Genomic DNA, 72089 nt, shown 5'->3' on the forward strand with positions numbered 1-72089 from the left:
CTTTCTGTCGGGTTTATATCTGAGACTATTACACTGAATGTTTGAGAAGGAAACAGAAATATAGTCTGCTTTATTTGGATGAAGAAGCTTGATCATTTGTGAGTAAGGTAAGTGACTCACCATAACACAGTGACACCAACAATCCTCCAGATGTGTGTGATGTCTATTCCCAGTGATGGAAGAAGCAGAGGTGGAAGAAGTACTCAGTTCTGGTACTTGAGTAAAAGTAGAAGTACCAGAGTGTAGGAATACTCTGTTACAGTAAAAGTCCTGCATTCAAAATGTTACTCAAGTAAAAGTAGAAAAGTAGTCGTTGTGCAGATTGGTCCATTTCAGAATAATATATATGATATGTTTTATAAAGATTGATCATGAAAGTGTTCTCAATGCTGTTAAAGGTGCAGCTAGTTTGAATGACTTTGTATACTGCAGGGTAGCTTGTGAATTTACTCCAGGAGGAACTAAAGTCTGATTTAAGACTTGATTATATTCCATTAATCCAGATCTGCAAAGTAACTAAAGGTTTTAAATAAATGTAGTGGAGTAAAAGTACATGATTTACCTCTGAATTGTACATTTGAAATAGCTATACACATCTCACAATGTAAAAATGAAACGGAACTAAGAAGTGAAACATATACAAGTTAACCGTGAAAGATGCAAATCTGTAGACTATTTGTTAATAATTTAAAAGTCGGATATTATTAGCATTAATGTGTGAAGAATGGCATAATAATTCAATATAAATAGTTATCACCGCAATAAACCGTATTTAATTTGGTCTTAATGTCAATTATGTAATTTCATATTCTGTTTTTGTACATATCATATTATATTGACAGGTATACAGACTTTGTGCACTATTTTTTTTTTTTTGTATTATATATGTTGCATTGTTGGAGGAGCTCAGGTCAGAAGAATTTCATTGCCATTTCTACACTGTAGCTTTGTGCATATGACAATAAAACCTTTGAATTTGAATTGAATTTGAATATAAGTCCAGTTAAAGGTCCCCTTATTCTATTTTTCATCAATATATTACAGATCATTGCAGCATTACCCATAATCCCCTCTGTTTCAGCCCTGTTTCCAAAGTGCTGATTCTCTGTCTGTTACTTCAGATGAAAATAAGGAGCCCCTCCCCACGCCCCTCTGAGAGAGATTTGGTTACAAAGAACTCAATGGTGCTCTAGGAGGAGATTCAGGTGATAAGGGGGGGGGGGGTTACCTTGGTTGCTGATTGGCTAATGGTTACACAAGACAACACATCGTTGTGACATCATAAAGTGGCCAACATCTGATCAGCTCATTTTCAGACAGGTTTTTATAGAAATGGATCAAAAAGAGAGAGAATCTTTGTTCCTGAAACTTTCAGAGTCTCTTTCCACAGAGGGGACACATGTTGATGTAGAAGAGACATGGAGAAGAGGGGACACATGTTGATGTAGAAGAGACATGAAGAAGAGGGGACACATGTTGATGTAGAAGAGACATGAAGAAGAGGGGACACATGTTGATGTAGAAGAGACATGAAGAAGAGAGGACACATGTTGATGTAGAAGAGACATGAAGAAGAGGGGACACGTGTTGATGTAGAAGAGACATGAAGAAGAGGGGACACATGTTGATGTAGAAGAGACATGAAGAAGAGGGGACACATGTTGATGTAGAAGAGACATGAAGAAGAGGGGACACATGTTGATGTAGAAGAGACATGAAGAAGAGGGGACACATGTCGATGTAGAAGAGACATGGAGAAGAGGGGACACATGTTGATGTAGAAGAGACATGAAGAAGAGGGGACACATGTTGATGTAGAAGAGACATGAAGAAGAGGGGACACATGTTGATGTAGAAGAGACATGAAGAAGAGGGGACACATGTTGATGTAGAAGAGACATGAAGAAGTGGATTTTGCATAATAGGTGACCTTTAAGAGCAGAGATGTTAAACACACACTGTGCTTCCTCTTCAGCTCTGAGTGGAGATGAAACCGGAGCACCAGGATCTGGTCCTGCAGGCCTGCGGGGCCTCCTCCCTGTGTGTGGGGGCAAAGATCCAGACGCTGTGGAGCGGGTACGGGGAGATCGTGCGGCTGCAGCTGCAGGGCTCTGATTGGCCGTCTGTGGTCGTCAAACACGTCAAGTTTCCAGAGGAGGCGGAGCATCCCGGCGGCTGGAACACAGATCGCTCACACACACGTAAAGTGAGATCCTACCAGGTGGAGACTCACTGGTACCAGAACTTCTCCACCAATCAGAGCTGCAGGACCCCCGCCTGCCTGGCTGCTCGTTCCTATGGAGACGAGATGCTGATCGTGCTCGAGGACCTGGATGTGGCCGGGTATGATCAGAGGAGGTATGAGATTTTGTAAGAAATACTGGTCGGTCTGTAGCTCTGCAATGTATATCAAAGTCACATTTATTGTCAAACTTTCAGTTTGTGTGTACATACAGAGAGATCGAAATACCGTTTCCCACAATCCCGAGTACAAAAACAAATATATATATAAAAAACGTGTGCAAATATTTATACATATGCACAAATTAAATAAACACTAAATAAAAGCACAACAATCAATATATACAAAATAACAGTCACTTCAATATCTAATGAATCATCATGTTTTAAATTTCTTATTTCCTAGAAAAGATACAGAAAATACATTTGTTCAAATACTTTCCTTTATAAATACACCCACGTAAATAGCCAGGATTAAATAAATCAATATTGAGGTCATAGATCAAAATTCTCACATTGCATCTTACTTTTCAGAAAATATAATCCATCACACGGGAAGGAATAAGGTTTCATGAAATACAAACAAAATAAAAATACAGGCGTTTTGGTGGCTCGTCATGCATGTTATACGTGGGTGGAAATATACTGTTAGAAATGTTTTTCACACTGGCAAGACATATTAAGGTGAAGAAATACAAAACCCCTTTATCCTATTTAGTTATTGCTTAAAAACAATACAAATTAGACTAAAATATGATACAAATAAGCACTAAAAACTCACCAAAATGTGTAATGCGTGGTATCTCATCTCTTCTTCATGATGTTAAAAAGAAAACTCATATTTACAAATACAATACAGAGGACATGCCTTTTGAAAAGTGTGAGAATCAAAGTGTTTTCAAGCTTTGGGTGCATGATGTGTGCATGCAAATACTTCTCACAGCTCATCAAATAAGATGAAAATACCCGAACAAGGCATTTTAACATTTTAAACCATTATCCATTTTCAAAGAACCAAAATAAAACCAAAACAACATCTGGCAGTTCTTCTGAGCACTCTGTTTTTGACCATTCCTCTTCATCATCCTATATATTACATGCTTGTCAGGTTGTACCACGGCATGGAGAAGTGTGAGACATTATGAGAGAATACAAATGTTTCATGCTGTATAAATACGGATGTTTTCTCTGTAGGACCAGCGTGAAGGACAGAGAAATAAAGGCTTGTCTCAGCTGGCTGGCCCACTTCCACGCTCTCTTCCTGGGCGTGGAACCTGAGGGTCTGTGGCCCGTCGGCACATACTGGCACCTGGAGACCCGGCCCGACGAGCTGGAGGCCATGGGCCATCCCGAGCTGAAAGCAGCAGCCGGGGACATCGACAAGATCCTCAACGAATGTCGCTTCAAGGCGATCGTTCACGGAGACGCCAAGTTAGCCAACTTCTGTTTCTCAGAAGGTGGGCGGGACGTGGCGGCGGTAGACTTTCAGTATGTGGGAGGAGGCTGTGGGATGAAGGACGTTGTGTATTTTTTAGGAAGCTGCATGGAGGAGAAGCAGTGTGAAAAGAGGGTACCAGGCCTGCTGGACTACTATTTTAGTGAACTGAAGCAATCTGTGAAAAAAGATGTGGACTTTGCTGCCCTGGAGACGGAGTGGAGGGAGATGTTTGTTTATGCCTGGACAGATTTTCATCGCTTTCTGCTGGGATGGCAGCCTGGACACTGGAAGATCAACCGCTACAGTAAACAGCTGACCAAGGAGGTGCTCCGAAAACTGAAGCTGTAACCAAAAACATTTAGGAGAAGGAAGGCTACCTGAAAATCTGTAAATGGAAAAATGTATTCCTTAAAAAAACCTGTGTACAGTTAAGCATGCTTTTTGAAACACTTCTGGATACATTGAAGTGTGTGTAAAATGCTCTGTCCCTTCACTCAACCGCCGTTCTTTTGACAAGGAAAACATTGTAACATCTCAATAAAGCAAAAAAACAAAACAAGTAAGCACTGGTTCTAGCTTGTCTTATACGAAGATTGTATTTTTTCCCTTTTTTCAGTGCCTTTAGGTTTTTTCCTATATTATTGGGTTTTTTCTCTCTTAAAAAAATGTCCGACTACGATGTTGAAAATATTATCCTATTGAAAGTAAAGTCATGACGTTATCGAAATCAGGTTTTGTGACAATTTAGAACGCATTAAATAAAAACATAAAATGGAATCAAATGTTGAAAAAAGATAGGAAGTTAAGTCAAAGGATTCAACTCAATTTATAACAATCAATCAATCAATGTTTATTTATATAGCCCAATATCACAAATGTTACATTTGTCTCAGTGGTCTTCACAGTGTGTACAGAATATCAGTATGACAATACGACACCCTCTGTCCTTAGACCCTCACATCGTGCAAGGAAAAACTTCCAAAGAAAACCCACAGTTTAAAGGAACATGGGAGTAACCTCAGGGAGAGCAACAGAGGAGGGATCCCTCTCCCAGGACGGACAGACGTGCAATAGATGCCGTGTGTAAATTGAAAAGATAATACATTTGCAACATAGGTAGTCCAAATGTTTGGAAATGCATGTGTGTATAATAGGAAGATGAATCCACGAGGATATCCATCAGGACCGATGATCCAGGACCACAGCCACGACTCAAGATCCAGCGCTCGCGATCCAGGACACAGGACCGCAGGATCATCCATGACTCCGGATCCCGGCGTATATAGATACCAAAAAGAAAGACATTTGGGGAAGCTGGGTTAATCGGAACATGAGAGTACACAGGTACAGACAGAGAGAAGGAAGAAGTAAGATGTCCCCCGACAAACTAAGCCTATATCAGCAAAACTAGGGGCTGAATCTAATCAGCCCTAACTATAAGCTTTATCAAAAAGGAAGGTCTTAAGCGCACTCTTAAAAACGGATAGGGTGTCTGCCGCCCGAACACAAACTGGAAGCTAACAACAACAAATATGTAAACAAAATGTATTACAACAAATACAGTGATGTCATAATAAAGGTATTAATGCTTAAAACAAGGATATTGATCGAAATGATCAGCCTAATAACTTGAATTGTTTTAATGTCTCGTTGCAATTTTTTATTCTACAATATGAAGATAAAAAAAGGCAGGACTTTGACTTTGTTGTTGCAGAGGATTTCTACATACTTTCTCCACCTCTAGCGGTGTAAAGTAACTAAGTACGTTTAATCAAGTAGCCTTCTGTACTTAAGTACAGTTTTGAGGTTCTTGTACTTCCCCTTGAGTATTGTCATGTTATACTTTATAGTTTTACTTTACTTAATTTTTGGAGGCAATTTTGCACATTTTATTCCACTCGATTTTTAAACAAATGTAGTTACTTGCAACTCTGCGGTAATGCATTAAAATACAGACGAATACATCAACCAGTACGGACCCAACGTGACAAGGGTGTCACATGGACTTTACATTTTCTGGAAAGTTCCTTATACAGCTTTAGCTTTTATTTTATCTCATGAAGTCCGACACACACTGAACAGTCTGGTGGGTCATGGTCCAGGTCATGTGACTTTGTGTTCCCATAACAACATGTCCAACATGTCTATGTGCCAGGCTAACAAGTGTGACCGAACTAGCTACATTTCAGAAGCTTTGTTGTTTGTTGCTAAAGGTAAAATTCAAGCCATTTAAGAATGAAAATAAATGTCCTTTATTACATTTAACCTGTTGTGGAAACATTTATTGATCACATGTATATGAAACAAATGAGACAAACATCGCGGTGACACTGGTGGTGTCACATCGGGACTTTAACCCTACACTTTCACAGTAAACCCATAGTGACTTATACAAACAATTAAAATGTGCTCAGTTAATTTAGCTGATTCAATTATATTGAGTTAATATATTCTTTATTCTAAACTTCAAAGAATGTTCAAACTAATTTAAACCAAACAAATCATCCTCATTAAGTTATAAATAAGAGTTGTTTTACCATTAAAGCCCAATGTCACATATCTGTCACATTTCAGATATTTGACACTAGGGGGGTTTCTTCTATTTAGTCTAAATTATGTTCCTCTTAATTTTCCCAAAAGTAGAAATGGGTCCGGGTTCTTATGGGTTAAACCAGGACTTGTACTTGTAACAGAGTATTTTTACAGTGTAGTATTGCTACTTTTACTTAAAGATCTTCGTACTTCCTTTACCTCTGGATTGTTTTCCCTGATCAGCTGTTGTGAGGAAGATGATGTCGTGGCTTCCGGTCTCACACCCGACATTACAACAACAAGGGAGCTGGGACGAAGAGACGACGGTAACACAGCCAGAGTAAAAAACAGGTACGATAATAAACCTCTTCGAATACTTATAGACCGTCTTCATGTCGTTAAACTAATACCGTTAAATGTGTTTTCACCGCGGCCAACGGTTAGCAACGCCAACCGAATATTCTACCTAGCAACACCTAAGCTAACGTGTTAGCCAACAAGCTAACACTTTCTCCTGCTTTCACGAAGGGTCAAACACCTAAGCAGGAGTGACTACTTGGCTTTTAAAGCTAGGAATGACTGTTTGTTGCTTTGTGAACACTAGAGTAGTATTGGTTAAAAGTGCATTGTGATATTAATCCCCGGATTCAGCTTGGCTCGGGATGATTTATAGTTAGTTCATTGTTTTGACAGTGTTCTGTAAAGATGACGCAACATGTCAGGTGTCAGGAAGTCAAAATTAAATTCCAACTTTATCCGCGTTTTTTATGCTTCAATGTTTTTGCCACTAGTCTAGTGTAAATTAACTAACTATATGTACTCAAGTACTTTACTTAAGTAAAATGTTGAGGTACTTTACTTGAGTATTTTCCATGTTTTGATACTTTGTACTTCTACCCCACTACAGTTCAGAGGTAAATCGTGTACTTTTACTCCTTAAATTACTTTGTAGATTTGGATTAATGAAGTTTGATATAATCAACACTTAAATCAGACTTTAGTTCCTCCTGGAGTAAATTCACAAGCTACCCTGCAGTATACAAACTTGTCATTCAAACTAGCTGCACCTTTACCAGCTTTGAGAACACTTTAATGATCAATTATTATAAAACATATCATATATATTATTCTGAAATGGACCAATCTGCACAACGACTACTTTCACTTTTCATACTTTATGTCATTTCTGATGATAATACTTTTCTACTTTTACTTGAGAAACACTTTGAATGCAGGACTTTTACTGTAACAGAGTATTTCTACACTCAGGTACTTCTACTTTTACTCAAGTACCAGATCTGAGTACTTTTTCCACCTCTAGTTTTTGCCTACAAACTACAGAAGTGCATCATATTATGAACTAAACTAGAATCTTCTGAGCCGCATCCTCCATGCTCGTCTTAACTAGTTACCGCTTGTTCTGTCAGGTTAATATGTAAAGGTGAGACTCTTTGGAATCCTCCTATTTGTATCATAACACTATGTCGATATGTTTTTGCCAAGGTAAAAACACACACATGTATAAGAGGCCAAGTTATAACTTGAATATAACTTGAATAACCACTTTTTAAAATTGCATGTCTTCATTAAAATATTTTTTAGTGCCACAGACATGATGTGCCAACTGGAGGGTATTCAGAGACAGACGGACGCTTTATTGGACAACAACATTGTGGTTTTTTTCCATATAGAAACAACCCTGCAATAAGTTATGCCGTCATTTACTCGGTTTAAAGAGGTGTTGATTCAAACTACAGCCTCTTAAGTTATTTATACGAGTGTATTCCTTTATGTCGTTGAATTCATAAAAAAACATAGCTGAAATAAGATTTAGTTTCTAATGGACCAGGGTATAACAACTGACAGAACATTAGACATAACTTAAATAAAACGTATTATGTGTATGAGAAAAACTAGCGATGCTCCGATCGATCGCCCGCCGATCGATATCGGTCGACACTCACTCTCTGCCGATCGATCGGTGCTCTCTAAAAATGCCGATTGCGAGAGCCGATCGCATGACGTAAAATACATGACACTTTTCTCTGTGTGCGGCAAAACAAGCTCGCCAAAATGGCTTCACCGGTCTGGCATTATTTCAAGGTGTCCGAAAATAGCGGAATGCAACGCGTGTGTGAAGCAGAAATCCTGCAGCTCCGCCCGCTGAGACGGAGCGGAGAGCGGAACACACAAGAGTTAGACCTAACACACTTAGCTATTTGATCTACCTCTGGAACAAGCTCAACTAGTTATACATATGTTTATTCTTCACTGAGACGATACTGACAGGCTGTCAGGAAAGGGAGAGAGAGGGGGGGGGGGAGAGAGAGAGAGGGGGGGGGGGGGGGGGGAGAGAGAGCACTTCCGCTCATCTCTCCCGTGTTATTCTCCAAAGTTAATGTAAACTTATGTTGGTTGTTGTTTGTGGAAGCGCCAGTGAATGAGCATTAACTGAGTTTTAAACATCACTTTAAATGGAAGATCCCCATAGGCCCCGCCCACTCGATCGGATCGGCGATCGGTATCGGCCGATACTGATTCCGGCGATCGGAGCATCCCTAAAAAAAACTATATTAGATTTAAATACATGTTGTATTAATGTGATCATTGTACCCTGTATGAAATACCTCCTCCACAGCTCAGGGACTCTTCCTCTTTTCTTTTTACCAGAAATCAACGAACTAACACCACGGAAGAATTCCCATCGATTAACTTGGAAACCACCAACTTCTCATACGGAGATGTTGTAGATGGAAACCCCCCCACCTCTGTTTGCAGGGACAGTTTGAGACGTGATTTAGCTGAGTCCAGCATGGAGAGGATTTGAAGTCCCTTCCTCCTCAGGTCAGTCCTGAGTTGAAACACTAAGCTCAGGTTCTTCAGAGCCTGCTAGTAATATGAGCCATGGACTCCTGGGCAGTTGATAGTCCTGTGACCCTGGTCCTCAAGGCCCCCAACCAGAAGTATGAAGACCAGACCATAAACTGCTTCCTCAACTGGACCGTGGAGAGGCTGAAGACTCACATCTCCAACGTGTACCCCAGCAAGCCGGTGAGTAGCTCTCCACCTTCTCTGGTTTCCTTTCGTGTACTTCTACCTCCAATCCAACTTTATTTATATAGCACATTTAAAAACCACAGAGTTGACCAAAGTGCTGTATATCAATACATCTATAAATAGCAGAATAAATACATTTAGACAAAACCGATAGGACAAGAAAACAAATGTAAAAGCACGAGACAATAAAACCGTACTTCGAGCCACAGACTGAAAAACTCCCACACACGAACATTTTAATAGAAAACCCCAATTGCTCCGTGTTTGTGGTTTCTTCTTAGAAATGGTTTTAGTAAGGTCTTCGTGTCTTAAGAACAGTTTAATCCGGCTCATGTACCCAGAGTGGCCCCTTAGAATTATTTTATTGATTATGTTTAGGTGGACATAAAACTAGATGGCTCTGACTAAAATGTCCCAAATAGCGTCAATAGCATTGATACGATTTTAATAATACCGATTGCCTTATTGATTCTTTAGGTTGAAAAAGGGTTCATTCACGCTTATTAGCATGAACCTACTTTTATTATCAGCACTGGCTGCATCTTCAGATCAGTCTAACTCATCTTAAATGAAATGGTAGAATATTCGTAGCGTGAATGTGTTTGTTTTTCATTACGGTTTCCTTAGTCAAAAAGACAAAATGCCCGGATATCATTTTAATAAACAAGTTGGAGGAATTAAAGCTACAGGGTTTTTTCAAGAAAAAGATAGTACGAGAGCAATACTGTGGCGCTGATCTTGTATATAAGATATATCATAATGACGCCCGAATACAAGAAACAACAACGCGACGTACAAGCTCCGTAAAAACAAAGCCGTCTGACGGTCTATTTGACATATTGTAATGTTTTTGACGAACAGAAATATTGTTTTCTGGCATCACTCAAACTTTGGAAATTGGCACTGTGGTATGAGGGTGCGTGTCGAATGTAAGAGGGTGCATGTGATTTGAAGTAAATGGACAACTAGGAACAGGTTCTCTTAACAACTTATTCTGGATACCCGTTACTGACTAATAATTATGTTTTATTAATACATTTTCTATTCTATTATGCTGGGGGGGTGGTGGCGAAGTCGATTGGGACTTGGCTTGGTCACCAGTTCAAGTCCCGGCAAGACCAAGTACTACCGAGGTGTCCCTGAGCAAGGCACCGTTCCCCACACTGCTCCCCGGGCGCCGTTCAAAATGGCAGCCCACTGCTCCTAACACAGAATGGGTCAAATGCAGAGAAACAATTCCCCCACGGGGGTTTAATAAAGAATATCAAAATCAATTCAGTTTCTCAAGTGATTGATTAAACGGCTATTCTCCAAAAACAGTTAAACCAATGCAACACATTTCCTAGAGTTCTTCAAATGTATTGTTTTGCCGTCAGTCCAGCAGTCCAAAACCAACTGATATTTTATTCAAAATGATGTTAGACAAGGAAAAACATAAATTTCTCAAATTTTTTAACGCTGGAACCAAACAGATGTCGTATTTTCTGTTAGCATGCTGTTAATGTTCTGTTCGATGTACTCCCCACTTCAGCTCTAAGCTCAGCTGTTGTTTTACTGTGAGGAAAAATACTTTTCAAACCAGTCCTGCAGCATAATCCACTTCCTGTACGCTCAGAAGGTTCCAAACAATCAGTAACACTCAACACAATGCTGCGGTCTTTATTCTCTGTGTCGAGGTCGTTCACAGGTGCTTTGTGTTGCTTTGTCGGGCCTCCTGCTCACACATCATTTAAAAACAATATCCTCTTTAGGTAATTATTCATCAACTGCACACCTTAGTTTACATATACAGTTTCTTTCTACACCTTAAACACCGCTGCAGAATCTTCAAAATGTGTGTATCTGTATTGCAACAGTCTGGAAAAACCCCACCCTTTAAAGGTGTTTCTGTTTCGTTTTGTCATCATAACAAGAAGACACAGCCTAGCAACAAGTAACAGGTATTCAAATGTCAGTGAAGGTTTGAGCCCCAACTAGTTTGTTTGTGTAACAATAATCAGATGGTGCTGCAAAGGAGAAAGGAGCTTATTAATGATAAAAGCCAACGCACCATAATACAATCATTCATTTGTATTTGTCTGCTATCGTGGGAAAGTGTCCCTTGGAAAGTGACTTGCCGCACAGAGCCTTGTGAAGCACAGAGATGATGATTGTGTAAACTGGGTGTGCTTTTGTCAAATTTGAAATCTAATCTCTTTCCCAGCTAATGTCATTCAAACGTGCCTCATATCGTGTTACAACCTCCACACAGCAACAACCTCTCCCGCACACAGCTGCAAACAGAACGGCCCGTCCACACAGCTGCAAACAGAACGGCCCGTCCACACAGCTGCAAACAGAACGGCCCGTCCACACAGCTGCAAACAGAACGGCCCGTCCACACAGCGGCGTGCGTTGAAAGCTTCACCATTCACTTTTCGCCGAACTGCATTGTGGGAAGTGACGCGGAGCTTTGCTGGCGTGGCTCACGGCAAAAGCTGAGCAATGTTCAACTTTTGAAGCGTCAGCCAATCGAATCATATGCCAGTACAAGCTCTAGCAAATCGAACCGCTGCTTGTGTGTCAGGGGCGGGAGATTCATGTGATTGGTTGTTGGTCGAGTTTCAGACACGCCCGCCGGCAAGCTTCAACGCACGCCGCTGTGCGGACGGGCCGTGAGAGATGAACATGTTTTGGTTTAAAAGGGCTGATGTTTCTGTTCTCCATCAGCGATGACACAGAGACATTTTGGACCTCACAAAACCCTCCGTGTTGAAGCAGTTCTGATGCTTATGATCATATAACTTGATATTCATCGGCGCATGGAGTTTGTCCTGCTTCTTATGAAATTGTCACCTTCAAATGTATTATCTGCAGAGCACAGAGCAGGGTTTTACTCGAGGCTTTATTATGACCTTGGAGACACTTTGAACATTTGTTGTATTTGAGGTTTTTACTCTCAGGCCTTTTTTCTACACGGCAGAACCACCCTTATCTGGTGACACGGTGAAGAAAGGATTGTTATGTGGAAATGATAGAAGGACCAACGAGCGGCCTAAATGCACTTCTTATTCCTTAGTCTCACCTCCATGTTGTTTGTGTTGCAGCTGTCCAAAGACCAGCGGCTGGTTTACTCGGGAAGACTCCTGCAAGACCACCTGCAGCTCAAAGACGTGCTCAGAAAGGTAAGAGCTGCTGAGATCTGATGTGTTTCCTGCAGGTCAACTTATGGAAGGGAGAAACATCAATTCAATAGTTTTGCAGCTCACCCAAATATATTTTCCCAATATCCCCCCAAAAGGTTTTTAGTTCTTTAAATGTTTTATTTTTGACGGAGAACACGCAGCTCTTCTGGATCACAGCTCCCCCGCTGTGACGGACCGTTGAGCGGAGCAAAATACACTAAGAGTTTGACCTAACACACTTGGCTTGTTTATCTACTCTGGAACTAGTTATAAATATATGTATTCTTTACTGTCGGGTCACTCATTACAGGTTCAGCGAGCTGCACGAGACTGACGGGCTGTCAGGAGAGGGAGAGGAAAAGAGAGCACCCTGTTTATTGTTCCCATTTTATTATCCAGAGTTTCTGTAAACCTTTGAATAAAGTAGTTCATCTACTATTAGCAGTTTGTTTAAATGCATCACTTATGTTTTTTTTTTCATTAACTTAAAAAGAAATCTCACGTACCCCCTGCAGTACTCCAACGTACCGCTAGGGGTCCGCGTACCCCCATTTCAGAGCCGCTGCCCTAAAGAATCAAATAGCTTGTCCAAAATATACATTTAAAAATCATGTCTGACAGAATAGCTGACACATCAGAGGAGCTTGGAACAGGAGTCACGTGTCTGCGTCTGTGGGGGAAATGAAACCATCTGCCAAGGAAACGAAAGCTGTTCTGATGTGTTGGACCAACAAAGGAGGAGTGTTGTGTCGTGTCCATACTAATCCTTTCTCTCTCCTCCTCCTCCTCCTCCTCCTCCTCCTCCTCCTCCTCCTCCTCCTCCTCCTCCCCTGACCGCGTCGACCTGCAGCAGGATGAATACCACATGATGCACCTGGTGTGTGCCTCTCACACCCCCCCCGCCTCGCCCTCCCCCCGCAGCCCCTCCACGGCCAACTCTTCTGCTCCTGACTCCACCGTGAGTGTGTACACACACACACACACACACACACACACACACACACACACACACACACACAACACACACCACACACACACACCACACACACACACACACACACACACACACACACACACACGCACGCTGCTCTGTGTTTACCTTTATTATAGGGCTCAAACAATGTGTGTGTGACAGTCGAGGCTTGTTAGCAGAGTTGTTTATCCTTGGACAAACATCCATGAAGTTGATTCGGAGCTCTGTGTCGTGTTGAACTCAGATAAACCCTATCTTCAAAATCCTGTTTGTTTTAAACCTTAAGAAAATGTATACGTCACCTTTTTTTTCTCAACTGTTTTTATGATTTTGCATTTATACTGAGCAGAGCAGATGCATAGATACAAAGAATCGTACGTACATCGATAGCAATACATTTATACTACAATTAATAATTATATACCAATTACGGTACATTTAATATGCACATATACACCCAGCCAAATCAATAAATAATACTGAACTATCTGTGCTGTTGTATTTGCTGTAAAGTGTCTCTACTGTAGGCTGTTTAATTAAACTTGATTTGATTTGATTTGAACATAACTACTGCAGAAGTGATATTTGTAGGGATGTAATAAAATGTCATCAGAATCAGATTATCTGTGCCGATACCGACCTTACTATGTGTTTGCAGTGACACTACCTTGTTCAAACTGGCTTCACGTTCTATTTGAACACGCCTTTATCACACATTGTATTGTCTGTGTATTGATTATTTAATTGTGCAGCAATGTGCCCTTCCCGGCTCCTAATGGCTGTTACATTTCTTATCTCCAGAGTTCAGACGGTGCCAGCTCTGCCTCCGCTGCCAGTTCCTCCTCTTCCTCTTCTGTCCCAGGAAGTTATGATGGCCTGAGGTATCGCGGCGGCGGCGGCTTCCCCCAGTCCAACCCTCAGGGCCCCGCTGGAGTCCCTCAGTGGTGAGCAAGCCTCTGACAGCAGCTCCATGTGTAACATCAACAGACACACATCAAGACACGATACATGAAAAACAAACAACACACATTTAACACAACAGCACGATCACTGAGAGAAAACATGCTCAAAGAGCCTTTGTGCATTTGATCTGGATTCAGCTCTGGGTCTACTGAGAGGATTGACTAATGGGAGATACCGGATCCCTCGATTCAATAAGGTCACTCTGAAGCATCCTTTGATGGTAGCAGTATAAACTATACAATATAAACAGAAAATAATATGTTTAACCCTTGGATGCCCTGAGAGTGGCTGGACCCTACACTCTTCCATAAGTGGGTCAAAAAGGACCCGTATTAGAATAATATGTGTTTTTATGCCATCTTTGTCATTTTGGTTAAGAAAAATCACTTCTATAATATTTAGTATTATATTTTGGTTCACACTAGAAATATTTTATTTAATTTTTCACTATTTATCGTTTTAGATTTTTTTTTTTTACACGTTTTGAACATAACGATGCAAAGATCTCCGCTATTCTGAGACCCTCACAGTATCCCAGTCCCTTTTCAAGACTCTTCTCCTCTTGTCTACTCATAGCCCCCCCCCATCATCCATGCCGGTTGATCAAGTTTGATAGTCCTATACCCCCCACCCTAACGTTCCCTTATATTGTAAAGCGATTTTGAGTCCTTGAAAAGCCCTATACAAATATAATGTATTATTATTATTATTATTATTATTATTATTATTATTATAATACTGACAGGTTTTAGATCTTGCTGTGTGAAATAATCTTCCTGAGAGGTGTCCCTTGTGATGTAGTCAGTGTGGTCCACAGTGAATGTATTCCTGACAGCAACAGGTGATAAGAATCAAAGGTTCCCATAGAAAATGCATGCGGGTCATTTTTGACCCACGTATGGAAGCTTGGGGTAGAAATAAAAAACTACAATTTCTTAAAATGTGCATTTAAAATTTGAATGGCACGATATCCAAAACATGTTTTTGAGGAATAGCTGGAATATGAAATGATAAAAAAAAGATACTTAAAAAAAAACAACCTCACCGGGTCAAAAAAGACCCACTTATGCATCTAAGGGTTAAGTATTTTGGAAGCAGGGAATAGTGTTTAACTTCAATTCAAACCTTGTTTATTTTACATTATGAGGGTATGATGAATTTGTGTCATATTTTGAATCTCCTTCTTACATACCCAAGTTTTTATTTGTTGTCAGTGTTTTAGTTGAATTCATAATAAACACCTAAAGAAAAATGAATTCTTGATATAGAGGTGAAGATCAAACACCAACGTATGGTTTGCATTTTGTAATACCTTGCCGTTTGCATTGCAATTGCCTTCGTCATTTCAAGTCTGTTTAATTGTTTGAATGTTTGTGTGGATAATCAGGAGCGCAAACTAACAAGGCAGACAGAATATGTTGTTGTTGTCATTCGACTGTGTGTTTTGTTTTGACACATTTAATAACAGACCTGTTATTCCTCCCCAGGCCTGACGGAGCGCAGGTCCCGTTGCAGGGCGACCTCCCCGCCAACATGCCCCCCCACCCCATGTACATGCCCATGCAGATGCTGTGGTGGCAGCAGATGTACGCACGCCACTACTACATGCAGTAGTAAGTGATTCAAGATTCAAGGGTTTTGTTGTCATGTGTGCATAGCTACAGTGTAGTTATGTCTCTCTCTCTTACTTTTAAAGTGCTGAATAATTTGAAATGAAACCGAATCTGTATATTTGAAGGAATACAGCCTCAGATTGATCTTTCGAACGTACATTTTTTCCACTGCGTTATCTTGAATTTGCGATGTAACGTTTTTTCTTTCCGTCATGCCTCCACGGTGAACAAAAAACCTGCAAACATTAAAAGAAATGCTATGAATTGATGTAAATAGACCGTGTTTAATAATCGCAAATCTATATTTCAAATCTATATCAAGTCTCATTTATCCAGGCCAATTCCTAAAAACACACTTTTACTAAAACCCTACTATTTTAAACACTTCCGGGTAAACAGTTTCACACTTTAGCAGCCGTTCTGCCGTCTCAGTCACAAGTACTGTTTCAGTCTTTTTAAATAGTAATGTAATAATTTGAAGGTAACACGGGGTGATGAACTGAAACCTCTTTTGTAGATCAGTCCTTCTTTAAGTTGAGTTATTGATACTTTTATTTGCTTCTAATTACTTGACTCCTCTTTCCAGAGATGGCAAAAGTACACACATCCTTTACTCAAGTAGAAGTTCAGATACTCGTGTTTAAAAATACTCTGGTGAAAGTAGAAGTACTGACTAAACTTCTTAACTCAAGTGAAAGTAAAGAGGCTTTGAAGTGTACTTCAGTAAAAAGTACCCATAACTAGCAGCTGTTTTAACGAGTACCTGACCTCCCTTTATATTAACAGAACAATAATGTCATTGTTAGCTAATGAATGTTTCCATGCTGAACAACGGCAACATGACAACGTTTCCATTGGTCCCTCTTCTTTAGAGAAGACCAGGAAGTGATGGATACACGGATCGTGATCCAACCAATAGGCACGCTGTGACTCTAAAGAATAATGATCACGCACCAAACACACATTCAGACTAAAGGAACCAGCTGTTTGGAAAATGAGAGAAGTAGAAAGTACAGGTATTTGTGTTCAACATGTAAGAAGTAGAAAGTACAGGTATTTGAGTTCAACATGTAAGAAGTAGAAAGTACAGGTATTTGTGTTCAACATGTGAGAAGTAGAAAGTACAGGTATTTGGGTTCAACATGTAAGAAGTAGAAAGTACAGGTATTTGTGTTCAACATGTGAGAAGTAGAAAGTACAGGTATTTGAGTTCAACATGTGAGAAGTAGAAAGTACAGGTATTTGAGTTCAACATGTGAGAAGTAGAAAGTACAGGTATTTGAGTTCAACATGTAAGAAGTAGAAAGTACAGGTATTTGAGTTCAACATGTGAGAAGTAGAAAGTACAGGTATTTGAGTTCAACATGTAAGAAGTAGAAAGTACAGGTATTTGAGTTCAACATGTGAGAAGTAGAAAGTACAGGTATTTGAGTTCAACATGTGAGAAGTAGAAAGTACAGGTATTTGAGTTCAACATGTGAGAAGTAGAAAGTACAGGTATTTGAGTTCAACATGTAAGAAGTAGAAAGTACAGGTATTTGAGTTCAACATGTGAGAAGTAGAAAGTACAGGTATTTGAGTTCAACATGTGAGAAGTAGAAAGTACAGGTATTTGGGTTCAACATGTAAGAAGTAGAAAGTACAGGTATTTGAGTTCAACATATAAGAAGTAGAAAGTACAGGTATTTGGGTTCAACATGTAAGAAGTAGAAAGTACAGGTATTTGTGTTCAACATGTGAGAAGTAGAAAGTACAGGTATTTGGGTTCAACATGTAAGAAGTAGAAAGTACAGGTATTTGGGTTCAACATGTAAGAAGTAGAAAGTACAGGTATTTGTGTTCAACATGTAAGAAGTAGAAAGTACAGGTATTTGTGTTCAACATGTAAGAAGTAGAAAGTACAGGTATTTGAGTTCAACATGTAAGAAGTAGAAAGTACAGGTATTTGAGTTCAACATGTAAGAAGTAGAAAGTAAAAAGTGGTCAGAAAAATAAGTAGTGGAGTAAAGTACTGATACCAGAACGATGTACTTAAATACAGTAATGAAGTATTTGTACTCCACTACTTCCCCCCTGACTCCTCTTTCCCTCTCCTCCTCTCTCTCCAGTCAAGCAGCAGTAGCTGCCTCCCAGCCTCCCAGCGACCCCCCTCCCTCCCCCCCTTCCTCCTCACCCCATCAGCCAGCCCAGCCTAATGAAGCCGTGCAGCCCAACCCCCCGCTGGGACCCAACCCGGCCCCCAACCCGCTGCCCGAGAACCAGCCGGCCAACCCCAACATCCAGATGAACGCGCAGGGCGGCGCGGTGATGAACGACGACGAGCTGAACCGTGATTGGCTGGACTGGCTTTACACGGTGTCACGCGCCGGAGTGCTGCTCAGCATCGTCTACTTCTACTCCTCCTTCAGCCGCTTCGCCATGGTGGTGGGGGCCATGCTGCTCGTATACCTGTGAGTCACCTGGGTTTAAAGAGGAATATGTGTCTTAATGTACATTATTTGATTTCATATTCTGTCCTTGTACAGTGAGTTCAACTTGTTCATGTGTGGAAGGGTTTTTAAAGAGCATTGAAGTCAAGTCTGAGAGTTTGCTGACGTTTGTATTTCTCCTCCAGGCATCAGGCCGGTTGGTTTCCCTTCAGGCCGGATCAGCAGAACGTCGGAGGAGGAGGAGGAGGAGGAGGAGCAGCAGCCGCGCCTCGAGAGGAAGCAGAGAGACACCAAGACATACAGGAAATGGTGAGCTGAAGAATGTCCCTTAACCTGCTTAAGTTCATTTAGAATTGTTTTGGTAATGTTCAAAGTTACTAGGAACTCCTACCCCCCACTCTGCTTTCTGTCCTGTAGTTTCTTTGTCCGAACCAATTGAGGGGTTTTTATGCGACTGCTTTTGTAAAGTGCGCTCGTAGTGTCCATTTGAGTGACGCCAAATATATATATATGTTCATTTGAATTCATTTCTTATTGTTACTGTAACTGTATATCATTTTATTTGTGTCTTTAATTGTATGAATCTGTGCTGTCCTGTTTTTCAATCTTACCCTGTTGCTGTTAAACTACTTAATTTCCCCACGGGGATTAATAAACGTCCATCTTATCTTATCTCGTAAAGTGCTGTATAAATTAAATGACACACTCAAAACACCGACAAACGTTATAATAATAATACATTTTATTTAAGGCGCCTTTCACACCCAAGGACACCGTACAGTTTGTTAAATATTCTAAGGTAAAAGCAACAGAACATGATAAAACACAAACATGCCATCATGGAGAAGACAATTGAAGTGGACACACATGATAGGGACAGGTTATTCAGGGGAGACAGACGATAGGGAGCACGACAGTGAGTAGGCTGATCTGAACAGGTGGGTTTTGAGGAGGGTCTTGAATGTGGTGATTGTGTCAGACTGTGGGATGTGAAGGGGGGGGGGGAGTTCCAGAGTTTGGGAGCCCCCATATATGTTATGATCACGTCGTATAGCATCTCATCTTCACTGTTGTGTGTGTCTCAGGAGCGTCTGATGGACGAGGGTCTGGAGGAGGAGGACAGCGTGGAGGGGGGGGGGGGAGTCGCAGAGGACCAGGCTGCTGCTGCCCCCCCCGAGCCTCCCTTCCTCTCCACTGCCTGGTCCTTCATCAGAACCTTCTTCACCTCGCTCATCCCGGACGGACGACCCCAACCCGCCAACTAGGCAGAGCCGCCCCCTGCCTCCCTCCTTCTGAAAGCAGGCACCTCTCTACAGAAGTATCTCCAGAAACGCCCCCAAAATCCCCCCCCAAAACCCTCAGATACACTTTTATCAGAGACTGCCCAGCCTGTCGGATACCATGCTCCGACATGCTGCCAACTAATGGACCGATGTGTAAGATAAAGCTCCTCTGAAATGTGAGAGCAGTGTGTAAAGAATAAAGGAATATATATTGGACGTGAATCTCACGTTGTGTTGGTGGAGTCAGTGCTGCAGCAGAGAAAGTGTTTTCATTGAGATGTCGTGATGAACCCCCGAAAGGAGCTGTCTTCCATTTTAAGCTTCGTGCTTCGGAAACTTTTTAAAAAGGGATGTGACACCCCCCCCCCCCCCCCCCCACAAAAAAAGAAATCTCCCCTCCATTTCAGGGAGATTCATGAGACCATAACATCCCTGCAGGCGTAACGACATTGCAGCTGCTGAAGCACATTGTTTTCCAACTGTGTGTATTTGAACATTATTTACACATGTAAGTATATGCATCTTTAACTCCTCAATATATGCTTTTTTTGAATAAAAATGTTGCTGCGGTTACCACGGTCTGATGTGTTTCACTTCCTGTTATTCAACCCTGATGTCCTGCAGGTGGCGCTGCTCACACACTTATGGTGAAGTGTCTGAAGTAGTTGCTGATTTAAATTCCTTATACGGGACATTAAATAGTTTTCATGCAAACTATTATTATTCACACTTTGGTGAGTCTTTAAGTTTAGTGCGTCTATACTTTTGACTTACATACACTTTTTAACATTTCCATATTTCCGTCATATTGTTTCCACCACTCAGAGACTTTGAAACTGACTTTGAAACTGACTTCTTAAAAATGATAAATGGCATATAATTATTATCAGTGTCAATAATAACAATCTCCTTTAATTTACAATAAGCAGTTTCTAAAATGCAGGCAACACAAGAAAGGAAATATTAAAACACAAAGTTTCGTCTGGACAAATGAAAATAAAAATACTTACTGCTATAGTTAACCACATGTATGCATATATTTATATTATTTGTGGATGTCTTACAGTCTCCAGAGATGTAATATTGTTTGAATTGAAGGATTCAACAGTGCAGTATATGAACACAGGCTTAATGCTGCTCACTAGGAAGTTGCACTTGAACACACGACAATACTCCATACAAGCATGTGGTGATAGGTCATCCCCATTCAAACGAGGAAAGCGTTTATTTTAGCTGTCACTGTTATTCAAAGCAACTTACAACATGTACCATGAGGATAGAAACTTGGTATAGCAAAAATCTTGCAAATATATTCAAATAGTCCAAATATTTGTAATCATTCCATACTGGAATGGAAATTTCACTTTTTTAGCCTAGAACGTCGACAAAAGATTCTACCAGGTCCCAAAAATAGGTTTTCGTGAATTGTGTAGTGTGTGCGCGTGCGAAGTGCGCAGCGCCAATTTGTTTCTATGTGTCTGCCAGCACAAGAAAGGCTCTTGAGGCCTAGTACCAGGGCAGGTTCCCCCACATCCCCCACTTTCATCACTTACAGCGCCCATCGTACAGGGCAAATGAAAAGTGTAACCGGGGTGAAAAGGGTGTTACATTTACTTAATTATGAATGTTGTTACATCAAGGCCGAAAATTAGGATGAGCGCCAACGGTCAAAAATGTTTTTTCCCCTCCCAGAGCTGCCAGCGCCCCCCTGATCTGGCGCCCTAGGCGACCGCCTGGCGCCTATATGCCAAAATTCGGCCCTGTCACATACAGTGGCAATGTCTCAAGATTTAGCAAAAATACACCTCTATTGAACATACAGTAACACAAATACTACAAATCCACATAACAAACAATCAAATATATATTCTTTGGGTACCTGGCTGGCGCCCCCTAGCTGCACCGCCACTATTTGTATAGAGGGGAAACACTGGTGTATACTAAGCAACTTTCTGAGAGTGTAGAAAAAGGAAGTATGGGGGTGTTTCATTGACTTCTTATTCTTATCCAGCTTAATGGTGCTTTACCGGCTTTTTCTGTTCCAAGTGTGGATCAGACAATACGCGTTGGTTCACAATCTAAATCCCTTTACAATAATAATAATAAAATAAATAAATAACACCTCAAATCCTATGAAACCCCCCGTAGCCTGAAGAAATATCACAGTGCCCTAACCTCCCTCACTCATACTCCTTTTAATTGAGATCCTTTACTCCTTAAAATGATTCCTAAATATCTCTTTGTGTTACATATTACATCCCAGTAATGCTACAGACTCCTCCTCCTGACATTTCCTATCATGTTTTATTTAGTGCACAGTGCCTTCATCTCCACCTCGTCAACACTGTTTCTTGTCTCCTTGTATTGACTTCACCTGCAGAGAACTGTCTTGTAACATTTTCTTTTCTGTGTTGACCTTCATCAAAACAGTCACACATTGTGTACAGAATTTGAGAAGTAGTAGTATTATACCCTTGGGTTTTAAAGGAGCCTTAATGAGAGTTAGAGTTTAGTCTCTGTTGCATCAGTGCAACATGCTCAGGCTGACACTCCCACAGAGGTGAGTGGAGGAGCATCTCAGACAGCGATGCACTTCAGAGTCCTCCAAACCCCCTAATCAAATGACCATGGATTTTTGTGTAGTTGGTCGTAGAAGGCCCAATTAATTATGCATGACAGCGGCTTGACGGCCATTTGATTTCGTTACGCTCGCCCCCTCCGAGCCGCCGATCCAATCAGGTTAGGACTCCCCTCTCTCTCTTTTTTTCCCTTATCGGTAGGGGGAGATTTCTTTAAGAGGGTGTTTGGGACCTTGTAGGACATTTCATCATCTTAATAACTCCTTGTTATGCAGACTGTTTCCCTGCTATCAGGCCTCGTTGTCTTTGGAGAGGCAGCAGTTGGGCTGGACACATGCCACGGAGATACACTGACATTATTAAATGAATTGGGGGAGGAAAGGAGGGGGGGGGGGGGAGAGAGTGTGACACCTGTAAGGACGAGATGCTGATGCACTGGAGCACCTGCTTTCAGTAAGGCTCCCCTCACTGAGCAGACACACCGTCATGTTCAGATGAAAACAAGATGCTCTCGCAGATATATTTGGCTATTTCTCACAATATCTGAGCTGAAAGGATGTAGATAAATACAGAAATTGTGCCCCAGTGGCCCAATGGATAAGGCACTGGCCTCCTAAGCCAGGGATTGTGGGTTCGAGTCCCATCTGGGGTGACTGCTCTGTGGCTCAGGGGGGAAATCACTGTCTACCAATCAGAGGGTCAGCGGTGTGTTGTAGGTGTTTCTGTCGAGCAGCACTCTCTCCATAAGAAGAGCTCTATGCAAGTATTTCCACCTGTAGAGTTGAATTATTGTTTTATTCAAGTTTGTTTCCATTTCACTTTGTTTTTGTTGACGTTTCTGTGATATTTTTGTTTCTCTACTATTTTCTCAACCCTCATAAAATACTTCATTATAGAAAATAAGAGACGTTTTTACTCTTCAAAATAAACTACCAGATAAGGTTTAGTGTCATCTAGTGGTGATGTTACAGATTGCGACCCACTGAACACCCCTCCACTCACTTCTTCTCTAACTGTGTTGAAGATGCTACTGGGCCACCGGTAACGTAAACGTGAAAAGCCCTCTCTAGATTTGTGTCCCTTCTGAGCTACTGTAGAAACGTGGCCGTGCAACATGGCTAACTTTGTAGAAGACTCTGTGTAGATATATAGGGCTCATTCAAGCTAAAGAAAACACATCTATTCTAAAAATCCAGTGTAGCTTGTAGGCAGGGGCGGACTGGTCATTGGGAATACCGGGAGTTTTCCCGGTGGGCCGGTACCGAAGTGGGCCGGTCGGACAATTCACTAGCACCCCCCCACCCCCCGTTGACAATTGACTAGCGGTACCGAGTTGGGCCGGTCGGACGGTCGAGTTTCCCGGGCTGATTTTTAGTCCCAGCCCGCCCCTGCTTGTAGGTGATATTTAAAAACTTGTAAAGTGGAGTTTCTTGGCTGGATCTGACACTAAAAGGAAAAATACTTCTCTGATCTTTTGGTCGACGTGATCCTCCGACTGACTACTGTCGAAAACGTAGAAAATGTTTGAGAAACCTAGAAATGTAACGTAATTATCTTGTTATTCAAATGATTACCAAACGTAACTGCTTCCGTATCAAAACAGCTTGGGTTTCCTTCATTAGCTTAACCTTGAATTAGACTTGTTTGCAGTGCAGAGAGTTGTACACGGTGTCTGTCTCTCTGAGTATTTGAGAAGAGGAGGAAGAGGATTATTTATCTCTACATTTATTAAAATATACATCTGTGAACACTTCTCTATGCCAAGATAAGCCGGTCACCTGACACAGGTGCGGCACATGAAGATGCTGATAAACAGCACCATTACACAGGTGGGCCTTGGGCTCTTCAAAAATAAAATCCCACTCAGTGTAAATGTGTGAATAGCAGAAGTTATTTAACTTGTGAAAAATAGGAGCAAATCATATTTGTGTTGTATAAATTGTAAATACACAACCGAAGTAAAGTACCTCAACATTTTAAAATATTGTGCAATGCTACAATGCTCTGATTTTGGGTTATTTCTTAAAGTCATAACATAAAGAAATACTTTAGAGTCCCATAAGCGTCAGAAGTAATCTGACAGCAGCCTTAATATCAGACTCAGTTGAAACCTGGGGTAAAAGGATTTGTTCTCCAGCGGAATCCCAAATGGTTTGTGGGCAGGAAGTGAATTTAGTTGGATCTCCATCAGGAAGTCCTGTCGTCTCTCTTTGTCCTCGGGCAACTTTGCTTTCAAGGTGTATTTCCTCTAAAACGATATTCCATTGTTTGCCAACAGGTTTCACATTTCAGCACAAACCCTCCCGTGTGTTTGTGTCCTTTGTCTTCCCTGAAGCACTCTGTTTGTTAAAAACGCTTTATCGCTAAATTTGACTTGGCACATCTTGTCAGGACAGACCGCGGCTGATGAGACTCTCAACCTGCAGATAAAACATCCATTAAGTGGCTTGTCTGGGCCGATTCTGGGCTCTTACCCTATTAGCATATTGTTAGCCATTAGCTGGATGGTCTGCAGCAATGGATGCACTTGCTGCCATTGTGCAGCAGTCACCACGCCATAAAGAACCACCTCTCACTCTGCTGCCGTGCTAAATTACGTCCAAGACATCGTAATGCTCGCTGGCTGTCCTCCGCCAGACCATTCAAACGACCGCTAAAAGCCCGGTGAGGGAGGGGGGAGAGGCAAAAAAGGGCCAAAATGCAAAATGAATGGAAATTACATTAGATTCAGCTCATGCTCCTCACTGTGTAAATTATGCCCCAAAATGGACTCTCTGGCCCGACTGTTGGCTCCAATTTGTGAGGCCATACCTCACGGTGGCTCGTCTTGTCCTTCCCCTCTCTCTTTAATCCAATCACGGCCACACTGGATGTTATTTATTTGTTTATTTATTTATTTTCGAAGGATGTAACCGATTCTTATCAGGGCAGAAGTGGGGCCTACTTCCTGGTGAAACGGTGACTAACGTCCAGCCATCGATCCGTCAGTTCGTCTGCGGTGGAGGGTGATGCTTCTGGTGATAGACGTGTTTGAGTGTGTGTGTGTGTGTGTGTGTGTGTGTGTGTGTAGGCTACAGATAAGAGTGTTTAGTTTATGGAGCCTACTGGAGTCAATAGTGCAAATATGGTTGTGTTTTTAAGTCCATGGATAGTGATTTAATGTGTACACATGCGGCCTTTTAACATTAGTTTGAGCTGATTTGATGTTTTATTGTTTTTATTGCATTCGCATTAAACATTTTTGGAGCCTTTCAAACCTTCACATTAAGTGCCACTGCTTGAATGTAGCCTAATGTCTATGATCGTAAAAGCATTCGGCAAAATGCCTAAAATGTAAATCCGCAACATCTCATTGGAAGATATTGTTATGCATTTCAGTTCCAGGTCTTTTAGCTCTGCGGTACATTATGATTTAAGATCTCGGAAATTGCTTAAATGATTTAACTCCTCAGAGTTTCTGAGTGGATGTTGTTGGTCTCATTTGGTCCATCATTCATTTGGTTTTTGGCAGGGTAACACACCCTCTAACTTAACCTTCTTAAACTTTTTGTGCAGGAGACATCTTCAGACACAGACACTGCGTACTTTAGAATTTGAAAGTACGCAGCCGAAAAAAATCTGCCCTTCCTTCAGACTTCCTTACAGAGCCCCTCCTCCAACACAGACAAACGCGCACATGACCAATGAGGGCACGAGATAAGTTTGTGCCCCGATGGAAGGCTGACAGGCAGGTAGGCTCCACTACCTATATTGCAAATGTATTATCTTTTCAATTTACACACGGCATCTATTGCACGTCTGTCCGTCCTGGGAGAGGGATCCCTCCTCTGTTGCTCTCCCTGAGGTTTCTCCCATTTTCCCCTTTAAACTGGGTTTTCTTCGGAAGTTTTTTCCTTGTACGATGTGAGGGTCTAAGGACAGAGGGTGTCGTATTGTCATACTGATATTCTGTACACACTGTGAAGACCACTGAGACAAATGTAACATTTGTGATATTGGGCTATATAAATAAACATTGATTGATTGATTGATTGATCAAGTTACATTAGCCGGGCCGGCTCAGATGATTGGTCGTGCTTTTTACAGCGCCACGGCTTCCACAGATGACATTTTTTTATGTATTTAATGTCAAAGCATTTAATATATTCATGGCTATCGGGATGTTCAGAGCATTCCATGGAATATAACAAAAAGTGTTTCTGAAGTGAATGACCTACCCCACCTTTAAAGCTAGTGTAAGTGTATGAAATTAAACATTTTAATTATTGCCAACAAGAAAGGACTCAAACAAACTACTGAAATAAATTCTTTTGACGTGAAGGGTTACGTTTCTGATGTAAGCGATGAGGAGACATCTTCAGACACACACGGCAGGACGGAGGTGAAAAAGGCAGACAATCCAACCTGGTCTGAGGACTTTAATGAAACACAAAGATTTAAGAGTTGCTGTGTAAACCTGATCGACACAATGTGAGGTCGTAGTTATTTTAGATCCTTTTAGAAAAGTTGGACTGAACATATGAACATGGTGAACTAGTGTTTTTTATTATAATGAAATATAAATGTACATTATAGTCAACAAGAGAAGACTCAAACCAACTACTGAAATAATTGGTCATTGTTGCAATCATTTAAAGAAGTAATTATCTCATCATCTTAACAGCTGGTCATTTTCTTGACATGATGGGTTACATTTAAATGAAAGAGATAAGGGTGGCTGTGGCTCAGCTGGTCTTCACATCTGGAGGTCAGTCAACATGTCGAAGTGTCCTTGGGGGAGATTGTGAGTGTGTGTGAATTGTAGTCTTCCTGATCAAGTGTGTGTCAGCTCCTATATGCATATCACTTGTATATGCAAAGCTCTTTGAGGGGTCGCAAAGACAATCTAGTTCATTGAAACATAAAGTCTAACCACGGTCGCTCTCTGCGTCTAACATACGGCCCCATTCCAATCAGGCCTCTCCAACCTCCATCGTTGGGGTGTTACGTTATATAGCAGACCCTCCATGTGAACAAAGTGAAAGTGGGAAGTGAGAAGAAACAGATTGGATTGGATTTAGGCCTTTCCTGTCTGTAGCTCTTTATTCAAAGAAATTAGGAGAGTAGCTCTCACCAAAAGGCGTTTAACTTCGAACTATCTGTTTGATGGAGGCATCATTAGACTCAGTGGAGAGTGTGTGTGTGTGTGTGTGTGTGTGTGTGTGTGCGTGTGTGTGTTCATGCAGGTGGTTCTTAGAACAGGTTACACATTGCCTAAGCTAGCTGGTCACTAGTTTTGAGAAAATGTTACTCTAAAGGAGAATAAGTTGGGGACTATTTTCTACGGCAGATTGGTCCAAATTTGGTCTGCAAGTGAGTATTTCTGGGAGCAGGATGGGGTGTGTTCTGGGTTGAGGCTAAGACCCCCTACTGTCTACATACAACCTATCTCTTGAGTTTTACCTCCTTCATTTAAAAAAATACAATAAGCAAATGTTTTCTTCAATACTGATGTTAAGTTTCATAAAGTATGAGAAAGCTGCAGCCTGTCCTCCTACAAAAAACGACCATATAGGTCGATTGTTCAGCAGCTAAATACGACCCAGAGACACGTTTTAAAGTGTAGCCCCTCTAGTGGTCGTGTAAGAAACAACATGCTCCTGTCGATTGCAAACGCTCCGGAGGGTCGTTTATTCACAAATAACCCTCTCTGGAAAATCCTAAATTGTGGAATAGTTTGGCCATTAAAATGCTTTTTTATTAGATTTCTAGCGAGAAGTGTATATTGTACTTTTATAATCCACGTCCAGTGGATGTGTAGGATCTACAGTTTGATAGATATACGAAGATGATTTGAGGTCTCGCCAGGAGAACGTGTACTGTATATGGGGAAACTTCCATGTAAAGTTAGCGTGGGTGAAAACAGTATTTCCGGTCTCGAAGTTTTCATAATAAAACCGGAAGTATTCCCCACACTGTCAAATGATTACGCAGTGATATCTCCATTACTCATCCACTAAAAAACATCAGTTTATCCTTGTTAATTACACAATATTGATTGGTTTAAATTGTGTACAATGCTTTTGTGTTTTTAACCTTCGATTCGGAGAAACAAATTGTTTTTTCGGAGTTTAGACACTACAGAGTTTCCGAAGACACTACACTACCCAGAATCCCCAGCTATCGTTTGGGACTACAACATCCGCCTTGCTTTACAAACCCCGTGATTAGCCCTCAAGCTCTGTGATTGGATATTGGAGTGGCAGTGCGACAAGGTTACGCTGAGCGTCAAAGCTCTTTGAAATGGAATGGAACCACGCCAGACTATCCAAAACTGGACTTGGACGGGTCCAGCCCGGCCCCCCCCCCCCCCCCCCCCCAGAATTACACTTGCTGGCTATTGTGTGTTTCGCAACATGTTCTATGGCACGTCTCTACTGGGAAATTTAGTTTTAAAAGACGTTTTCGTATTTCCCACAATTAGAAGTTGCCAGTATTAAACTGTATACATCCCTGGAGGTTTAGGGGACACGAAACACATTGGTGTTATCAAATTAAAACATATAATTAATACATGGGTGAAAATTGCTTGTGTCCATAATGGGCAGCATTAATACCACATGACAGCTGGTCTTATGTCTGTGACCCCTCCTGTTGTTCATTGATAAGCCTGAAACATGCACTTGTCAAGGTTCAGATGCACATTTAGCAAATATGGCAGTAGCCATCGATCATCTTAAGATAAGATACTTTATTGATCCCAAGTTGGGAAATGTTTTTGTTACAGCAGCATGTACTACTTTGTTCTACTCCACTACAATTCAGAGGTTAACCTGGTATTTTTACTCTACTACATTTATGTGTGTTACTTTGCAGATTCTGATTAATGATGTGAAATATAAACAACCCTTAAAGCAGACTTTAGTTACACCTGAGTAAAATTCAGCCTTATCAGTTTGTCTGTTTTGCACATCCTCCTGTTAATATCTTTGGACGTTCTGCACTAAACTGTTTTATTGTAGAGATCACTACAGTATCTTCTAGATATTTTCCATTCTATATTTCTATCATTGACCCCTATTTTGTATGTAGGCTACTCTTAATATTTAAATGTTTTCATCAATAACTAAATAAATATAACTTATTCAACAACTACATTCAATAACGTGCTTTAACCACTAGGAGGTGCGGTTTAGACCAGTGGTCTAGTTAATAAAACATAATAATATCGTACATAATATGACTATTCACTTTATTGTGAGTTTAAAACAGAACGGTAAAGGAAAATACAGTTTCAGTCTCTCGATGTGAAGCTTATGCATTGTACCATGAACCTGTATAGACCTGTAACAGTCAACTGCATGAGGAGTTGGAAAGGTAGTTCAGAAAATAAGTAATATCTTTAAAAACTACAACTCAGCTGTGCACCGTTATGGTGTAAATACAGACTATCTACTAATTGGATCAAATATAAAAGTCAGCCGAATTAGTGTTGATACTGCAAGGAGACGTATTGTGTGAAAAGAAATGGAAGATGTTGTTTAATTGTTGATATATTTATGGTTCACGTCACGTATTCAGTTTTGGCGGCATCTCTTCCAGTTTGTCAAAAGGTCTTCAGATCAGGGCTCTATAAATACATATCTAGGGCAGATATGTAATATTTAATGCAGCCGAACCGTGTATTGCAATGCCGTTATGTGATGACTTTCAAAGAGAAAAGCAAGAACACTCGGAATAAAGTATTATTATTATTATTTTTAATGTTTTCCGATTTCATATCACATAAACACCATATCCCGACGTGCATTGCGGCGTGATTTTAGCCTATCAAAACCTCTGAAAAAGAAATGTGTCTCTCAGAATCGAAAGAGAAAAACCTATGGGAAAAACACAAAAGCATTGTACACAATTTAAACCAATTAATGTCGTATAATTAACTAGGATAAACTGATGTTTTTTAGTGGATGAGTAGTGCAGATATCACTGTTAAATCATTTGATCATTGGTTTTATTATGAAAACGGCGAGACCGGAAATACTGTTTTCAACCCGTAACTTTACATGGAAGCTTGCCGCATAAACAGGTTCTCCTGACGAAACCTCAAATCATCTTCGTAATATCTATCAAACTATAGATCCTACATATCGACTGGACGTGGATTCTAAAAGTACAATATATACTTCTCGCTAGAAATCTAATCATAAAGCGTTTTAATGGCCAAACTATCCTACAATTTAGGATTTTACAGAGAGGGTTATTTGTGAATAAACAACCCTCTGTAACGTTTGCATTCAACGGGAGCACTCGAGGCCGACAACTTTAAAACGTAATTATAGGTCGTATTAAGCGCTTGAACAAACGACATATTTGGTCGTAATAAGGGCTTAAAACAATCGACCCATTTGGTCGTATGAGTTGGAGGACTTGTTGGAAAGCTGATGTTTTCATCACTTTGCGAGTCATGTTCTGTGTACTGATTCTTCACTTTGATGGCTTTGTTACTCGTCCCCCCCTCAATCAATCAATCAATCAATCAATCAATCAATCAATCAATCAATCAATCTTTATTTATATAGCCCAATATCACACATTTTACATTTGTCTCAGTGGACTTTACAGTTAGATTATGAATACGACACCCCCTTTTGTTCTCCTTCTCCTCACTGCTCAGGATCAGCTCCTGGCTCCGCCTCTGCTGAGCGTGATCAGGTGGTCCTGATTCAAGATTCAAGGCTTTATTGTCATTCGTACATTAGCTACAGTGTAGATATGTCAATGAAACACAGGTCACAGGCTCCTCCAACAGTTCAACATATGATCTCCACTAATCAAGTGACTGCAGCAGTCATGATCTTTGGTAAGGATTTAACTCTCATGGCGTCATGTATTTTTGTTTATTCTTGATAAGGATGTGAACCGGCAACCCTTCAGTTCAAAGACCAAGTCCCTGCAGACTGAGCCCTGACTGCGAGGTTATCTGCAGCTAGTATTTTTTCATGAATACGTCTGTTGAAGTATTATTCTGACTTGTTTTTCATCAGATGGGCCATTTTAAATAAGTTTAGATCACTCCTGCTAATGTGATAGAGGCATGAACACATTGAACCTGTTGAGGAACAAGGCAATACAACAGCTGACCACTAGGTGGCGGTGTAGGATCGGTTAGAGATACTCATATCAGTTTATGTTGTTTTTCTCTGGGATGTAAAAGTTCTAGATAACTAATGTTACCTTCTTAATGTTTTATATGTAATCCCAACTTCAAACTGGATAATATAACATTCTTTAAATGGCTTAGAAATATAACAAAGGAGAAATATTTCAATATTTGCCCTAAAAATGTAATCATCAAGAGCTGTTTGTGTCTTTATATCATGGTGAAGTTCAAGAAAGAAGATTTGTTGTAGTTTCTCTCAGTGGAGCATAACGTGGCTACTGCTGTCCAATCTGGCATCTCAGCGTTTAATATTTTGCATACAAACTGAAAGATACAAAATAATTAAAATGGGTAAGTAGCTGGAAAAACAGAAAGAAATCCCCAAAAATACTGCCTTTTCTAAATAAAAATCATCCCTGAACCCTTAATAAATACCTTTTGCAGTTTTTAAATGATCTCATAATTTAATTTATTAATGACTGTGATTCATGGAGAGAGAGAGAAGTGGACAAGTGAAAACAAAAACTCAGATTTTTTGGGTGGTGATATATATTTCTCAATGTTTACAAATAACTATTTTTTTTTTAAATGCGGCATAGTACATTACACATTTCTTTTCCAGAGAGCAAAATAAATATATTGCACTTAAAAATCATCAAAACACAATCTCGTTCGGTGTCATATCATGGCATACAAAATAAAACGTTTTCATGTTAAAAAAAAGGGAGATTATTCTCAGTGGTGAAGGGGGAGGGGCTTATGGTTACGCTGATGATATTAACACTCGGTTCATGTACACACCTGTCACACAAAGCTCAGGTAAAAGGTAAATTAGGAGACGTCCTCAATTAACAGATGAGATAAAACGAGCTGCTTTCACATGAGTGATTATGCAAGGGGTCAGAAGAGCATATATGTCCATATTCAACTTCAACTGGCTTCATATGATGTGAGAAATGTGGCAAACTGTGACATTAACAGTGTTTGTGAAACCCAAATGTATACATTAGTTATAACCCTGCACAGAGAAAAGTCTTAATCGTCCATAAAGCAGTCATACATCAACACGACGTCCCATGTCTGATGCTTCCAGGATGCAACAAGCCCACATATTTATAGATTTGTGGGCGCGTAAATCATGACAGCCTCACGGCAAAACATCTGCACCAGAGTTTTGTCCGTCAAAGTGAGATTTTCCCCTATAGGAACATTATTGGAAGCTGTTTTGAAATCTATATTGCATCAGTCATTTTCTAGCAATTAGTCTTGGAATAAAACTTGATGTCTGTCAGAAAACTGATATTGTGGGGGTTTAGACAGATGATCACATTCAATTTAATTTGTCACCTTAAAGGTGGGGTAGGTCATGTTGGAGAAACCAGCTCGAGTGCGCTAGAATTTGAAAATACACAGCTGGAAAAAATCTGCCACTTCCTCACAGAGCCCCTCCTCCAACACACACGAACGCGCACATGACCAATGAGGGCACGAGATAAGGGTGTGCCCCGATGGAAGGCTGACAGGCAGGTAGGCCATCCAGTTACTTTAGCCGGGCCGGCTCAGCTGATTGGTCGTGCTTTTCACAGCGCCACGGCTTCTACAGATGACATTTTTAATGGATTTGTTGTCAAAGCACTTCAGATATTCATTGCTATCGGGATGTTAAGAGCATTCCATGGAATATAATAAAAAGTGTATCTCGAGCCGGTTTCTCAAACTTACCCCACCCTTAACTTCTTGGATGTTATCATTTGGACATGCTATTTTCTGATATGTGATAGACTTTAATCAGAAAAGCACCCGAGGAATAATAAGTGAAGTGGGACAAAAGTGGCAAAATGGACAGTGTTTTTATGAATAACATCTCTGCAAATTGTTGTTATTTATCAGCCGACAAACACAGATATATCCGTCTCTAGTTTTTAGGATTCATTTATAGACAGTGACACGAAGAGATGGAGTTTTTGATCATGAGCTACTTGATGTAAAATATGGTGCTTCAGGTACTTAAATAAACGACTTCCACCCCAGTGAGCTGCCGTGTGCATGCACCTGCACCGCTAATGAGTGTCACCACTTGCCTTTAGTGGCCTGCATGTTTTAAATGAGAGCAGAGAGCCATTACTTCCAGGTGCAGACGCTCTGTCCTCGCGGTGCTGCAGCCATGAATCAGAGCGCTCACACCGAGCGCTTAGGCTGCAGGCCACACACTGGGATGTTTCACACTCATGCTGCGTCTGTTTGCAATAAAAACATCAAGTCACGCTGCTGTTACCCTTCAAATGTTTTTGGACATTAAAAGACATGTCAATGCATGATTAATGAGGTTAAATTAAAGCCCGTGTGTTCCCCTAAAGCCCAAACACATGTATGGCCACTGAAGTCAAATCGGACTTCTAGAAACCTGATGATTTAAACACATCGTGTCGTTGACTCCATCTTAATTAAGGCCCAGTCACACCAGTAACTCCCACAGCAAACGCATTGTGGACTGAGGGTCGTTAGAACATTTTGACGGGGGAAAATAATATAAATACATGATTTTATGGAAGTTGTTTGACATATCAGAGCCACTTTTTGAACCGTTTGTTTTTCATGTAAATAAATAACAAGTTATACTATAGTCCAACATTTTTGATTTATCCGTCTCTTGTAACTTCAGTAACATCGGCACTGTGGGGACAGTTTGCCGTCGGTCACTGTCAACGTGTTCTGAGGAATAACTGCAGGAAAATCTTTCTGAATCATCCACAGATTTGATATAAATTAATAGATTTTGTTGTTGTTTTTTTTTTTTTTTTTTTAAATTGTGGTGTGACCGAGCCTTTAAAGCACACAAAGAGCCTTCACCCTGTTGCAGGTTAGCGCTTATTCATCCCATAATATTCAATATAAAGTTCCCCAGCGTGTTTCTACTGCGGTCAGCATGCGTCCTTTGAATATTTTCTTTTAGCAATCTACAGAGAGGATTTCCCTACGAGTAAATGTTGCATTAATGCAGTTGAACAGACATTATTTCGAACGGAGCGAGGAGCTGTACATATGGCTGGCTTTCTATAAAAACAGAGAAAAGCTGAGAGTCTGCGACGCTGAAATGTCCTCAGTGTCCACCAAACTGCTGCGTGGGATGAGTCTCTCAAAGTCCTCTTCTTAGGTTGCTTTATTACAGGATCACACAGCTTAATACATCAAGTGTGTCTTCTCCTTTTCGTCTGTAAAGCCTCGTAGACCCTGCAGAGGGTCTTCTAAATATTGTTCAGTTGAGTTTTAAGGTGAGCATCGACTTTCTGTTCTTCAAGGGCCAAAACCAAACACGCCCCACTGCACAGTCTTAGGTTGTTTTGAGGTCGTTTGTACAATGTCAGTAAAGCGTTCGTAGAAACACGAGGCGCCACAGTCCTTTTTTTTCATCATCAGAACGCCAAATCCCCTTCTTCTCGCTCGCTAAACTATTTACACAGACCAGGGGGAAAGGTACAAACAGGACGAAGAGTGGTGAGTGGAGGGGTAACTGCTTTCTCTGGGGCGTTGAGGTGAAGATGGGCCGTCTCCTCCCCCAGGACGGAGTCATACGAAGGGCGTCATGACGGTGGAGGGGTGCCGCAGCCCCTGGATGGCGGCGTACGGCCCCTGCTGGAAGTAGTGGTGGTAGCGGGGCATGTGGAAGGAGGGGAAGGAGGGCCCGCTGCCCTGCAGAGCGCCGGGGGTCAGGGGCATGCCCAGCCGGCTGTAGGAGGGGAGGGAGCCCTGGATGGGGTGAGGCAGGGAGCCGGAGCCCATGGCTGACAGAGACTGTGGGTGCTGGAAGCCGGAGAAACCCGAGGCGGAGGTGACCCAGGAGCTCAGGGAGAGGTTGTCTGAGGCGGAGAACGCTGAGCCTGCAGGAGGACACACAGGGATTAGGGTGGAAGTGGCTAACTGTAGGCTTTTAAAGATATTGAAGTGACTGTTATTTTGTATATATTGATTGTTGTGCTTTTATTTAGGTCTTAATGTGTGCATGTATAAATGTGTCTTTGATTGTGTGTATATAGGATATACATATTTTTGTGTCTCTACTTTAAAGAGTCCTCTCTTGCTGTTGTTCAGGTGTATATCAGTATGTAGTGTCTCTACTTTAAAGAGTCCTCTCCTGCTGATGTTCAGGTGTATATCAGTATGTAGTGTCTCTACTTTAAAGAGTCCTCTCCTGCTGATGTTCAGGTGTATATCAGTATGTAGTGTCTCTACTTTAAAGAGTCCTCTCCTGCTGTTGTTCAGGTGTATATCAGTATGTAGTGTCTCTACTTTAAAGAGTCCTCTCCTGCTGTTGTTCAGGTGTATATCAGTATGTAGTGTCTCTACTTTAAAGAGTCCTCTCCTGCTGATGTTCAGGTGTATATCAGTATCAGGGAACATAGGCACACAAACCTATAACACTACAGGAAAGGGAAAACCCCAAAAAGCACAATAGGGTCTCTTTAAATAAAAACTGAATTTAACTCAAAATCAATCTGGTTAATATTCGAATCATTAATCAAAAGTTCCAACAAGGTGTGTGTGTGTGTGTGTGTGTGTGTGTGTGTGTGTGTGTGTGTGTGTGTGTGTGTTCTCACCTCTGTTGTGTATGCTCAGTCCGTCCTCACTCATGTTCTCCTCGTCTCCGGCGTAGGTCCTGATCGGCGACCGGGCGTACGAGTGCTTGTGGATCAGATTCTCAACACTTTCCCTGCAGCAAAAGCCGAAGAGAGAGCCCCAAAATAAATCTCTTTGCTTCCATTGTAGGGACGCCCCCAAAACACAGAACACATGTTCTTGTTCATGAGGATTCTCACAGCAGATAATTGTGGAATATGAATTCGACAGGAGCACCTGCATTTTACCTCTAAAATGTGTATACAAAATATTTGCTACGAGCATTAAACTTGAATACAAATATTGGCTTGCAGTTCCAGCATTCCAATAAAATCTATGACTTTTTCTTCATTATTTTTAACTTTAATTATAAATTAGCTTAAAATAAAATCCTAGCCACAATACAAATAATGTTTACCAAACTTCGTCTGTGTTTGCACATTATTAGTTGTCTGATATGTGTGTGTCCATGCTGTGTGTAGTTGTTGTCATGTTTGTACAGACTGTGTGTGTGTGTGTGTGTGTGTGTGTGTGTGTGTGTGTGTGTGTGTGTGTGTGTGTGTGTGTGTACTATCCCACAAAGTCCATTAGCTCATTTGAGTCTTGTCAGATAGCACTTCTCAAACACAGTGACACAAATTGTTGGGGGAGGCAGTGGGCACGTGTGTGTGTGTGGTGTGTGTGACAGGCAAGTGGTCTGCGTCATAAGAGCCATGCGTCCACATTAGCAGCCCCCCCTCCCTCTGCAGCTCCAATTAGGTTAGGAAAGTGCAATATCTGTCAGCAGAGGAGTACAAATGTGTGTGTTTTTATCAGCGTCGGGCCCCTCCGGCACAGAGGCCACAGCGAACTCCCACAATGCACGAGGGGCGAGGGGAGGGGGAAGAGGGGGGGGCTGCATGCTGGTTTCTATCAGTCACTGCAGCCAATTGAATTACAGTGTGTTTTAGTGCAGTGGCCGACTCCAGACTAATGTGATTTCTGCAGCTCCCCGAAGATCAATTGATCAGGTCTAATTCACAGCCCTCAAAAAGAGAAAGACACAGAAGAAGAAGAGGAGGAGGAGGGGGGGTGGGAGGAAGAGGAGGGGGGGGTGTCTGGATCTCAGATTTGGACGTCTCTGCTTCAGATTGTTCAATTGAGGGAAATGAGCAGATGGTTTGATTTTGTCAGCTGATTTTGGCCGTAGTGCCGGAATCAGGAATTACGAGAAGTGTGTGTTTTGGCAGCGTCAATAAAAATCCTTTGGACGGGGATTTGTAACTGTGTGTGTGTGTGTGTGTGTGTGGCATCGATTTGTTATGCACAATACGGTACAGTACGTAAAACAGAATGAACTTAATAGAGAATAAATGGAGAGGCAAAGAAAAGACAAAGATGATTCAATTAAATAAAGTAGAAGAGATATACAAGATGGAGAGCTGACGTGGAGGAAAGATAAGAAAGGAAGGAAAGAAAGAGAAGGGAAAGACATCATATATGATTTAGGAGGATGGGATGAAGATGAGGAAAAAACACAAAGAAATGTAAGAATGAAAAGGTTGAAGACCGGAAGAGAGGACAAATAAAAAAGATATCGAAGAAGGCAAGTAAACGTTTGTATAAAACGAGAGAGAAACAAAACACTCAACAAGACAAGAAAAATGCAAAGGACAAAAGAATAAATAAAAAAGGAAGAATGAGGGAGACGGAGTCAAAGACAGAGGGAGGGAGGAAGGACAGGCCGGGGAAAAGAGAAGAAAGGAAAGCAGGAACAGAAATAATAAAGGAAAGAAACAAGATACAATACAAAAGAAAGAAAAGATGGAAAGAGGTAAAAAAAAGGAAGAATGTAAAAGAAAAAACGACTGTTGAGGAAAGAAGGAAAGACATATAAACAGGGTAGCTTCTGAAAAGCAGCAGTCTCACACACACACACACACTCTTGTATCTTATCGTGAGTAAACACACGGCGCAGGACCCAGAATCCCCTGTACCTCTCCATGTCCGTCAGCCGCGAGGAGTCCCGGAAACCTTTGGCGAACGGGTTGCTGTCGATCTTCAGTTTGGTGATCTGGGAAACACCGGAGCTTAAATGCGTCTCCTTTATTTTAAAAACATTTCTCCTTCCGTCCCCCGCCCCAACAAACAAACACAACGGAGCTCAGGACTTAAAGATATGTATTAACTTTGATACTTAGCCAGGCAGGTACTGTCCTTCTGTATTTCCATTGATACTTTTCAATACTCTACATTACGACATTTTCAAAGCTTATATTGAACTTTTTAAATACTTGACCAATTACTTTGATATAATTAAAAGCTACTCTATGTGTCTTGAAGCTTCTCCTTTTAATGGGAAGCAAGAGCAGTGTTTACAAGTTGATCCAAAGAAGAGAAGACATTGCCCTTTAATTCCCATCACTCACCAGCTGGTTCTGATAGGCCGTGACGGCGGTGAAGACGGTCTCCGTGAAGACGAAGGTGCGAAACTCCTCCGACTTGAGGTTGAGCAGCGAGGCGGTGTGGTCCTTCTTCTTGATGATGTGGACCCGAGGCTGGTACTTGTGCATGGAGTTCAGGATGATCTGCAGGAGGACAAGCGGGGCAAGAATGGATGACGGTCAATGGGAAACGTGAAGGGTCAACAGTGAAGACAGACGGTCACGGTGTGGAAAAAGGTGGCAGGAATCCTGTGTTCATCACTTTTTGGTTATGACACATGTATCGTTGCTACGTAGTTAGCTTGAAGGCATCCCACTGGGCTTTGGGGGAAAAGGAACGTTGTTTTCACTGCCGTTTGACGTTTTATAGACTAAACACTGGAAAACATGTTGAGAAAATACATGAGAATTCATCCTGTTGACATACAAAAAAATTGAAGGCTTTACTCCAGAATTTTTCACACATTATCCAACAACATTAAAATGATAAAGTGCATATTTTTAATTATTTCAACACTTTTAAAAGCCATCCTTTAGTTTAATAAGTCTTTAAAGTGCTGCGTAATATTGTTGATTTGAATGCCAACCTTTTAATGAAAACTGGGCGAACTCAGGCTGCTGATGAAGATCATGTGATGTGATCAGAAGCACCAGAATGACCCTTGCACCCATCTTAATTAACGTTAAAAAAATGTTTTATTTTTATTTTTACATTTCGTTTATTAGAAGCAGCATAGTTGTGTTTGGCGTCTAGGCTCGGGCCTCGTCACTCCACAGATATACACGATGTGTGATGATTAAATAACTAACCCCCCGAGCCTACAGGTGGAAGCTGGGTGGTGGCGGGGCAGCGACGTGGAAGTAGCTGCAGCAATAGCAGCAGCAAGCAAAGCATGGAGAGCGGCGTAGAGACTTGGTTGTAGAGTGGCACGGGGCGTTATGTATGAATGCAGCATGAGTGCTCGAGTTGACTGCCTGAACCAGCTCGCAGGCTTCGCCCCATTTTATGAATTTATTTTTGGTATAAATGTGTTAAAACAAGCAGCTTAAGTAAACATATTCACTATCTGGATAAGGGGTTTACAGTAACGCCTGTTTTTGTTCGATGTGCTCTTTGTTTATTTTGGTTTCTTCCGTGTGAACATCAGGAGCTATTTTTGGACTGGTTATAAAACGCTTTAAGATAATAACCACCTTGTTCTTCAGGCTGTGTCTAACGGCAAATGCATGGATACACTTCAGATGTTTTTGGTTCTGAAATGTGTTCCTGCTCCCTGCGTGTGCTTGGCGTGGTGCCTTCAGGGAGAGGAGGATTAGAGGAGCGACTTGGTCTTGACAGGCGAGTAATTATAAAGTCCCAGCAGCCTTTGAACCTGACACAGAGACAAAGCTTTGCAATGGAAACTCTATTTCTGTAAGATCCTTTAAAAAAATGTTTTCACATGCAATTTGGTCGATATCCAGAGTTCAACTGACATTTAGTAAGTCAGAAATTAAAACAAAAACATTTGAACAGAAGTCCTAAACACAAATATAACTAATAGTCATTTAAAATACATTTGTATCCAAAGCTCAAATATAAGCAGGCACAAGGTATTGCCTTTCTGGTAAAATGCAGCCATCTTAATGTATTTTCACAATGTTTCCAGAGGTGGGAAATAGTACTGTAGTACCCAATTTTGAGCTACTTGTATTTGAGTATTTCCATTTAATGCTACTTTATACTTCTACATTAATATGGGAAATATTGTAATTTTACTCCACTACATTTATTAAACAGCTTTAGCTAAATGCATCTATAAAAAACTAGTGGACTAACTCCACAAAATAGTCAAATTATTTAAATATTTTACAAAAATGAAATCAGAACTTTGTTAATAAAAAGCTTATTGATGCAACATTAGCTATACATGTCACCTATAGTATGAATGTAATTATACATCAAAGCAATTTTCTGCATAATGATTACTTTTTATACTTTAAGAACTATTTGCTTATTTTGTACTTGTACTGAGGTAAGATTTTGAATTCAGGACTTAAAGCATTGGAATAATTACAGACAGTAATATAGGCCTATTGTAAAACCTATGCATTTGTTTTACGGCCTACGTGCCGCGGATGTATTACTTGAATGGCGACTGACTGGCTGATTTGGATCGTGTGCGTTAGTGTGTTAACAAAGACAGAGTAAAGAGTAACACGCGCTCACATGTCCGTGTTGGTCCAGCTCGTTGTTCGTCAGTTTCACTTTCTCGAAGGAAACCATTTGCTTCACGAGCTGCTCTCCGGTGAACGGGGAGTCCGGGTGCACGTACAACCTGAGGAAGAAGAAGAAAAAATACAAAAAAAATCCGTCACATTCTCAACTGTGATTGGTTATCGAACACCGCTCAGCCAATCAACGCACAGCTGTGAAAAAAGGCTACTAAGAAAAGTATAATTCACCCAGCAACCGCGTTCCATATGATCGTTAAATATTGGAGAAATATTTAATTTATAGTTTTAAATTATTTTCGAGGTTATTGGTTACATTGCATGGCTGCAGGACAAATCAAAATCTATTTAATTAAATACAAATATTTTTTTATGATTTACAAATTAAAGAATTAGCGTATATAAATGTAAATTCAAAAATAAGCATTAGACTGTAATTATTAGTCTACACTCAATCATAAATCCGCTTTTCCCCATAAATGTATTAAATAATGTATTAAAAATAACCCTTTTAATAGTTGCCTAATTTAATAATTTCTTAGTCTTATATATTTGGACATCACGTCCCTCAATATAACCCAAGACAGAAAACTGGAATCATTTCAAATCTCAAATGTATATAGTAACTTATTTTTGCTTAAAATGGTCAAATTTGAGAATCCTATTGACTCTAAAACCTGCAAATGATCCGAAGAAAATACCGAGGACATGACCTCACTGTCATTGCATGGATTAATAGCAAATACGACTTCATCTGGCCTATTGTTGAATTGACATCTTCATGACATCAATCAGCATAGCATGAATGTTCCCAGATGCTTCCTGGTAAACAATTACATTATTTCATCGGTCTCCATTAGCTCTTTGCTCTCCAGTTTTCTATATGGCCCACATGTTGTTCAATAAAAACGATGAGCGTGTCTGTCTGTCAGGTACATAAACTAAATTAAAAGATTATAGCCTTGACACTTTAAAAACAGTCATTGATTTCCACAGTCTGTATTTGACAGGCCATGACAGGTGTCCCGGTGAGAGGGTGTACCTGGCGGGCAGAGGAGGGTCGGCCTTGCCGGCCACCAGCCAGGAGGACCGGTGGTAAGCGTATCGGTACCGCTTGTTGTCCACCGGGACGATGTCCATCAACACGATGTACTTGGAGTCCTGGTCCACCCCGGAGAAAGAGACCCGGATGGTGGGGAACATCCTCCTGATGGAGAGGAGACAGGTGTTTTTTATTATTATTATTGTGGTATGTATATGGTCATGTTGCTTACTTGAAACTACTGAAAAACATCGATTTCTTCTCCCGGAGAATACAATAGCCACAAAGAATATTTTTGGTTTCTTTGACTTTCATTTATTTCTTATTCAATATTTTGTATTTCCAAAATGTTATTTCCAAGCCCTAATAAAAGCGGTGGAAGAATAAGTCTCTTCTAAAATCGTTGTCTATTTTTGTTATGTTGTTGCCTTGAAATTAATTAGAAATGTAAAATTAATTAACACAGTGAGGATGCAATAAATCAACTATCATGTGTATTTCTTCTAACTGAATGCACACCCCCCTTTTCGTTGCTAAAACTGCATGACATTATTTATAACAAAACACTCTCTTGCTTTTACACGTGGAGAAATACAGGCCTAATGTTATACTTTTTGAAAAGAATACAAATTTACATCTGGCTTCGGCTTTCTATTACGAATTCACTTGTAAGGGCACACCCAGTGGTGGTTGAATAAGGCTTGATATGGTCCCATAGCTCGTTGTTTCTCTCAGGGCGTTAGGGGTGTTTATCAGCACGTGAACTCTGCAGTGTGTCAACTGTTCACAGATCTGCTGTCAGAGGGCTGCAGGATTCTTCTAATTTAATATATTTCCAAAGCTGAGGATTGCGACAAAGAACCTGCACACCTCAAGAAGAGAGCAGGCTACATATTTGTGTGCGTTGTTTTCGCATTAAAGCATTCATTCATTCCCCATTTTACGAAAACATCTGCATAAAGGTTTCGGCCCTTTAAGTAACAGGAACAATTATATTGTATAAGACTGCATCATACAATAAAGATGTATTTGTAAAGCACTTTAAAACCTCTAGACTAAAGTGCTGTAAATAAAATACAAAAAGCACACAGCTCAGCGCACAAGCCATAAAATAAGTAAACATACAAATCAAAAAGGGGGGGCAATTATTATTATTATTATATTATATATTGCATGAGACTCTTGGATATATAATAAAGTAACAAAATATTCATAAAAGTCAGTCAAGTAAAATGAAAATGACCTTTTATGAGAATGAATCACATCTTTACACAGACATTGATTATACCTTCCGGACTTGGTGATGATCATCTCGGTGCCGAGGTCGTGGAATTTGTCCCACAGCTCTTTGGTCTCGAGGCAGCACGAGATCTTCGCCATCTCCTCGCTCGGGACCCCGGGGTTGGTTGGGATGAGCGGCTCCGTGCACACCGCGGGCGCGCTCCCGCTGTAGTCCCCGTGCCCCTCCAGCGAGGACAGGTCCGCGAGGGACTGCTGCGTGCAGGAAGACTTCTCCACAAATTGTTCTTTTTTTTTTTAGAAAAAGAAAACAAGCAGAAGTGTGAGGAGGATTTTGGGGCATTTATTGCCAACATGAAGCTCTGACACTTGATGCAATTTCTATTTTGTGTGTGAGAGTTGTTGTCTTTTGTAAACTGAGTGTTATTTTATTTTATTTGCCAGTGCCGAAGACACATTTTCACTATATGTTAATTTAATATTGAGTATTCTGAATCTGAAGCTCTGTTTAATCAGATACAAGAGAGTATATCTAATAAAGAGTCTATAATCTCATGTATTTAGCACTTTTCAATTATTGTTATTTCTAGATTATCCATACTGTTCTGTGCCCTGGTTAATGGGAAATAAAAGGGAACAACATTTTATATTTGGTATTTAGGCTACAGCTTTAATGTTCGTCATTAAGGGGAATGAACCACGTGATGCAAATAATAAATGTTTTATTCATCTATAAAACATTTTGCGCATCCCTTACGTTACTTTGATGAAATCCGGCACACTTTGCAGCTTCAATAACACACATTGTTTCATATAAGACATCAATTAATATGAAAAGACATTCACATTGTATTTAATGTTTGCCGAGATCTGCTCCAAAACCCAGTGAGGTATGGGCCTAAAATATCACTATTTATTTTTTGTAAACATTCTAAATAACCACACAATTCAAATCACATTCCACCTCCGTGTTTCAAATCATAACTAATGACTGGAAGAATAGAAAAAAATGCAATTTTTTCTATCGAAATAATGAAAAACAGACTCCCTTGTAAATATAACTAATAACGTAATATTTATTTACTTGTCTGAAGCCTTGACTGTTCCCTTTTTGCACCGTTTTTTTTAGCACAATGCATTACTTTATTCGCTTATAGTATATATATATTTATTTAGCTGTCTTGTGACATGTTATCACACTTTATTATTATTTAAATAGAGAATTGATTGCAGTTTGGTATTTTTTCCCTCTCTGTTGCTACATTGGCTGCATGTCTCCACTTAAATCCTTCCTTTAACAATTATACGCATAAAATCACCTGATTTCTACTCAAATATACTTGATATTTAATTCCGCATGCCCTCTTCCATGCTCACCCAGCGGCTTGATGGTGTTCTCCTCCGTCTCCTTGTCCTTATTGGGCTTCCCACTGGACATCAGGGCGGCTATGGAGAAAGCATTTGCCCGGGACGAGAGCTGCGGTTTCGGGGACGACGTGTACTCCATGTCGGTGATAAGTCTGTGACCAAAATACTCCCCTTTAAATGAAAAATAAATTTAAAAAATCCTCCAGGAAAAGCTTAACCCCGCCTGCTTTTTCACTCCAAGAGAGAAAAAAGGGGAAATGACGCACAGTTTGTCCTCGCTCTTTACGCACACTCTTCTCGCGTAAATATTCGCCGCTTTGGAAACACTTTTTACTGCCGGGTTGTGAGTCGAGTTGTCGGCTGCATGGTGGAGGAAGAGGCTCTGACTCCACTAACTCTGTCCTGCGGTGCCTGATCTGAAGCCGCTGCTCTTTGGGAAGCTTCAGTCCGAGGCAGCCTCCCCTTATAATTCCCGGCCTCCCTCCAATCACTGCGTCTGTTTCCACGTCACACTCCCACTGTCCCACAGCAGCAGCCAATTAAAAATCTTGAAGCAGGGGCTTTTTATACATGTCAAATTCAAGATTCAAAGGTTTTATTGTCATATAGCTGCTACATGTGTGGATAATGCAATGAACATATCAAGTCCCATGCTCCTCAAACAATGCAACATGAGACATACGCAAAAAAACAATAGAAGAAACAGACAAGAAACACAATTGTGCAAAAATAATGTTGCAAGACCAAAGTAGTAATGCGGAAGAAGTGAAATATATAAATGTAATTTAAAAAAAATAGTACAATATGCTTAATGTTGCAGAAAATACACAGGGAGTGTGGTTTAAGAATAAAGACTTCACATGGGGTTGATGACAGAGGGGAAATGACTTATGGTAAGACAAATATATTTATTTGGACAATATAAAATAGGGAAGTAACAAGTGGATGTTCATACTATTACATTCTATTTTTAACTATTTTTAATTTATTTCACTTCTTTCATTACTTGCACAGTAGTCTTGCACCATTATCTTGCACTATTTTATTTGAACTTTGAGTGTGGTTTAAGAATAATGTGTCTTCATGATATGGGGAAATGATGGTGAGGAAAACATATTAATTTGGACAATAAAGGAGGGAAATAACAAGTGGAATTGACGTGCTGGCGGACCCCTGGAGGGCCCCAGACCTCATGTTGAGAGTCACTAACCCAACATGTCAACAGCAGAGATGTTTGCCTAAGATGGAGCTATTTGATAATTAATGGCAGCAGTAAAGTGATGCTGACAGCTTCACACTCTCATTAAAACACACATTTAATTTTTTAGAATAAGATTAAATATGAACTAGAACCAGAAACCCTCTCCTTTGAGTGTCACCAAATAATGTGGGCAAAAAAACAGTTTTGTTTAGAAATAAAAACATTTGAGTCACTATAGTCTGGAGGATTTTGCCTTTCAACCAAACACTTTCTTACTGCAATGATGCCCAATATACAATAGTGCTTTAGTCTGCCCTGTTCTGTTTATTAATGCAAATAATAGCCTTTTTAAAAAAAAATACAGATCAGGCTTAAGATTTAGATTTTATTTAAGGGAAATTGGCCAGCAGTATGGGCAACAGTCCTTATATGTTAAACATTGTTGCTTATACAAGAAATGTAATGTAGAATGTTATTCGTAGTGTTAGTTTAAATATTGTACTTTTTAGAAACTGTTTTAGAAAAATAGCCTGATAAAGTAAAATGCACATATGCACAACCTATTCCATCAGTATTTAATGTAAATATTGCTTTAGTTTAATGTTATTCCCTAAAATATGTCTTTATTTATTTTTAAAAAAAAAAAATTCTCTTGTCTTTTTTCTCCTCTTAATTCTCTGTCAAAGCGTCTTTGAGTTCCATGAAAAGCGCTATAAAAGTCCCATGTATTATTATTATTATTTATCATTGTTTTTATTTGCATGTTTATGTATATGCAAAACAGCAAGACAAATTCCTCCTAAGAGTTACCCTGGCAACAACCCTCGGTAATCACAAAGGCCTTTCTGATTGGCTGTTTTTTTCCCAGGGTATCCATGTTTTGTATAGTCGACACAGTAAGGCTTGTTAGTTGTTAGATGTCTTGCACAGGAACACAATGTCATATTAACAGTAGAATAATGACACAAGCACGTGTTACGTTTAAAAAAAACTTTATTGAATGTCGATACAATCTGCAGGTAAACTGAGAGGTGATTGTATTGGAGTGATTAGCCTGTTAAACCCTGTGCATCCCTGTTTTTCAGGTCTCAGGCTCGAAAATGACATTTCCAGAACAAATGACCACTTCTAAAAGGGGAATATTAATAATCTTTTTTCTCAAAGTAATAAACCTTTGAGTTGGATTTAGAAAAGTCAGAATCAATATAGATGTTTTTTATTTTAAAGAAAATTCAGATTGAACATAGTAAAGAACTGTAAACAACCTGAGCTCACCAGAATGCGTGACTCCACCACGACTCCTTAACACCACAATGCGTGGTGGAGTCACGAACTTTGTTACATTTGCGTGTCGGCACCACGCAAACAACCCCAATGTAAAGTGAATGAGGCTCCTTTGTCGTGGTGCACACACGCATTTCTACAACGTGCATTGTGTGTAATGCAACTGTTATTTTTATTAAATTAGTTAGTTTTTAAGGAAGGCCAGAGCTTCAGCTGTGTCAACTAGATTGTTCCCTTCAGTTAACGTTATTTAAAAGATAATGATCATGTCTTGTATTACGAGCGTCCATTCCCATTGGATAACGGAGAATTTTACACCCGGAAGTAAGTAGCCTATTCTCCTTACTGTCGATTGATTTTACAGTGATATCTGCACTACTCATCGACTAAAAAACACCAAATTGTCCTTGTTAATTACACAACATTGATTGGTTTGAATTGTGTACAATGCTTTTGTATTTTCCCCCTTCGATTCGGAGAAACAAATATTTTTTCGGAGTTTTTGGACGGCAGAAGACACTACACTACCCAGAATCCTCAGCTATCGTTTGGGACTACACCATGAACCCCGTGATCAGTCCTCAAGCTCTGTGATTGGTTGACCTCCAACTGCATTCCATATGAAAAAAAACGTTTCGTAAAAGAGAAAATCATACTTTATTCAGCAGTGCTTGCTTTACTCTTTGATAGTCATCACATGAATGCATTGTAATAAATGGTTTGGCTGCATTAAATATTACACATCTGTCTTAGTTCTTTATTTATCTACAGAGATCGGGCATCAGAATACACCGGAAACTATTCTTTTACCGTTCTGTTTTAATTTCACAATAAAGTTAGTAGTAATATTTTGTTTTGATATTATTGTTTTTTATTAACTACTAGACGACTGGGTCATGTTAAGACCATCTTTTTTTGGTTGCTATGGGTTTTTTCCATCGCTTTTGTGTTACAAATATCAAAACAATAACAAAATAATATTCGTCGTAAACTAAACCGGAAACAGCAGTATATTTTATTTTGTTAACACTGTAAACTTGACAGCCTTTTAACCCAAACCACCTACTGGTTAAAGCACGTTATTGCACGTTTAGAGTAATTGCAATGCAGGAAGATTGTGTTGCTTTTTAATGACTGTTTAAAATGCCTTTTTCTTAATGTCTTTTATTTTTGTAACGCACTTTTGAATGTGTTATATTTTATGAAAACATTCAAATATTAAGAGTACATACAAAATAGTGGGAAAGTAGAAGGTCAATTATATAAATATAGAATAGAAAATATCAAGAAGATACTCAAATGATATCTAGAGTAAAACAGTTTAGTGCCTGATAGGAGGATGTGCTAACTAATAAGGCTTTAATTAAAGAAATGTGCAGAATACGACAGTGTAATGGTGGAAGTATACACACATTGATAGATGTCTTGTTGATGAACCTGTGACCCAAGTTGTTCATTCATTGCATAACTACACTGTTGTGTATATGATATGTCAATAAACCTTAGAAAATCTTGAAATCTTGAAAGGGATGTGCAAAATAGCAATTATATACAGTCTTTAATGAACTATTAGAGAATAACGAGTAATGAACATGCTTTAAACGGATCTGCAGATAAATATTTAGTCTTCTCAAGCACCAACTATCAAATATCTCGCCTGATTGTTGGCACTTGACAATCACCTTCACTGCATTTCATTCAGGTGTAACTAAAGTCTGATTTAAGGGTTGTTTATATTTCACATCATTAATCCAAATCTGTAAAGTAACTAAAATAAATGTAGTGGATTAAAAATACCAGGTTAACCTTAAAGAAAGCCCTCAGGATTATAAAAGACCACCATCACCCCAGCCACAAACGGTTCTGTCTGCTGCAGTCTGGCAGGCGGTACCACAGCATCCGGACTAAAACCACCAGACACAGAGACAGCTTCATCCCACAGGCTATACGATTATTAAACACCTGAACTTAGAAATAACATTCATCTGGCTGCTACTTAGAAATTATTTATCTAATATATCATATTCCAATCACTTGTATATAGACTCTTATTGCACTATTTCACTATTTTTTCTGTGCATCTGTTTGATTGCGTAGCACTGTTGAGCCTGTGACCTAAGGGGGGGGGGGGTAGGACACGTTCGATTCCTGTTTTGAATAGTGTGCCGTCGATGGGTTTCATTCCATTTCAAAGTCCTTTTGGACGCTCTGTGTAAACGTCGCGCATCCAATCACAGACGTTGAGGACTGATCACGGGGTTTGTCAAGCTAAGCACATGGTGTAGTCCCAAACGATAGCTGAGGATTCTGGGTAGTGTAGTGTCTTCTGCCGTCCAAAAACTCAGAAAATATATTTGTTTCTCCGAATCGAAGGGGGAAAATACAAAAGCATTGCACACAATTCAAACCAATCAATGTTGTGTAATTAACAAGGACAATTTGTTGTTTTTTAGTCGATGAGTAGTGCAGATATCACTGTAAAATCAATCGACAGGAAGGAGAATAGGCTACTTACTTCCGGGTGTAAAATTCTCCGTTATCCAATGGGAATGGACGCTCGTAATACAATACAGGGGACATGATCATTATCTTTTAAATAACGTTAACTGAAGGGAACAATCTATTTGACACAGCTGAAGCTCTGGCCTTCCTTAAAAACTAACTAATTTAATAAAAATAACAGTTGCATTACACGACAAAGGAGCCTCATTCACTTTACATTGGGGTTGTTTGCGTGGTGCCGACACGCAAATGTAACAAAGTTCGTGACTCCACCACGCATTGTGGTGTTAAGGAGTCGTGGTGGAGTCACGCATTCTGGTGAGCTCAGGTTGACTGTAAATTATAGTGTCCGTCCAAAAGTTCTTTTTTACTTATAGTGAAAACCACCCTTGGATGATGGGTTAGTAGACTAAAAGCTTTAGGAATCCAAAGTATAACATATAATAAGTACCCTGTATCAAGATTGATGCAAAACAAGTGACATTTGACCTTTTTAGACAGATTTAGCAAAAGAAAACACTTCTGGGGTCATTTGGGTGGATTTTCCATATCTCTGGCCCCCTTGGTCGATTTTGATGATTGACAACTCTTTCTAACCGTCAGAGCCAATGGAATCGAGGGAAAGTTCCACACACACACACAGGTTACCAAATAAGGAGTGAGAGTGACGCGTAGCCAAAACCGGAGCTGCAACACACTCTGGTGGCTACCATTAGCAGCTCATTTTTATTCTCCGATTTTTGCATTAAAATTGAATTATGGATTATCAATAATTTTTTCAAAGTGACAGACACATTGCTATAACCTATGTATTAACCTTCAGCCACGTTTTCTCTCGTTTTAATGCCATTGAACACGACTTTTGATCAGAATAACAGCTAAGGTGAGCATATCTCCGTGTTTTGCTACCGAAAGCTACGTCGTGTGTTGTCTTTGCTTCCCCTGTCACGAGTTCTGATCGCTCAGTGATGATACTTATACTTCTTGAATCTGTGGACTCTCAGGATGTTATCTAAGCTTGTTTGTGCAGATCCAATAAGTACATCGATCGGTATAGCTAGAGTTCTGTGCTAACGGCCTTAAGATTTTTTCGCTTGTGGCTAATTCAGAGGCTCAGCGTTAGCTTTGTGGGTTTTATGCAAAAAAAAAAAAAAAAGATCCGTTAGTTGAGTTTCTTCCCGTTACATGGATATGGAACATTCATAGTTTATTAAATACTAAGAAGCCCTCAGACGCTGTTTCCTGCAGATGACCGGAGCCATTTTCCGTGTCTCCGTCAAACAACAGGAGCGTCTATGATACAGCTTTGAGAGCGTTATTGTAAAGGTACATATATATATATTAAAACAACGTATAATGTTCTAAACACTCACCTGTCCTGTTTTACTTCCATGGTGTGCGAACAAAAGAGTCCCCGGGGAAACAAACACCGATTTAAAGTTCCGGGAACATGTGTGTTGTGTTAGATTTTTGTGGCTTTGTGGTCGTTTTTCATGTAGGAGAGACTGGGGACGGCTTCTGTTGGAGGTAACCTTAACTTAACTTCTCCGTCTCTTTTATGGTCCTTGGTTAGTTTTTGTCACATAATGCACTTCAGATTTTGTACAGGTTCCTTCTTCATTCATACAGTGAAAAAAATCTGCCTTTTGCTCTCGCTATGTGGTGTGTGAGACCCTCAGCAACACACACACACACACACAGACACACACAGATACACACACACACACACACACACACACACACACACACACACACACACACACACACACACACACACACACACACACACACACACACACACACACACACACACACACACACAAACACCCACACACACACACACACACACACACACACACACACACACACACACGCACATGTACACACGCACACGCACACGTACACACACACACAGTTGTCACGCGACAGGAAATGCACATAACTTCTACAAGGCCATTAATAACTCTCTCACTATCAGACAGTTGGTGTAATGGTGTCTCTGAGCGGCCTGCAGTATAGTTTATCAAACTGTTATCATCGTATGACTTCAATCAAAGAAGAAAGCCTTCAAAACGGATTAAAGAACTTCCTTACTTTGCTTTTAACTTGATAGGGACTGAATCCGGTCTAGACGTCACCTAAAGAGAATTGGAGTCTTTGGCTTTATCGAGACGATATGTGTTTTTATTTCCTCAACACACTGATAGGAAATGCCTGCTTTACAACAGGGGTGTCAAACTCAAGGCCCGGGGGCCAAATACGGCCCGCGACTTCATTTTATGCGGCCCTCAAGAGCTTGCAAAGAATAGAATACGTTTATTATACGGTTACATGCCACTTTACAGAAGCACATTGCCCATATACTACATGTCCCACAATGCATCTCATTTTGTGACATGCCACTGAAGGGACTTGCAATTGGTTGCAATTATTTTCCCCAGACTTCTGCTTTCAGACTAGTTAATTATGAAGTCATTATACCCTCTCCGATAATAATCAAATACAGAGGCAATAATGTAATATAATACATAATTTTATATATGTATATTTATATAGCTACAACCGGGCCTTTGAGTGCAACCATAATGCTGATGTGGCCCGCCATGAAATTGAGTTTGACACCCTGCTTTACAACAACCAACCAGCTTTATTGGACATGTCTGCATTTGACTCTGGTTTTAAGTTGCGTTGACGTTATTTTGACTATTTACGGAAAGCTAGATATGGACATGCTGAAAACAAGGAATACCAATCTGAGCAAATATAGGTGAACAAAGAAAAAAAAACTATTATGCAAGTAGGTACAAAATAGCTGTGTGTATGTACAAGTAAAATATATTTAATGTAACAGCAACATACAAAGTGTTAACGACTACACACAATGCAAAGATTAAGAAAAAGATTATGGATACATGAAGTAGGTGTTACACTGAGTCACACGACACTTCTGTATATTGTCACTTTATCTTTTATTATATACTGTTTTACCACCGTTTACACCTCTGTTTATATATGATGTATGGTATAATTATCTATGTCCATTAAGCACAGCCAAGTGGACCCATTGGTCCAAATGGACCAATCCGTGGAGCCGTTACGTTACGTCCGCGGAGCCGTTACGACCAATCGGCGGACTTAACGTAACGGCTTCCTCACACACACACACACTCTCAATCTTTTCTCAGCTGCAGGTCCGCCGATTTCTCCTCCCTGAGACGGCGGGACGCAGCGAGGCTGTGAGTCGGTGTGTGAGCACACACATAAACTCCCAGCCAGGCTGTGTGTGTGTGGGTTCTGGTTGGTTTCGGGCTGGGTTTCGTTGTCTCGCAGACGGCCACTGGGCTCACAGGGAGGGGTGGGGCAGGAGCTCCAACAAGCCGTGTAGGACAGAGAGTGAATACACATACTTTACAGAGATGCTGTGAGAAACCAATGTGAGTTTGGAAAATTGCACAATGTAAATATATTCTAGTAGACCTCAGCAATGGAATTATGATCAGTAGAAATTGCCATGACGTGGGACCTTTAAAATACTTTAAAAAATGAAAAGAGAATTAACAATATTATTATATATTATATCAAATACAAACAATATAAACATAAATACAAAATAAAAATACTATAAGACAGATTTTATTGTTACAGAAGAACGAGGAGCACCTGAAGGCAACATGATACCAAAACGCTGACTTCAGATTTCTTCTAGGTGTCAGTGTGTGTATATGTGTGTGTGTGTGTGTGTGTGTGTGTGTGTGTCTCCTCAATGTCACTCCCTCTCCTCTCTGTGAGATGGAGGCTCACATAAACGCCGAGCCAGAGATCCTCTAAACCTATTAGGCGACTCCTGAATGCAAATCCTGCTGCTGCAGATATTTAATAAGAGACCTGCGCCGGCAAACTCGATTACGGTTGCAATTGCCAGTGGATAATGTGCTAAAAGCTTTCCCACTTAAGCGTTACCCCCATACTGAATATTATTCACACTTTGAGGGGCCAGTGCAGCCTTAAAGAAACAGAGCCGAGGAAACAGATGGTGCTGAGAGAGGAGACATTCAGCTGAATACAGAACAGGACGGATCTAACAGAGATATACAAGGATGCATTTTGTTCTTATTATGGTGTTTGACTTATTGTTGATGGTTTATAGCCGACATGTGACATATCTTACAAATGTTTTTTGAAAGATATGTTGAATAAGTTGGCCTCTATATGCATTTTTGTATGCCTTTAAAAGGTAAAATCATGCTTATTTTTCCTTTCCCACATGCATGGTATCATTCTTTCAGCACATGATGAGTTAGAAAATACATGAAATACATTAACAACAATGAAACAAGCCGTCAAAACACATATCTTCAAACTCGCCTTGTTGCTAAACTCAGCCAGTTCACAGTGATTTTATTCTAGTTTCTTTTTATTTCATTACCTTTTTCTATTTTGCATCTCTGTCTGTTGTGTGAAATGTTTTGTGAAGTGACTTTGAGTACCCAGGAAAGCGCTAGGTAACAAAAATGTATATTATTATTGTGAGGTATGAAGCTGCCAGGATTCCTAAAATAAAGGAAAAAGAACCCAAGTGCCTCTAAAAATATATATGAACAAGTATTACTCAAAACACTTTTACAGAACTGTTCAAAGTTACATAACTATTATTTTTTCCACATCCTGGCCCTGTGTTATCCCCTCCCCTCCTGGTGTGTTTTCCTCCACTTTTGCCTTATCTTTTGATTTGAGACTTTAACTTAAACATTTTTTTTTTTTTTGTGGTCGTGCTTTTGAGTTAATTTCTTGCCGGTGCCAGAGAAACTGTGATAGTTGTACTGTTTATAACTGGAACATTTTAAGAAGTACCACTACAATACAGCCTATTTACGTGTCTAGAGACTTCAGAACATCAGAAAAAGTTACTATAATTAATTGGGCAATTCCCTAAAAGAAGATATACTTACATTCTGGGTGAAAAGATTTAATTCCAGACCATTATTGTTGCCTACCCAGCCTAGTTTTGCTGAAATTAATGTAATACCTGCCAAACATATCACTGTTAAACAGTTTTATTACAGCGCTTGGTTGAATACTCGATTCTGATTGGTCAATACGGACATTTGAGAGGTTATTAATACTCCATAACCAACCGCTGCTTAGCAAATTAATGACCGTTGGTATGGAGGATCAATGAAGGGAAGAAAGGGGTTAACAGACAACATTGGACACCAGAGAAATAACCAGAAGAAGGCAGGTGTTGTTTTTTTTAATAATGACCGCCTTATTGCTTATAAGTCTGAAAATATGGAAAACCTGACACTGGAATGGCTTGAATGACTTGTTACAATAGATATGTATTTGGCAGAGTGTGCTCCTGAACACATCAGTATTTGTGAGCAGTGGCAGATAACAGGATATGTGCTGCAGCACTCAGGGATATGACCAGGAAAGCATCCCAACAATTATTCCCCGGGATAAATGGCCGCGGCGTGAAAAGGTCAGCAACAAACGACAGCCAATTCCCCTCAGAGTGGAATCTGAGGAAAAATAATCGCCCCGTGATTGAATTGCATCCTGGGACATTTGAGCCACAGTAATGAAATGGCTTGTTGTTGTGACCCGACCCTTTCACCTCCCCGACGATTTTTTACCCGATTACAGAGCAGGCGGCAGGGGCGACTATTTGCCTACATTTAATATATGTGCATAGGTTTGTTTTGTCAATGTAAATCCCCATTATCACAGATACTTGTGCATATTACATGTCAGCGTTCACCTGCGGGGCCGAGGGGGCCACAGAGGGCTGATATCTGAGGAGAGGGAGTTATACAGGATGATAATATACAATCTTTCAATCTGGTGTTGAGCCACAATAGCTGCTGATGCAATGGAAATGTCTTTGGTTCAGACTGGAGTTTACCAACATTTATTGGATAGATTACAATGACATTTTCTTCAAATATTCACGGTTGTCTTTCGGGATACACGATGATATCGGCATGTCATTAGTATTGCGCGATAAAGGCTTTAAAGTGAAATATAGGCATTGATACTTATTAATAAATGTTGCATGTTTCGCAAGTTGAAGTGAAGTTCTTAATTTGCCCGTGAATGTGTAGCATTGTATTTCATGTCTGCATCGGTCAGTGAGACATTGCAATATCAGTAGGCATTATATCATGTTGGAAAACTGGTTTATATCTGCAATTAGTTTGGAAATTAATATGTAAGACTATCGATATTCGCACATAAAAGGTTGGAAAAAAAAGACTGAGCAGATATTGATATGCCTAGTTCTCAGGGAAGGAATTTGTAAGACTTGTTGTGATTCGCTGACGTCTCATTGTGCCACCAACTGGTCAAATTCATCACATGTCTTGTAAAAGATGTGTACGTCGTTCTGTACTTTCATTCATAATTCCCCCACGTTGCGTCCCAATACCTTTGGTGATCCACTGACCTTTCCTGAATCATGAGGTTTTGAGTTGAATATCTCAACAACTATGGATTTAATCAATCCATAACAGGTTCAACTTTGTTTCTCCAATATTTTTTTACGAGCAAAACAGATTAGCTGTACTTCTTAGCACGCTTAACTGAGATGGTGAATGTGCTTAACATTATAACTGCTAAACACTCGCATCTTAGCATTATCATAGTACAAGTTGTTCACATTTAAAGGTTACAAATAACGGCGCTGCTAACATACATTGAACATCTCTACGAAGTGTTGAGTTCACGTTAGCTTAGCATAAGTGTTGGTGAATGCTCACAGAGTTACTGTTAGAGAAACTATACATAATACTAAGTTTATGGTAAACATGGAGGACATTTTGAGTTTGCGTTAAGTGGGAAAACTAGATTTGACTGTCTGACTCTTGAGTTAGGGAAAACACTTTTCAGTATTAAAGAAAACATAAATACAGATCAGTAACCACATGATTGGCTGTGCCAGTATTCAAGAAGCTCCAAATCAAAAGGGAAAGATTAGTAATGTTAATGTACCCTTATAAGTGTGGACATGCCCTAACATATGCATCAATACACCTTTTTTTCAGTTGCTTCATGCTACATGCTACAACTCAACGTGTCCGGTCTAAATTCTTGTTATTGAGATCAGCTACAGCTCGGATGTTTGCAAATAAGCCGATATTCCTGCAGAGAATCAGTGGGGATGTTTTCTTCTTATTTCGGTAACAGATCATGTAAGATCACACGATAGCAGACATGACAACGCTTTGATCTGAAGCATGTCTTCACCAACGTGGACTCTCATTCACCTGCTGTTGACCAGAGTGAATCAGCCTCTCTCACACACACACACACACACACACACACACACACACACACACACACACACACACACACACACACACACACACACACACACACACACACACACACACACACACACACACACACACACACACACACACCCTCCCCCCACCCCAGGAGCTTCAGGCATGCAGTGGTCGGTCTGTTGCCTCCGTTCATATGACTAATTAGACCAGCTTCACACTGTGCCGTTCCTTTTGAAGCTGATCCCTGGTGCTAATTGCTGCGTCAGTCCCGGGCCACAGCCAGGTTAAGTTCAAATGCAGGGCCGATGTCTCCACTCCCCCCCCCCCTCTCTCTCTCCCCCACCCCTGACTAACTCCTCCCCCGTCACCTCTACCCTTTCCTTTAAAAGCTTTAACAAACAGATTTGTCAGAAAAAGATTTACAGAGAAGCTAAAGACTGAAATACAGAGCATGGAAACTCAAGTGCCTTCCAGATTATTTGTTATTTTCTTTTTTACTTTCTCTGATAGCTTATACAGATTCGTGAGCAACTTCAACCTTTAGAGACCAGGAGACCAGGAGGCGGAGTCGCAGTCTTACACGCTTCTCTGCGCTCTCTCCTAGGCAGTCATCCATAGGAATCCCGAACCCAATAAAATACCCAAGGACAATTTAAGGTAAAACCTAATAGAGGTGTCATACATAATAACCTAATAAAAGTAAATGTAACAACTACTACAGTGCAACAAAACAAGGAATATTAAATGTGGTCTCTTAAACATAAGATCTCTAGCATCTAAAGCAATATTGGTAAATGATTTAATATCAGATTATAATATTGATATATGCTGTCTCACTGAAACTTGGTTGAGACATGAAGAATATGTCAGCATAAATGAGGCCACTCCACCCAGCCATATCAACACTCATATTGCTCGAGGCACGGGCCGAGGAGGTGGAGTTGCAGCAATCTTTGACTCAAGTTTATTTATCAATACTAAACCAAAATTAAATTATACCTCCTTTGAAAGCTTCGTTTTTAGTCTTACGCATCCGACCTGGAAAACTTTGCAGCCAATCTTATTTGTTACAGTGTACCGTGCACCAGGTCCTTATTCAGAATTCTTATCAGAATTCTCTGAGTTTTTATCAACTTTGGTTCTTAAAACAGACAAAGTAATTATCGTAGGTGACTTTAATATTCATGTTGACGATGATAAACATAGCCTTACTGTCGCATTTAACTCTATATTAGATTCTGTTGGTTTCTGTCAGAGTGTAAATAAACCAACCCACTGCTATAATCACACTCTTGACCTTGTTCTGACTTATGGTATTGAAATTGAGCAACTATTAGTCGAACCGCATAATCCTGCTTTATCCGACCATTTCTTAGTAACTATTGAAGTACTGTTACTAGACTACAAAGCATTAGTCAAAAGCTCCTGCAGCAGAAACCTATCTGTTAGTGCTATAGCCACATTTAAGGAAAAGATTCCACCAATACTTAAAGCGAGAGCAGCCTTCTACTCTTCATTAATAGATGAGAATAAGAATAATGCAAGATTTCTTTTCAGCACTGTAGCCAGGCTGACAGAGAGCCACAGCTCGATTGAGCCTTCTATTCCCAAAGCACTCAGTAGTTATGATTTTATGTGCTTTTTTAACGATAAAATAGTTACTCTTAGAAACAAAATCAATGACCTCTTGCCTTTGACCAGTATAGTGTTATCAACAGCTCCCGGAAACGTAAGTTCTAATATTACACTAGATAGTAAACTAGAATGCTTTTCAGCCATTAACCTTGAACAATTACATTCAATGATTCTCTCTTCTAAACCATCAACGTGCATGTTAGACCCAATTCCAACTAAGCTGTTGAAGGAAGTTTTTCCATTAATTAGCACTTCTTTATTAAATATTATGAATATGTCTTTATTATCAGGCTATGTTCCACAATCATTCAAAGTAGCAGTGATAAAACCGCTTCTTAAAAAGCACAACCTCGATCCAGAGGTTTTAGCCAATTATAGACCTATTTCTTATCTTCCGTTCCTCTCAAAAATTCTTGAGAAAGCGGTCGCAAAACAGTTGTGTGATTACTTAAAAAACAATGATTTATTTGAAGACTTTCAGTCTGGCTTTAGAACACATCATAGCACAGAGACAGCTCTGGTTAAAGTCACAAATGACATTCTAATAGCCTCTGACAAGGGACTTGTCTCTGTTCTTGTTTTGCTTGATCTCAGTGCTGCATTTGATACTATCGACCATGATATCCTATTGCAAAGACTAGAGCACTTAGTTGGCATACAGGGAACTGCTTTAGGATGGTTTAGGTCCTATCTATCTGAACGCTCTCAGTTTGTACGTGTCAATGATGAATCTTCCACGCAAACCAAAGTTAGCCATGGAGTGCCACAGGGCTCAGTGCTCGGACCTATTTTGTTCACATTATATATGCTTCCGTTATAAGGAATCATTCTGTAAACTTTCATTGTTATGCGGATGATACTCAACTATATTTATCAATCAAGCCTGATGAAATTAATCATCTAAATAAAATTCAAGACTGCCTCTAGGACTTAAAAACGTGGATGACCTTAAACTTTTTATGTTAACACGACCAAAACTGAAGTTATTGTACTTGGCCCGAAGAATCTACGAAACAAATTATCTAAAGATATACTAACTATGAATGGCATTAATTTGGCCTCCAGTGAGACTGTAAGGAATCTTGGTGTTATATTTGATCAGGATTTATCCTTTAACGCCCACATAAAATCAATTTCAAGGACCGCCTATTTCCATCTACGTAACATTGCAAAAATCAGGCATATCTTGCCTCAACCGATGCAGAGAAACTAGTCCATGCATTTGTTACTTCAAGGCTAGATTATTGTAACTCTTTATTATCAGGGAGTACCAAGAAGTCAGTCAAGTCGCTTCAGCTGATTCAAAATGCTGCAGCTCGTGTACTAACCAGAGTTAGGAAAAGGGACCACATTACTCCTGTTCTGGCTGCCTTACACTGGCTCCCTATAGAACACAGGATAGCATTTAAAATTCTTCTTCTCGCCTACAAAGCCCTTAATGGGCAGGCGCCATCTTACCTTAAAGAACTCATTATACCCTACTGTCCTACTAGGGCATTGCGTTACAAGAATGCAGGGTTGTTGGTTGTTCCTAGAGTCTCTAAAAGTACAATGGGAGCCAGAGCCTTTTCTTATCAAGCTCCACATTTGTGGAATCAGCTTCCAGTTTGTGTTCGGGCGACAGACACCCTATCCGTTTTTAAGAGTGCGCTTAAGACCTTCCTTTTTGATAAAGCTTATAGTTAGGGCTGATTAGATTCAGCCCCTAGTTTTGCTGATATAGGCTTAGTTTGTCGGGGGACATCTTACTTCTTCCTTCTCTCTGTCTGTACCTGTGTACTCTCATGTTCCGATTAACCCAGCTTCCCCAAATTTCTTTCTTTTTGGTGTCTATATACGCCGGGATCCGGAGTCATGGATGATCCTGTGTCCTGCATCGCGAGCCCTGGATCTTGAGTCGTGGCTGTGGTCCTGGATCATAGGTCCTGGATGGATATCCTCGTGGATTCATCTTCCTATTATACACACATGCATTTCCAAACATTTGGACTACCTATGTTGCAAATGTATTATCTTTTCAATTTACACACGGCATCTATTGCACGTCTGTCCGTCCTGGGAGAGGGATCCCTCCTCTGTTCCTCTCCCTGAGGTTTCTCCCATTTTTCCCTTTAAAACTGTGGGTTTTCTCCGGAAGTTTTTCCTTGTACGATGTGAGGACAGAGGGTGTCGTATTGTCATACTGATATTTTGTACAAACTGTGTAGTCCACTGAGACAAATGTAACATTTGTGATATTGGGCTATATAAATAAACAGTGATTGATTGATTGATTGATTGATAGCAACACTTTTTAAAACAGAGCAGGTTGTGTTAAATGTGGATATTTTGTATTAGCAAACATTGTTTGTACTAACAAAATTGAAAAGTCGACTTTATTAACAGTAACAATAGCCGCATTCACACCGCAGGACTTTCCTTGGTAATTTGGTTCTTTAGTTCCGTTAGTACCAATAATATCGCGTTCACACCGCCGGGACTACTCAGTGCCGGGAACTCTTTTTGGCCATTTTCAGTCCCTGCTAGAGAGGTGGTACGAACCTGGTGATAAAAGAGTGCCAATTTCTATTCTATTTCTATTGGCTGGACGAATTGCAAACCACGCCCCGTTAGACTCTGAATTTTTTTTGTTAGGCAGCCATTTTTTTCCTCGCTACAAAACCACATCCACACCTGAGCGAGTAGTTTTTTTGTACTTTAAAGCAGTTATGACCACACGTACTACAACACCGGAGCGGTGGAATGATGAGGAAGTGTCGGCGCTTCTGGCAATTTACTCTGAGGACGGGATGCAGCAGCTTCTACAGAAAGCAGTTCCCAACTCCAAATGTTTTGAGCGATGTTCGCAAAAGCTACTTGAGCTGGGAATCGTGCGCAGTGCACACGGATGGCGGGTACAAATAAAGAAACTCAGGTAGGACTATAACAAAATTAAAGACCACAATAATAAGAGTGGTAACGATCGAAATTCCAGTAAACAAACGCCTCATACTGCGGGTGGGCTTTATACCCCCTCCCCCGTGTAGTTCTTCTTCTCTCGGTTTTTTTTGTACTCACCGTGAAGTGGTTTTGCGGCCTGCCAGTAAACCCAGAGAAGAAGAAGACGAAGTGACGTCAGCGTAATCTTGCCTCAGGGAAAGTACTGCGGTGTGAATGCGATTGGCACTAGCCCCCTGGCGGATTCAGTGCCGTGGTACTACGGCAAGTCCTGAGGTGTGAAAGCGGCTAATGCAGTATTATGTCAACATATTTCACATAACTCTATTTGGTTAGTTGAAAGCAATAATATTAAGTTGGAGGATAGTGGGTGGGTTCCAGAGATACTCAAGTCCTGGACTCGGACACTCCTTGGGTGACTCGAACTTGGACTCGGACTCGACTACGACTCTCCCTAGGTGACTCGGACTTGGACTCGAAGAGTGGTGACTCGAGAGTGACTTGGACTCGTGAATTAGTGACTTGACTACAACACTGGGTTCAACATAATATTATTGCTTTCAACTAACCTAATACAGTTATGTGAAATCTGCACACATAATACACTTAATAAAGTCAACGTTTCAGTTTTTTCAGTGAACTTTTGATTAATTGTTTCTATTTTATGAAAGACATTTTATACATCTGGTCAATGAATAATAACAATAATAGATTTCATTTATATTTCAAGGGACCCAAGGCCGCTTTACAAATATGGTAAGGACAGACAACAAACATTCATTCAGACAGACTTCAGTCCTGGAAAAGAAAATGCATCCTTCTTATTCATTTTAGAAGCTAGTATGGCGATTCAGAATTGATGCAAATATAGCAAAGCGCAATGAACGTCTCTTCAGTGTTTCCTGTCTGACTAGCCTTTAAATTCAAGGATGACAATGTTACTGTCACTGAAAACCTCTAAATCCAGTCATGTGTTAACAGTGAATGAGCCAGCATTTCCGGACTGAAGTTCCTCTTATGCATCAAAAGAAAAAAGTTACATATCTTTGTTTTCAGTGAACACACACACTGTAGCTGCAGGTTGAAGTCTGTGATGTTTGAAGCTTAAAACCGATTTCCTTAACCTCCCTCCTGCCTCTCGCCTCACCCCTCCTTCCCCCTTAAACTCTGTTGTGCCCAAACTCAATGGGATTACCCTGGGCCATGGTGAAGGATAGGTCAAAGGAAAAGAAAGAGGGGGTGGGGGGGTGAGGAAGGGGGCGAGGATGTGATGGATCAGGGGACTGATGAGCCTCAAACACTGTGATACTGTGATATCAGGGAGAAAGTTAAGAGAGGAGACGTCATTAACCCTTCAACCACTTTATCTTTGAAGGATACTCAAAACCGCCTGCTGTTTTTTTATCAAAAGTACAGGTTAAAGATGGATTTTTTGATCTTAATAGATGGAGAATAAAGACATTGGACATAATTGAAGGTTTTGCAGAATTGTCCAATATAAAAATGCTTGTATATTCAGTTGTTGGTATAATAAGTATGTAATGTAGGATTTATTCAATTAGAAAGTAAAAGAAAGGCTGGAAGTTTAGTTAGGTTTTCTTCTAATGTCATCACTATGTAACACTCGCGCTTCTATTTGCTAGTGCTTTAAAACATTGTACGTGATAGGCTAAGAGGCGGGACATCTCTAAGCGATTGACCAATACCAACAGGTCCGGGTCCCGGAGCAACCAATCAGAGCAGACTGGGCTCTGGTTTCAGACAGAGGGTGAAAAGAGGTGCTGCAGCACAGGCAGTATGAGAAAAACAAAGAGCTTTTTGAACATTAAAGTGGATCTATCATGCTATATTGGAAAAATATATTGTAGGGCCATACCTATAAAAAACATGTCTTTGAAGTTGTTCACCCATTGTAGCCATGCCTCATACTGCTCATACCCCTCTTTTGAAGCCCTGTTAGAGGGTGCGTTTCACCTCGGTTAAATGGATTCCTTGCGTCCCTCACTTGCGTTGTTTCCCTGCGACTAGTCCAGTGGTGCCCAAAAGTCGGGCCCCCCCCAACAAAAATAGTCAGGCTCAGTGGCGGCGCCAGAGACTTCTTTTGGGGGTGCTGTGGGGTAGCTTGACGTTGCATAGAGGGTGCTCAAACATTTAGGGTTTCCCATTAATGTACCGGTCGCTACAGTGGAACTTTATACTGCAACAATCCCCACCCACACACAGTGTACCCGCGACTGTTACAATGAAGGCTCGATAATCAGCTCACGGCATATAGGTGTAAGCAGGGGTCAAGTGCTATTTTTATAGGTGGTGTGTGGACCAGATTTATTTTTAAATATTGAAGTTAAATGCTCTGGTGCACTTTGAGAGCAAAATGAAGAGATCTATGGATACATCTCTCAACACCCATTTGAAACAGAACTGTAAACAGATTTACTTTTTCTTTATGGATATTTTACAAATCACCCTTTTAAACTTTATTCTTGTTTTACTGTCATATAGTATTTCATAGCTGTTTTTCATTTATTCTCTTATTTTTTTATAACTATAATGATCATATAAACGTGTGCCTCAGAAATAATTGTTTACATTAATGGTGACAAAAACATTTGAGACCCACTGAGATAACACTGAGAGAGTCCTCTCAGTCTGACAGGAGAGGACTCCACTTTGTTGTTGAAAAAACTCCTTACATCCGTTAGCATAGCTCGCTAGCACCAGAAGCTAACAACAACGATATCCGGTACCGGTGCTCTCTCTCTCTCTCTCTCTCTCTCTCTCTCTCTCTCTCTCTCTCTCTCTCTAGTACTGTACTCCATCATATTATTTTTGAATCAATAATTTACCACTGGATTAGTCCCTCCCACCAGGGAAGCATGGAGAGACGCAAGGAAACCACAAGAAGCAGGGAAATGAGTTTTAAGAGCAATGGGACGTCGTTTCCTCCGGGGCGTCACGTGAAGCGACGTCCGTTTGTGATGACACCGCACAGCTGATCATCTGACAGCAGCCAGATCAGTGCATGCACTACATCATCCAATCAGTGAGCAATACACAGTAAGGGGGCGGGGCGAGTGTCTGAGGATTTCACCGGAGGATGGTCTGGTAGTTCCTCGATGATCACTCCTCCGTTATCACTCCTCAATCCTCGATCCTCGGTCCTCCGGCAAAAATAAGGCCACTGGGACGGTACTCAAGATGGCGCAGACAAATCAACTTCCGGTGAGACCGAGCCCGAGGAGCGAGGAAATTAAAAATAAGAGAAGCGAAACGCACCCAGAGAAACGCGGATTTTGGGTCCTTAGTTTTAAAAAAAAAAAAGAGGAGGCGGAGCTAATGCCTGATCAGAATTCTACCGGAGATAAAGTTAAATTCTGCTATGATAAAACGGCATCCGGTTCTAAACCATATCAAGGATTATTTCTGAAACAGTATGGAGCTCAAATGCTTTTTTTCTTGCGGGTTTATCACAATGTGAGTTCCTTTTTTAATTTCCTGCTTTTTAAACACATGTGCTCTCCAGTACAGGTTAGCTCTGAGTGTTAGCGAGGTTTGCTAATGTAAACAAAGACGAGATTACGTCCAAAACACGTCAGGCATTGTTTCTGATAGCAACTCTCTGTGGGTCCGCCGCCGATTTGACGTCAGTTCGGATGGATTCTGTATCCGCTCGTTGTACCCCTGTTTTTAAAAGATGTGGGTAAGGAGGAAAAGAGAGAGGGTTTTATTTCCTGACGCTGCGTGAGTTCCCCGACACACCAGGGACACATATGTATAAAAGACATCACAAAGTGCATTTTGCATGATAATTAAAGCATGGAGACCTGTCCCAGTAAAAGAAAAAACATGAACCTTAAAATTAGCATAAAAGGGCCCCTTTAATTAAGCTGTAGTGCATGCCTTATTTTGTCAGAAATAGACTAAATGCTTAAAAGGTTTCTAGATTAAAGTCTTTATTCTATTGGATTATTGACTCTCCTTTTTGTCGTGTCTTTGGCCTGAAAGTGTTTGGTGTCCTCGCCCCTCACCCAGCCTCTTTCCTGTCTGTCTCAACACGACTATCGGACATTCAGCTGGTCAAACAAGTGTTAGATCTTTAAATGGGAATGTTTGACTCCACACTGCTGCTGAATAATTGAGCAGCCCGGTGGTTAAAAGAGGCAGATGAATGCACATCTACAGGCTGAGCGTGACAGACTCCGACAGCGAGAGGATCACAACACGCTCGCTGCGACACCCAAACGCTTTTTGCAGCATAGCACGGACAACCAGAAGATTTTAGCGGCAGGGGGTGGTGCTAAAAGCCAACAGAGGGTTGTTTAAAAAGCACACCCCTCCACCCTGCAGCCTCCTCGGACATCTCTTTAAGGAGGAGTGCTGTAATTGTGTTGTGATTCTGCAGACCGCATCGACCTCTTTGACCCCTGGGGACGCTGTTTCTGTGAGAGGTGCCAAGAGTCACATCTCTAAATATGGCCAGAGAGGGGAGTTAGACTGTGGACTTCACCTCCATGTCCTTCTATTAGTTTGACCTCAACTTCAGAACTCCACACTTCAGCTCCACAGATTTTCACTTTGGCAAGGAGAGAGAAGGAGGTCTGCAGGAGGAGGGACGCTTCACTCTGAGGAAGTCAAAGTCAATGTCAAGGTCATTTTACGACCTGTAAAGATGAAGAAAGTATTTTTTCATGGCTTTCTTTGCACCTTCAAGGTTAGGCAGTGAGGCTTGAATATTTGAAAATGTCATATTATGCATGTAAAGCGTCACTTTGCCTTGTTTACTTCAGTTTTGATGGGAAGAAATCCACAATAATAAAATAATTTGAAACAACTTCTTTAGTTTAGATTTGTACCTCCATTTTTAGATCTACCAATTTGATTAATTGTAATGTTTTTCACAAAATTGTTGTGGATTTAATTTCTTACCAATATGCAGGTGAATTCAAGGTTAATAACCAAGTTTTGTGTTGGAAATGCAAGAGCAGTGAGGTAATATTCGCTGCAATTTAATGAGATTCATCAACCGTCACTATGCAGCACGGAAAGCATAATGGATCAAGAGCAAAACTCTGAAAGATACAAGTTGTATTAAGTTACAGTATTTATACCAAAAGGGACATTTCTATTTCCAGTAAGCTCAATACATAATGATTGGAAAGCCACCAGAGTTATTTAATATCCTGAGTTAAGCTTAACTCTTTAAATGTGGATGAAAGCAGTGTTTTCTGAATGATTATGATATGTCTATGTATATTTAGTCTGGACGGGACCGGGGTGTCATTTCCAATATTTGAGGTAACCTTACATCATGAGCTAAAATACACTGAACAATATAAACGCAACACTTTTGTTTTTGCTCCGATTTTTCACGAGATGAACTCAAAGATCTAAAACATTTTCTATATACACAAAATAACCATTTCTCTCAAATATTGTTCACAAATCTGAAAAAATCTGTGATAGTGAGCACTTCTCCTTTGCCGAGATAATCCATCCCACCTCACAGGTGTGGCATATCAAGATGCTGATTAGACAGCATGATTATTGCACAGGTGTGCCTTAGGCTGGCCACAATAAAAGGCCACTCTGAAATGTGCAGTTTTGCTTTATTGGGGGGGTCTGGGGGGGTCCGAAAACCAATCAGTATCTGGTGTGACCACCATTTGCCTCACGCAGTGCAACACATCTCCTTCGCATAGAGTTGATCAGGTTGTTGATTGTGGAATGTTGGTCCACTCCTCTTCAATGGCTGTGCGAAGTTGCTGGATATTGGCAGGAACTGGAACACGCTGTCGTATACGCCGATCCAGAGCATCCCAAACATGCTCAATGGGTGACATGTCCGGTGAGTATGCTGGCCATGCAAGAACTGGGATGTTTTCAGCCTCCAGGAATTGTGTCCAGATCCTTGCAACATGGGGCTGTGCATTATCATGCTGCAACATGAGGTGATGGTCGGGGATGAATGGGCCTCAGGATCTCGTCACGGTATCTCTGTGCATTCACAATGCCATCAATAAAATGCACCTGTGTTCGTCATCCATAACATACGCCTGCCCATACCATAACCCCACCACCACCATGGGCCACTCGATTCACAACATTGACATCAGAAAACCGCTCACCCACACGACGCCACACACGCTGTCTGCCATCTGCCCTGAACAGTGAAAACCGGGATTCATCCGTGAAGGGAACACCTCTCCAACGTGCCAGACGCCATCGAATGTGAGCATTTGCCCACTCAAGTCGGTGACGACGACGAACCGCAGTCAGGTCGAGACCCCGATGAGGACGACGAGCATGCAGATGAGCTTCCCTGAGACGGTTTCTGACAGTTTGTGCAGAAATTCTTTGGTTATGCAAACCGATTGTTGCAGCAGCTGTCCGAGTGGCTGGTCTCAGACGATCTTGGAGGTGAACATGCTGGATGTGGAGGTCCTGGGCTGCTGTGGTTACACGTGGTCTGCGGTTGTGAGGCCGGTTGGATGTACTGCCAAATTCTCTGAAACACCTTTGGAGACGGCTTATGGTAGAGAAATGAACATTCAATTCACGGGCAACGGCTCTGGTGGACATTCCTGCTGTCAGCATGCCAATTGCACGCTCCCTCAAAACTTGCGACATCTGTGGCATTGTGCTGTGTGATAAAACTGCACGTTTCAGAGTGGCCTTTTATTGTGGCCAGCCTAAGGCACACCTGTGCAATAATCATGCCGTCTAATCAGCATCTTGATATGCCCCACCTGTGAGGTGGGATGGATGCAAAGGAGAAGTGCTCACTATCACAGATCTTTTAAGATTTTTGAACAATATTTGAGAGAAATGGTTATTTTGTGTAAATAGAAAATGTTTTAGATCTTTGAGTTCATCTCATGAAAAATGGGAGCAAAAACAAAAGTGTTGCGTTTATATTTGTGTTCAGTGTAAGTTCCCCGGACAATAAAAGGACACATTTTCAATTCGGAGCAGACATTTAAAACCTTACCTTACCTTACCTTACCTTTCAGTTTCCTCTAATCTTAGTTATTCAAATGTTTTCGTCTAGGTTGATATTGCAAGAATTTTCTGGGTAGTTACGTCTTTAAATGATTTGTTATAATAGTTCATTTGAATTTATTTCATCGAGTGAACCCACCTACTATCCTCAGATTTATGTCGGCTACTGCTCATACATTTAAGATTTGTGTAAACAAATCTGTGTGTATGTGAGTCGTGTGTGTGTGTGTGTGTGTTAGTGGGTGTGTTAGTGGGGGTAGAGCAGAGGGATGCAGGGTGCTAACAGCTGGTGGAGTGTATGTGCAAAGAGCCCCTGTTAGTAGAACTCACTTCAACCTTTATTCACTTAAAGACCCCGACAACCCAGAGCAGCCCACTTCGCAATTTTTGTCATATTAAACCATACATTTGGTGCAACCTAAGAGGTCCAGTTGAGCTTAGAAGTCAAGACCAGATATGATACAACATAATATGATAAAATAAGAAACCTTACAATAGGAAACGATAATATTAGATAAGATATAATAAGATACGATAAGATACAATGCGATCCGATACGACATAATAAGAAACGTTACAATACGATATACGATGACACACGATACCTTAACATACGATCAGTATATTAAAAGATAAGATACGCTTCTATATGATAACAAACAATACATCACGATACGATGCAATGATACTTTATAGTCAGTGCATTGTGTCTTGCATTTACAGGTGAGTAGGAAAGATGCTAATCAAGCATTCAATAATCAGCCAAAATTATCAAAACACCTGTATAGTTGCGAAATAAATAATACTTTAAGATAATCAATAAAATGCTCAATCTAATCCAGAAAGTCAAAGATGTTAAGAGGGATACATCGAGAGACAATTAAGTACTTTTCTCTTTTCCTTATAACTAAATCTACAACTATAGATATGTAATCATGCAAATCCACGAACTCTCACCTTCTGTAAGACTCTCACACACTCTCATATAAAATACGTGTGGGATAAAAAAAAACACTATAAGCCGTAATCTTGCCGACTCAATGCCAGTGTTTGTCTGGATGTGAGCGCTGCTAGAAGCGGGATTAGTGTCGCTGCAAAAATAACACAGAGGAAGCTGGAAAAGAGCCACAAAGCCCCAAGAAAAGGTCTATTGTTGTCCATGCGTTGTTATTGCATGGAATTACCTGCGCTTAGTTACACCATCATGCAAGGGAGCCTCACATTAGCTACTTTTACCGATTTCACACATGTTCCCATGCGTTTGTTGATAATCCACACACACACACACACACACACACACACACACACACACACACACACACACACACACACACACACACACACACACACACACGCACGCACGCACGCACGCACGCACACACACACACACACACACACACACACCAACACATGCCTAACCCTTATCCTAAACCTAACCAAGTCTTCATCCTAAAATGAATGATTCCCCTCCAATTTGTCCCCATAAGGGAGGCCACACACACACATGCAGATGTTGCCTCCCTGCTCATGAACCACCCGTCAATATTATCGATCCTCCAGCCTTTAATCCCCATGTTTATCAGCTGCTCCAGGTACATCATTGCTGTGTTCCCGAAAGTCGTCCTCTCACCTCCGGCAGCGTCAGAGCTTTTGCCGCTGGTCAGGATGTGATGTGATCCGCTTTCAGTATTTGACCCCATTAAAATGGCCGTCGCAGGCCAGAGTTCAGGAAGAGGATTATGGCTTCTTGCCAATGACCCGTTTGAACCCTCAAGGGTGCCACAGCGGTAATTAGGAAATATCATCGGGATGACGTGGCTCGGACACGACAGGGAGAGAGGAGAGAGGAGAGAGGAGAGAGGAGAGAGGAGAGAGGAGAGAGGAGAGAGGAGAGAGGGGGTGTTTCTCAATGTCGAGTAAAGCTCCTCCAGAGCCACTATTTCAAGCATACTAAGTCAACGAGTGCCGCCGAAGGACTGTTCCAATGTCCAGGATACTTGGAAATCTACCGAGCCCGGCGTACTTCGTTTGGAGAAATCCCCACAATGCTTTGCGCACGGACCAATTTCCCCAAATCTGTGGCGGAAAATGTAAGGCGGGGCCTCTCATAATGACGCACACTTGCTCGCCTGTTCCACTCTTCGTTTTCCAAATGCCAGGAAGTATTCTTGCCTCGCTTCTGAAGCAAGACGCTCGGAAGACATGTGCTACCAAGCAAGTGTACTCGACATTGAGAAACACCCAGGGTGTGTGAGTAGCTGTGTGTACTTGGATGGCAAAGTTGGGCAGACGGAAATATCTCAAAAACGACAACACACATTGATGTTTCCCAGACAATGAATCCTACAGACTTTGGTGACTTTTCCTCCAGCGCCACCATGAGATTAAGACTTGCTGTTCTGAGTGAAACGTCTCAACAACTATTGTAAAACCGGCTCTCCTACAAATGTGTGTGTTATCTGTGCCTAATGTGGTTTATCTGAAACATTTTTTAATTAGCAAAGATTTATAAGTGTTGAAGGAAGTGAATTTCATTGCAGTGCATATTCAACATCTGTCTCTCAGTCTCAAAAATATAATAAATTATACAATCAATGTTTTTTTTTTATCCTTTTTCCTTAAAAGTATGACCGATGATGAATCACCGTTTTAGCTTCTTACTTCTCCTACAAAAAGGTTAGTCAGTTTGAACCCTTTTATTTGATTCTGTGCACTAAAGCTAAACTGTTAGAGGCCGGTTTCCTTTTTATTATATTATAAAACATGCAGTTATTATTTGTTCTGAACCCTTTTTGCTGCACAGTCATGATCCTAATTAAGATTTCTGAAGTTGAAGGTCTTCCTGTTTGAGGGAGATGGAAAGATTGTGAGTGTTGAGGGAGAGAAGAGGAGGAAGAGGAGGGGGGGGGGCTCTTCCTCGTGCCTCCAGTCGAGCAGAAAATCTCAGCAAATTAGTTACTGCGACGACGGCTGGTCGGGGAGCTTTCATCCAGCGCAGCAGGGGAGCCGCCATGGGATCGGGATAAGAAACACCCCTTCATAACAACATCTTCCCTCACCCTTCTTCACCCTCCTCCTCCCCCTCCTCTCCTCTAACCCCCTTTAGCCAACCGTCCATTACTGAGTCCTGCAGCAGCTCGGCGGATGCTCGGCTGTTAAACGGCTCTCCAGCATTAGCACCCCTGAAAAGGTGTCACATAAACACCGAGCAGCTGCTAAGAAGTGCAGCGGGCCCAAGAGAGTGGACCAGAATCCGTGTGTGCGTGTGTTTGCGTTAGAGTAAGAAGCAAACACACATTAATGCAATGACAAACAATTTGAACTTGACATTTAAAAAAGCTGAAGTACACACAGTCAAAAAGTTCTGCACACTGTCCAAGGCCTGCAAACTACACGTCTTTATTCAGTCTGCCAAGGAAGTTTGGTTTCGGTTCAAACGAAAAATAATTACTGCAACCATTTTTCTGAAAACGTTTTTGAAGAGCATCGACCAACGAGGAAGCCATTACATGTTGGAGCCGATCAGAATCCCCAAACATAAATACTATATTTCTCTCTACTGCTTATTTCATAAGATATAACTTGGCCTTGACTTTGTAGTTTATCAAAATGGACCATGTTCCTATCTGACAAAAACGTACATCAGGTCACCAATCTCGACTGACCGATGAGGACTAATGGCATCTTGCTGAGATACAGACTCATGTGCTGTTTACACGGGAACGAAACGGGTTGTATCCGCTACTTTTCTCTTTCGTATGGACCGTTCGTTCACACGAGGCCGTAACGGTACGGACCGTGCTACAGATGTTAGTGCAACATCTACAGCTCCTCTACCACAACCATCAGCAACAAGTGGACAAGGAGAACTACATGAACTACATGTTGCTAAATCCACCGCGGAGAATAAACAGAAGGGCAACCATGGCAACCA

General features: G+C 40.7%; 3 protein-coding genes and 1 non-coding gene across 7 annotated transcripts in view; 3 read left to right on the forward strand and 1 right to left on the reverse strand.

The window, feature by feature from the left end:
- Positions 1 to 4236, forward strand: part of LOC117461149 (uncharacterized) — a 4292-nt gene extending 56 nt beyond the window's left edge. Inside the window, exons 1-4 of one of the 3 annotated variants that reach the window (XM_071206189.1) lie at positions 1 to 107; positions 1122 to 1205; positions 1976 to 2358; positions 3436 to 4236. The exon at positions 1 to 107 is cut by the window's left edge and continues 56 nt beyond it. In XM_071206189.1, coding sequence (XP_071062290.1) covers positions 1988 to 2358; positions 3436 to 4027 — 963 coding nt within the window. In that variant the 5' untranslated portion in view covers positions 1 to 107; positions 1122 to 1205; positions 1976 to 1987 and the 3' untranslated portion in view covers positions 4028 to 4236. The remainder of the gene's footprint in view (positions 108 to 1121; positions 1206 to 1975; positions 2359 to 3435) is intronic. The other 2 variants (XM_034102895.2, XM_071206190.1) reach the window with 2 other exon arrangements.
- A 1973-nt stretch (positions 4237 to 6209) lies between these two features.
- Positions 6210 to 20266, forward strand: herpud2 (HERPUD family member 2). The gene is made up of 9 exons (XM_034103073.2): positions 6210 to 6562; positions 8882 to 9262; positions 12355 to 12432; positions 13283 to 13390; positions 14207 to 14349; positions 15856 to 15981; positions 18090 to 18431; positions 18596 to 18719; positions 19496 to 20266. The coding sequence occupies exons 2-9, from the start codon at positions 9116 to 9118 to the stop codon at positions 19673 to 19675; spliced, it is 1248 nt and encodes a 415-aa protein (XP_033958964.1). The 5' UTR covers positions 6210 to 6562; positions 8882 to 9115; the 3' UTR covers positions 19676 to 20266.
- Positions 20267 to 22851: 2585 nt separating this feature from the next.
- On the forward strand, positions 22852 to 22924 carry trnar-ccu (transfer RNA arginine (anticodon CCU)). The gene has a single exon. It is a non-coding gene; the product is annotated as a tRNA-Arg (tRNA).
- An 8859-nt stretch (positions 22925 to 31783) lies between these two features.
- tbx20 (T-box transcription factor 20) lies at positions 31784 to 44756 on the reverse strand. 2 transcript variants are annotated; one of them, XM_034101599.2, is made up of 8 exons: positions 44321 to 44756; positions 42993 to 43230; positions 41705 to 41869; positions 40658 to 40766; positions 38434 to 38592; positions 38002 to 38078; positions 36007 to 36119; positions 31784 to 35289 (listed from the first exon to the last, which is right to left on the reverse strand). In XM_034101599.2, exons 1-8 carry the CDS (start codon positions 44448 to 44450, stop codon positions 34979 to 34981), a joined length of 1302 nt encoding a protein of 433 aa, XP_033957490.1. In that variant the 5' UTR covers positions 44451 to 44756; the 3' UTR covers positions 31784 to 34978. The 2 variants fall into 2 exon arrangements, with proteins under 2 accessions (XP_033957490.1, XP_033957489.1); XM_034101598.2 differs by having other exon boundaries at positions 36007 to 36122.
- Between the last annotated feature and the right edge of the window lie 27333 nt (positions 44757 to 72089).

This window comes from Pseudochaenichthys georgianus, chromosome 16 (assembly GCF_902827115.2).
Source record: "Pseudochaenichthys georgianus chromosome 16, fPseGeo1.2, whole genome shotgun sequence".
NCBI lineage: Eukaryota > Metazoa > Chordata > Actinopteri > Perciformes > Channichthyidae > Pseudochaenichthys > Pseudochaenichthys georgianus.

Excerpts from the sequence above, each read along its gene's own strand:
- tbx20 (XM_034101598.2), bottom strand. The coding sequence starts at position 44,450 with ATGGAGTACACGTCGTCCCCGAAACCGCAGCTCTCGTCCCGGGCAAAT. Across the intron at positions 43,231-44,320 it reads GAACACCATCAAGCCGCTGG|AACAATTTGTGGAGAAGTCT; the intron begins GTGAGCATGGAA and ends AAAAAAAAAAAG. Across the intron at positions 38,079-38,433 it reads CGGCCTATCAGAACCAGCTG|ATCACCAAACTGAAGATCGA; the intron begins GTGAGTGATGGG and ends GGTGTTTCCCAG.
- herpud2 (XM_034103073.2), top strand. The coding sequence starts at position 9,116 with ATGGACTCCTGGGCAGTTGATAGTCCTGTGACCCTGGTCCTCAAGGCC. Across the intron at positions 12,433-13,282 it reads TCAAAGACGTGCTCAGAAAG|CAGGATGAATACCACATGAT; the intron begins GTAAGAGCTGCT and ends GTCGACCTGCAG. Across the intron at positions 13,391-14,206 it reads CTTCTGCTCCTGACTCCACC|AGTTCAGACGGTGCCAGCTC; the intron begins GTGAGTGTGTAC and ends TCTTATCTCCAG.